At 38.7% G+C, this 72,089-nt stretch overlaps 1 long non-coding RNA gene across 1 annotated transcript; it reads left to right on the top strand.

Moving 5' to 3' along the window:
- Positions 1 to 42,701: 42,701 nt before the first annotated feature.
- Positions 42,702 to 53,741, top strand: LOC106988959 (uncharacterized). Its single transcript, XR_008290108.1, has 3 exons — positions 42,702 to 43,334; positions 47,964 to 48,098; positions 52,987 to 53,741. It is a non-coding gene; the product is annotated as an uncharacterized LOC106988959 (long non-coding RNA).
- Positions 53,742 to 72,089: the final 18,348 nt, after the last annotated feature.

Below are 72,089 nucleotides of genomic sequence, written 5' to 3'. Positions count from 1 at the left end.
TTTATGAAAGAATGATTGAATGTTTATCATTCATTATACTTGAGCATTTCTATGTGCTGGCTCAGTGCTAGGCCTGGCATTCAGCAATGAACAAGATTCGATAAAGCTTTTGCTTTCATTAAGCTTAACATCTAATTGAAAATAAATAATACTAAAGAGGTAAACACATAAAGAAAATTATGTAATTACAAACTTGTGATAAGTGCCATGAAGGAAGAGTCAGGTTTAGTTTAAGAGCATAACAAGAGACATACTTCAGGTAGTTGTCAGGGAAGGTCCTCGACTATTGAGATGATAATTGTATAGTCCAAAAGGAAAAAGGAAGAAACAGTAGATGACCATACAAGAAAAAAACATTTCAGAAGAATAATAGCAACTGCAAAGACCTAGAAGGAGTAAATTATTGGGCATATTTGAAATACAGGCAATCCTGTAGGGATAAGCAAATTGAGGTATTGAGATAAAATTAGAGATACAATCACAAGATAGGTTATATAGACCCATGAAGCACTATGGTAAACTTTATAAACACTAAAATCCTCTACAATTAAAGTGTGATAATATTGGCAGTACTATTTTCTTTTTTGTTTATTTATTTTTGAGAGAGAGAAGCGGAGAGAGTAGAGAGACAGAGACAGACGATGGCAGATGAGGTGGGGGGAGGGCGAGAGAGAGGGAGACACAGAAATCACAAGCAGGTTCCAGGCTCTGAGCTGTTTGTACAGAGCCGAATGCTGCTTGAACTCACAAACCGTGGGATCATGACCTGAGCTTGGCAATAACTATTTTCTATTTTTTAACATTTATTTATTTTTGAGAGACAAGAGAGACACAGCATGAGAGTGGGGAGGGCATAGAGAGAGGGAGACACAGAATCCGAAACAGGCTCCAGGCTCTGAGCTGTCAGCACAGAGCCCATTGTGGGGCTCGAACTCGTAGAAACACAAATATCATGACCGAGCCGAAGTCAAGACACTTAAATGACCTGAGCCATCCAAGCGCCCTTGGCAGTACTATTTCAAACATAAAAATCCCTGAGTACTTTTCGATCTCTGTAAGTGTGGCCCTGACTCTTAGACATGAAAGATATCGAGTGGATTCCTGTATTTCAGCTTGAATCTGAGCCAAATGGATGAAATCTAGTTTCTCTCACTTGCTTAAGTCAAAAATATTCTAGTCATTCTTCTATAGTTACTTCCCCCAAATGAGATATTGATCTCTTGGATTTCCGATTTATGTCACAGTAGTGAATGAGTTTTATGCTGTTTTGTACTTCTAACAGCAATAATTATACCCTGTAAACTAAGTAGAGAACTATTCTGTTGAAAAGAGTGGTCACTAGAAGGTATACTTCTATGTTCACACTCTTCAGGAAAAACTTATTTTTCCAACTTACTTTTCTTGAGAGATAAAGATCGAGGAAGAATTGCACAACACTTATTCTAATCTGGCTTTTCTGTCTTGTATAAAGGGAATGACTTCAAAGTAAATACAACGAGCATTACAGAGTAGAAGCTTCCTTGGTGAAATTAGCTATTTAAATACCTCATTATATATATATATAAAATATATATAAAAATATATATATTATATATATAGTATATATATAAAGAGCTACAGCTCGGTGAGAACTAGATTCCAAGTCAACTTGAACTCCAGGTCAGCTGCTCCTGAGAACAATGTGTTGACATATTGAAGGCTGATACATTCACTAGTTGTAGTCTCTAGGTGGCTCCAGCAAAGTAAAAAAAATAAGCCAGAAAAACATAGTGGGTTGCTCTTGAAACAATTTTTCACATAGAAATAAGTTTAAAATATAATTTTTGTAGAAGCCTGAGTGAATAAAAGTGTTGTCCACAAGATTTGTCTTACTCTTTTAGGAAATAGTATTTTCTGTATATGACAAAATGAACACATTTCACCAGACATATACCTAAAAATTATGGGATTTGCAGATGAAGTTCTATTTGTAAATTTGCAGTCAAGTGAATACTCATCATGCTTAACTCTGTAGAGGGGGGGATGTAGGATTAAATGAAGAATATTGAATTTTCATTTTTGTATAAATTATTAGCTTTTGAGAAGATATCAGGATCCTGTTGTCATTTTTAGAATAGAAAAATTAGGATTATTAGTTTTGGACATTTTCTTTTTTTTTAATCATTTCATTTAAACTAGGGATCAAATAAACTAGAAACTATTTTATGGATTTTTGTCCTCTGCTACAAAACATTTTTGACTTTTGCTATAGCTGATTTAGAAGGAGGATTCCTAACTCCTACCAACTGCTAGCAGTTATTAGTTTAAGTAAACTGCTATTATAAATGGGATTATATCAAACAATTTTGTGATGAGCTTGTCAAATTTTTGGCTGAAAATTAAGTGTAGTTAAGTTCAAACACTAATGATCAAATTTCAATTTGTGCAAAATTAATGTGCTACATTTTCACAATGACTTAGTCATTTAAATTTTAGAATTCCATTGTGGATAACATATATTTGTGTATGTATTGATGATATACTAAAGTATATATGTATAATTATATAAAGTACGTTTGTACGATATAATATATAATATTAATATCGTACACACGTACAATATATATAAACATATATATATTATATCATACATACTCATATATATGTTATACCCACAATGGAATTCTAAAAATTTAAATGACTAAGTCATGTGTGAAAACTGTTGTAGCACATAATTTTGCACAATTAGGAGAAATTGATCATTCTGTTTATTGAACTTAACTACACTTAACTTTTCAGCAAAAATTTGACAAGCCTCATCACAAAATTGAATGATCATAATCCCCATGTAATGCATTTACTTAAACTAATAACTGCTACAATTGGTAAGATTATGGAATCCTCCTTCTAATCAGCTATAGCAAAAATCAACTGTTTTGTTAGCAGAGGACAAAAAACCCATAAAATAGTTTACTACTTTATTATAGATCCCTATTTAAATGGAAATATTAAAAAAAGAAAATGTCCAAAACTATAACCTCATTTTTCTATTCTAAAAAATGACAACAGATACTGATATCTTCAAAAGCTAATAGATTTACACAAAATGAAATTCAATTTCTTCCATTTAAAGCCTAATTTCACAGAGTTAGCATGATGAGTATTCACTTTGACTGAGCAAATTTACAAATAGAACTTCATCGCAAATCCATATTTTTTAGGTATATGTCCTGGTGAAATGTGTCATTCTTGTCAACACGAAAACTATTTTCTAAAGAGTAAGATTGGGGGGTGGACAACACTATATTCACAGGCTTCACTAAAATTATATTAAACTTATTCTATGTGAAAATGTTTCAAGAGCAACCCACTATAGTTTTCTGGCTTTTTTTTTTTTTTTTGCTGTGGAGCCACAGACTACAACTAGTGAATGTATCACCTTCCAATATGTCAACACATTGTTCTCAGAGCACTGACCCGGGAGTCGAGCTGACTTGGAATCTAGTTTTCCTGAGCTGTAGCTCTTTATATATATATAAAATATATATATATATAATATATATATATTTAATATATATTTAATAATATAATGAGGTCTTTTAAATCGCTAATTTCCCAAGTAAGCTCCTACTCTGTCATGCTGTTGTTTAATAGTCTTCCACTTTAACAGACAGAAAAGCCAGATTGAATAAGTGTTGAGTCAAATTCTCCTGAATCTTTATCTCCTCATAGAAAAGTAAGTTGGAAAAATAAGTTTTTCCTGAAGAGTGTACATAAAGACGTAATACCTTCTATATGACCCACTCTTTTCAACAGAATAGTTCTCTACTTAGTTTTACAGGGAGAAATTATTGATGTTAAAGTACAACAGCTAAAACTCTTCAACCTACTGTGACCTAATTCGGAACTCCAAGAGATCATAATCTCATTTGGGAAAGTAACTATAGAAGGCATGACTAGACATATTTTTGATCTTAAGGCAAGTGAGAGAAACCCAGCTTTCAATCCCATTTGGCTCAGATTCAAGCTGAAATACAGGAATCCCACTGCATATCTTCATGTCTAAAGAGTCAGGTGCCACACTTACAGAGATGAACGTACTCCAGGGTTTTTATGTTTGAAAATAGTACTGCCAAGGGCTGCTTGATGGCTCAGTCAGTTAAGCGTCCTGACTTCGCTCAGGTCATGATCTTGTGTTTCATGAGTTCAAGCCCCACATGGGGCTCTGTGCTGACTGCTCAGAGCCTGGAGCCTGCTTCAGGATTCTGTGTCTCCCTCTCTCTCTGCCCCTTCCACCCACTCATGCTGTGTCCTCTCTCTGTCTCTCAAAAAAATAAATGTTTAATAAAAAATTAGATACATAGTAATGCCACTCAGGTCATGATCTCCCGGTTTGTGAGTTCAAGCCCCGCATTGGGCTCTGTACTAACAGCTCAGAGCCTGGAACCAGCGTTGGGATTCTGTGTCTCCCTCTCTCTCTTCCCTCCCCACTCATATTCCATCCTCTGTCCACTGTCCTCTCTCTCGCACTCTCTCTCTCTCTCAAAATAAATAAACAAACAAATAAATATACTGCCAATATTATCACCACTAAAACTTGTAATAGGATTTTAGAGTTTAAAAATTTACCATAGTGCTCTCAGGATCTATTTAACCTAGTCTTGTGACTGTATCCAATTTTATCTCAAATTACTCAATTTTCTCTATCCACACAGGGATTGCCTGTATTTTCAAATTATGCCAAACTAATTTACTCTTCTAGGTCTTTGCAGTTGCTATTTATTCTTCCTGAAATGTTTTTTTCTTGATATGTCCATCTACCTGTTGCTTCCACCTTCTTCCTTTTGGACTATACAATTATCCCCAAAAAAATCTCAATAGTGGGACCTTCCCTGACCACACTACCTGAAGTAAGTCTCTTGTTATGCTCTTAAACTAAACCCGACCTCTTCCTCATGCCACTTATCACAAAGTAGTATTACCATAATTCTTTATTGTTTTACCTCTTTAGTATATTTATTTTCCATTAGATTAAGCTTAATGAAAGCAAAGCTTTATCGATCTTGTTCATTGCTGAATGCCCCAGGCCTAGCACAGAGCCAAGCACATAGAAAAATGCCAAAGTCTAATGAATGAATATACATTCACTCATTCTTATAACAACCTCTGGAAATTGGAAGATCAACTACTGGTATTCACATTTTCTAGTTGAGGTCACTTCAGTTCACAGAAATGAAATGAGCTATAACATAGCTATGAAAGGTGAACTAGAAACTCAACCTCTGAATTTCGCTACTCAAAATCCAATGTACTTTCTACTACACCACATGTCCTAGTAACTCCCTAATTACTATAATCCAGATCATTTAGTCATTGGGCACCTCCTCATAGCTTCTGGAAATGAATTTCTAGCACAAGAGATGAAGATCATTACAGACTTCCGTAAAAAAGAGGTTACTCAATTGTCTCTGTTCTTTTTCAAAAGAGTAACTCCATTTCATCCTTGGGATTTTTTACTCAACCACTCAGGACTCACCAAATTTTAATAATACGTATCTTAAAAATCCTAGTCCAAAATGTATGTATAGCTATAGCTCATGATGTCATACTAATGTCATTTTGTGAAAAAATAGAATTATATATTCTAAATAATGATGAACAAATTTTTAAAAGTTATATGTAAAGTGATGACTATGTACCATAGTTTAAAGATGGACTGTTCTTCTTGTAAACACTTTAATAATAATTACTACTAGGCGAGTCTATACATATTAATGGACAATCCCCTGTAATCATGTTTTCTAGAGCCCTAGTATCTAAAATTGCCTTCTTGTAAAATATACAAAAGTAATGAGCCACCCTCTCACAGTTTATTTTGTAATGAATTTCTGTAAATTAGAGAGTGCTAGAAATCCGAAAAAAATGAGTGAAGTATGTTATCCTGTGAGTTTCCACATTACAGACATTAAGTTCACCATTATGTACTAAGCCCACTCTTGGCTTAGGCTATTTAACAGCAAGTACAGCTTACCAAAACTGAAAAAAAACAATGACAATTTATTTTCAATTACATTATTTAGTAAGAGTATCTTGTTAATTTAAAAGATTATTATTTCTTAAAGCTTAAATAGCAAATGATTTAATTGTGCTTTAAGACTAACCAAAGGACAGCAAGTAAGAAAATAAAGAGTCTATTTGTAAAGCAAAAGTAAAAACTTGATTTTCTCTATGCTAAAAGCTATCAAAGTTCCATTTGATAGTTTTGTATCAAGAATTTTTGTGCATGCTTCACATACTCTACTCGACCCCCAAGGGTTTGCAAGTAAATTAGCAGGTTTCTCTATTCTGAGTAAATCTAGCAGAGTAAGGCATATGGTATGGGAAATTTAAAGAACAAAACATTTTGCTGTTTTTAAGTAGAAAAAATAAAATGGAACTCTTAAATGTTGAGAGGCTGACAGCTCAGAGCCTGGAGCGAGCTTCGGAGTCTGTGTCTTCCTCTCTCTCTCTGCCCCTCCCCTTCTCACTCTCTGTCTCTCCCTATCTCACAGAAATAAATAAACATTAAAATTTTTTTTTTAAAGAAGAGTTAATACTTAGTCTTCTTCAATTGTGCCGAACAATAGAAATGGAAGGAAAACTTCCAAACTCCTTCTGAGGCCAGCATTTGGTTTGATCCCAAAATCAGACTAAGACCCCACTAAAAAAAATAATTACAGGTGAATATCCCTAATAAGCATGGATACACAATTTCTCATTGAGAGGCTAGCACATCGAATCCAACAGTACATTAAAAGAATTATTCACCACAATCAAGTGGGATTAATTCCTGGGCTGTAGGTGTGGTTCAATATTCACAAATCAACCAACGAGATACACCACATTAATAAAAGAAAGGATAAGAATCACATGATCCTCTCAATAGATGCAGAAAAAGCATTTGACAAAATACAGTATCCTTTCTTGATAAAAACCCTTAAGAAAGTAGGGATCGATGGAACATACCTCAACATCATAAAGTCCATATACAGAAGACCCACAGCTAATATCATCCTCAATGAGGCAACCTGAGAGCTTTTCCTCTATGGTCAGGAACAACACAGGGATATCTACTCTCAGCATTATTATTTAATATAGTATAAGAAGACTTAGCTTCAGCAATCAGAGACCAAAAAGAAATAAAAGGCATCCAAATCAGCAAGGAAGAAGTCAAACCTCCACTATTTGCAGACAACATGATACTCTATTAAGAAAACCCAAAATACTCCACCAAGAATTACTAGAACTGATACAGGGATTCAGCAAAGTTGCAGGATATAAAAGCAGCATACAGTAATCTGTTGCATTGCTATATGCCAATAATGAAGCAGCAGAAAAATAAATCAAGGAATTGATCCCATTTACAATTGCGCCAAAACCCATAAGATACCTAGGAATAAACCTAATCAAAGATATAAAATATCTGTACTCTGAAAACTATGGAACACTTATGAAAAAAATAGAATAGGACACAAAGAAATGGAAAGACATTTGATGCTTATGGATTGGAAGAGCAAACATTGTTAAAATATGTATACTACCCAAAGCAATGTACACATTTAATGCAATCTGTATCAAAATACCACCCGCAGTTTCACAGAGTTAGAACAATCCAAAATTTTGTATGGAACCACAAAAGACCCAGAAAAGCCAAAGCAATCCTGAAAAGCAAAACAAAGTTGGAGGCATCATGATTCCAGACTTCAAGCCATATTACAAAGCTGTAGTCATCAAGGCAGTATGGTACTGGCACAAAAACAGACAAATAGATCAACGGAACAGGATAGAAAATTCAGAAATAGACTCACAACTATATGGTTAACTAATCTTTGACAAAGCAGGAAAGAATATCCAATGGAAAAAGGACAGGGTCTTCAACAAATGGTGTTGGGAAAACTGGACAGCAACATGCAGAAGAATGAAACTGGACCACTTATTTTTTTAATGTTTATTTCTGAGAGAGAGACAGAGGGAGAGAGAGAGAGAGAGAGAGAGAGAGAGATAATGAGCGGGGGAGGGGCAGAGAGAGAGGGAGACACAGAATCCCAAGCAGGCTCCAGACTCTGAGCTGTCAGCGCAGAGCCCGACACGGGGCCGGAACTCACGAACTGTGAGATCATGACCTGAACCAAAGTCGGATGCTTAACCGACTGATCCACCCAGGTGCCCCCAAACTGGACCATTTCTTGCACCATACAGGAAAATAAATTCAAAATGGATAAAAGACCTAAATGTTTGACAAGAAGCCATCAAAATCCCAGAGGAGAACACAGGCAGCAACCTCTTTGACCTTGGCTGCAGCAACTTTTTACGTTGCCAGAGGCAAGGGAAATAAAAGCAAAAATGAACTATTGGGACTTCATCAAGATAAAAAACTTCTGAACAGTGAGGGAAATGATCAATGAAACTAAAAGGCAGCCTATGGAATGGGAGAAAATATTTGCAAATGGCACATGTGATTAAGGGTTAATATCTAAAATCTATAAAGAACTTACAAAACTCAATACTCAAAAAACATATAATATAGTTTAAAAATGGGGTGAAGATATGAATAGACACTTTTCCAAAGAAGGCATCCAGATGGCTAACAGACACATGAAACGATGCTCAACATCACTCATCATCAGGGAAATACAAATCAAAAGCACAATGAGATACCACCTTACACCTGTCAGAATGGCTAAAATTAACAACAGAGAAAACGAGGTGTTGGTGAGGATGTGGAGAAAGGGGGACCCTCTTGCACTGTTGGTGGGAATGCAAATTGGTGCAGCCACTCCGGAGAACAGAATGGAGTTTCCTCAAAAGGTTAAAAATAGACCTACCCTACAACCCAGCAATTGAACTACTAGGTATTTACCCAAAGAATACAAAAATACAGATTCAAAGGGGTACATGCACTCCGATGTTTAAAGCAGCATTATCAACAATAGCGAAATTATTGAAAGAGCTCAAATGTCCATCAACTGATGAATGGATAAAGAAGATGTTGTGTATATACAATAGACTATTACTCAGAGTAGCCATCAAAAGAGTGAAATCTTGCCATTTGCAATGATGTGGATGGAGCTAGAGTGTATTATGCTACATGAAGTAAGTCAGTCAGAGAAAGACAAATAACATATGATTTCACTCATATGTGGAATTTAAGAAACAAAACAGATGAACACATGGGAAGGGGGAAAAAAAGAGAGAGGGAAACAAACCATAAAAGACTCTTAATGATAGAGAACAAACTGAGGGTGATGGAGGGAGGTGGGTGGAGGATGGGTTAGATGGGTGATGGGTATTAAGGAGGGCACTTGTTATGAGGAGCACGAGGTACTGTATGTATAGGAAGAATCACTTAAGTCTACTCCTGAAATCAATATTGTATTGTTTGTTACATAAGTAGAATGTAAATAAAAATTAAAAATAATAAACGTGTAACAAAAGTCAAAGAAGGGCACTATATCATAATAAAAAGGACAATCCAACAGGAAGATCTAACAATTATAAATATTTATGCACCCAACATGAAGGCGCCCACATATTTAGTAACAAACATAAAGGAAGTAATCGATAATAATGCAATCATAGTAAAGGACTTTCATATCCTACTTACTTCAATGGACAGATCATCTAAACAGAAATAAGGAAGGAAACAATGGCTTTGATGGACACACTAGAACAGATGGAGTTAACAGACATATTCAGAACATTCCATCCTAAAATAGCAGAAAACACATTCTTTTCAAGCGCACACAGGACATTCTCCAGAATAAATCACATATGAGTTCACAGATCAGGTGTCAACAAATATAAAAACTCTGAAGTCATACCATGCAACTTTTCTGACCACAATGCTATGAAACTAGAAGTGAATCATAAGAAAAAATGTGGAAAGAACACAAATAAATGGAGGTTAAACAACATGGTCCCAAGCAAGTAATGGACCAACCAGGAAATCAAAGAAGAAATAAAAAATACATGGAAACAAATAAAAATGAAAACACAACAGTTCAAAACTGTTAAAGTGAAGCAAAAGTGGTCCAAAGGGGAAGTATATAGCAGTTCTGGCCTACCTGAAAAAGCAAGAAAAATCTCAAATAAACTACCTAATCTTACACCTAAAGGAGCTAGAAAAAGAACAATAGAAAAGCCTAGAACAGCAGAAAGAGGGAAACGATGAAGATTAGAGCAGAAAGAAATGATGTAGAAACTAAAAAACAATAGAACAGATCAATGAAATCAGGAGATGGTTCTTTGAAAAATTAATAAAATTGATAAACCTCTAGCCAGACATATCAAAAAGAAAAGAGAGAGGAACCAAAATAATAAAATCATAAATGAGAGAGGAGAAATAACAACTAAAACCACAGAAATACAAACAATTATAAGAGAATATTATGATAAACAATATACCAGCAAATTGGACAACCTGTAGGAATGAAAAAATTCCTTGAAACATATAAACCACCAAAAGTGGAGCAAGAAGAAATAGAAAAAAATTTAAAAAACTCCCAACAAACTAGATAACTAGAAAAAAATTTAAAAAACTCCCAACAAACAAAAGTCCAGGGACAGATGGCTTCATGGGGGAATTCCGCCAGACATTTAAAGAAGAGTTAATATCTAGTCTTCTCAAACTATTCCAAAAAATTGAAAAGGAAGGGAAACTTCCAAATTCATTTTAGGAGGCCAGCATTAGCCTGATACCAAAGCCAGATAAAGACACCATAAAAAAGGAAACAATAGCTAGAGGGGAGAAGATGGTGGCATAGGAGGACGCTGGGCTCACCACATCCTGCTGACCACTTAGATTCCACCCACATCTGCCTAAATAACCCAGAAAACCGCCAGAAGACTAGCAGAATGGACTCTCCAGAGCCAAGCGTAGACAAGATGTCCATGGAAGAGGGTAGGAAGGGCGGAGAGGTGGTGTGCGCTACACAGGCTGGCTTAAGGGATCCAGGGCAGTGGAGGGGCAGCCCGCCTGACAAGGCAGAGCCCGAGTCTGGCTTGCAAAAGCGGAGGGGCTGGACTGCATGAGTTCTGACAGCCAGCAGGACTTAACATCTGGAATGTTATAAGTCAACAGCTCTGCTCGGAGAGTGGGAGGGAGAGACGACAATGGGAGGGAGAGGTGTTGGGCCCCGGAAGACATAGCTCAGATCGGAGGGGAACAAAGGCGCTGGCAAGCGCCATCTCCCTCACCCATCCCCCAGCTGAAATCCCAAAGGGAACCAGTTCCTGTCACCAAACATGCTTGTACCGCGCAAACACCCAACGTTGTTCTTCTGTGGATCCATCCCTTCCACGGGTCTGCTTCCCTCCTGGTGCTGCAGGGCCCCTCCCACAGGGGACCACTGACAGCAAAGCAAGCTAAGCATGCCCCTCCCACCCCTGTGAACCTTGCGGATCCACCCCAGCTAATACGCCAGATCCCATTGAAGCAGCACCACAAGCCTGGCAGTGTGCAAGTAGCCCAGACAGGGGCCACAACACTCTGCAGTGAGCACTGCCCCTGGGAGAGGGGGAGATAAGGTACACACTAGTCTGACTGTGGCCCCAGTGGTGGGCTGGGGACAGACATCAGGTCTGACTGCAGCGCCACCCACCAACACAAGTTACTCCAGACAGCAAAGGGGAAGTGCCCCGCAGTTCCGTGCTACTCCGGGGACGATCCCAAATGATGAAACGGAAGAATTCTCCTCAAAAGACACTCCAGGAAGTAGCAACAGCTAACGAATTTAAGCAATATAACAGACCATGAATATAGAATAATAGTCATAAAATTAATCGCTGGGCTTGAAAAAAGTATAGAGGACAGCAGAGAATCTATCACTACAGAGATCAAAGGACTAAGAAACAGGAGGAGTTAAAAAAGGCTATAAATGAGGTGCAAAATAAAATGGAGGTGACCACAGCTCAGATTGAAGAGGCAGAGGAGAGAATAGGTGAATTAGAAGATAAAATTATGGAAAAAGAGGAAGCTGAGAAAAACAGAGATAAAAAAATCCAGGAGTATGAGGGGAGAATTAGAGAACTAAGTGATGCAATCAAGCGCAACAATATCCGTATAATAGGGATTCCAGAAGAGGAAGAGAGAGAGAAAGGGGCTGAAGGTGTACTTGAACAAATCATAGCTGAGAACTTCCCTGATCTGGGGAAGGAAACAGGCACTGAAATCCAAGAGGCACAGAGAACTCCCTTCAGACGTCACTTGAATCAATCTTCTGCACAACATATCATAGTGAAACTGGCAAAATACAAGGATAAAGAGAAAATTCCGAAAGCACCTAGGGATAAACACGCTCTAACATATAAAGGGAAACCCATAAGACTAGTGACAGACCTATCAACTGAAACTTGGCAGGCCAGAAAGGAATGGCAGGAAATCTTCAGTGTGATGAACAGAAAAAATATGCAGCCGAGAATCCTTTATCCAGCAAATCTGTCGTTCAGAATAGAAGGAGAGATAAAGGTCTTCCCAAAGAAACAAAAACTGAAGGGATTCATCACCACTAACCCAGCCCTACAAGAGATCCTAAGGGTGATCCTGTGAGTGAAATGTTGCAAGGACCACCAAGTACCAGAGACATCACTACAAGTATGAAAATTACAGACATCACAATGACTCTAAACCCATGTCTTTCTATAACAACACGGATATTAAATGGACAAAATGCTCCAAACAAAAGACATAGGGTATCAGAATGGGTAAAAAACAAGACCCATCTATTTGCTGTCTACAAGAGATTCATTTTAGACCTGAGGACACCTTCAGATTGAAAGTGAGGGGATGGAGAACTATCTATCATGCTACTGGAAGTCAAAAGAAAGCTGGAGTAGCCATACTTATATCAGACAAACTAGACTTTAAATTAAAGGCTGTAATGAGAGATGAAGAAGGGCATTATATAATAATTACAGGGTCTATCCATCAGGAAGAGCTAACAATTATAAATGTCTATGCGCCGAATATGGGAGCCCCCAAATATATAAAACAAGTGATCACAAACATAAGCAACCTTATTGATAAGAATGTGGTAATTGCAGGGGACTTTAATACTCCACTTACAACAATGGATAGATCATCTAGACACAGGATCAATAAAGAAACAAGGGCCCTGATTGATACATTGGATCAGATGGACTTGAAAGATCTATTTAGAACTCTGCATTCCAAAGCAGCATAATATAGTTTCTTCTCGAGTATACATGGAACATTCTCCAAGATAGATCACATACTAGGTCACAAAACAGCCCTTCATAAGTATACAAGAATTGAGATCATACCATGCATACTTTCAGACCACAATGCTATGAAGCTTGAAATCAACCACAGGAAAAAGTCTGGAAAACCTCCAAAAGCATGGAGGTTAAAGAACACCCTACTAAAGAATGAATGGGTCAACCAGGCATTAGAGAAAAAATTAAGAAATATATGGAAACAAGTGAAAATGAAAAGACAACAATCCAAACGCTTTGGGATGCAGCGAAGGCAGTCCTAAAGGAAAATACTTTGCAATTCAGGCCTATCTCAAGAAACAAGAAAAATCCCAAATACAAAATCTAACAGCACACCTAAAGGAAATAAAAGCAGGACAGCAAAGGCACCCCAAACCCAGCAGAAGAAGAGAAATAATAAAATTCAGAGCAGAAATAAACAATAGAGAATCTAAAAAAACTGTAGAGCAGATCAATGAAACCAAGAGTTGGTTTTTTGAAAAAATAAACACAATTGATAAACCTCTAGCCAGGCTTCTCAAAAAGAAAAGGGAGATGACCCAAATAGATAAAATCATGAATGAAAATGGAATTATTACAACCAATCCCTCAGAAATACAAGCAATTTTCAGGGAATACTATGAAAAATTATATGCCAACAAACTGGACAACCTGGAAGAAATGGACAAATTCCTAAGCACCCACGCACTTCCAAAACTCAAACAGGAAGAAATAGAAAACTTGAACAGACCCATAACCAGCGAAGAAATTGAATCAGTTATCAAAAATCTCCCAACAAATAAGAGTCCAGGACCACATGGCTTCCCAGAGGAATTCTACCAGACATCTAAAGCAGAGATAATACCTATCCTTCTCAAGCTATTCCAAGAAATAGAAAGGGAAGGAAAACTTCCAGACTCATTCTATGAAGCCAGTAGTACTTTGATTCCTAAACCAGACAGAGACCCAGCAAAAAAAGAGAACTACAGGCCAATATCCCTGATGAATATGGATGCAAAAATTCTCAATAAGGTACTAGCAAGTCGAATTCAACAACATATAAAAAGAATTATTCACCATGATCAAGTGGGATTCATTCCTGGGCTGCAGGCTGGTTCCACATTCTCAAATCAATCAATGTGATACATCACATTAATAAAAGAAAAGAAAAGAACCATATGATCCCATTGATCGATGCAGAAAAAGCAATTGCAAAATTCAGCATCCTTTCTTCATAAAAACCCTCGAGAAAGTCGGGATAGAAGGAACGTACTTAAACATCATAAAAGCCATTTATGAAAAGCCCACAGCTAATGTCATCTTCAATGGGGAAAAACTGAGAGCTTTCTCCCTGAGATCAGGAACACGACAGGGATGTCCACTCTCACTGTTGTTGTTTCACATAGTGTTGGAAGTTCTAGCATCAGCAATCAGACATCAAAATCAAAAGGCATCAAAATTGGCAAAAATGAAGTCAAGCTTTCACTTTTTGCAGATGACATGATATTTTACATGGAAAATCCGATAGACTCCACCAAAAGTCTGCTAGAACTGATACATGATTTCAGCAAAGTTGTAAGATACAAACCAATGTACAGAAATCAGTTGCATTCTTATACACTAATAATGAAGCAACAGAAAGACAAATAAAGAAATTGATCCCATTCACAATTGCACCAAGGAGCATAAAATATCTAGGAATAAACCTAACCAAGGATGTAAAAGATATGTATGCTGAAAACTATAGAAAGTTTATGAAGGAAATTGAAGAAGATACAAACAAATGGAAAAACATTCTGTGCTCATGGATTGGAAGAATAAATATTGTTAAAATGTCAATACTACCCAAAGGTATCTACACATTCAATGCAATCCCAATCAAAATTGCACCAGCATTCTTCTCGAAACTAGAACAAGCAATCCTAAAATTTGTGTGGAACCACAAAAGGCCCTGAATAGCCAAAGTAATTTTGAAGAAGAAGACCAAAGCAGGCGGCATCACAATCCCAGACTTTAGCCTCTACTACAAAGCTGTCATCATCAAGACAGCATGGTATTGGCACAAAAACAGACACATAGACTAGTGCAATAGAATAGAAACCCCAGAACTAGACCCACAAACGTATGGTCAACTAATCTTTGACAAATCAGGAAAGAATATCCAATGGAAAAAAGACAGTCTCTTTAACAAATGGTGCTGGGAGAACTGGACAGCAACATGCAGAAGATTGAAACTAGACCACTTTCTTACACCATTCACAAAAATAAACTCAAAATGGATAAAGGACCTGAATGTCAGACAGGAAACCATCAAAATCCTAGAGGAGAAAGCAGGAAAAAACCTCTCTGAACTCAGCTGCAGCAATTTCTTACTTGACATATCCCCAAAGGTAAGGGAATTAAAAGCAAAAATGAACTATTGGGACCTCATGAAAATAAAAAGCTTCTGCACTGCCAAAGAAATAATCAACAAAAGTAAAAGGCAACAAATGGATTGGGAAAAGATATTTGCAAATGACATATCGGACAAAGGGCTAGTCTCCAAAATCTATAAAGAGCTCACCAAACTCCACACCCAAAAAACAAATAATCCAGTGAAGAAATGGGTAGAAAACATGAATAGACACTTCTCTAAAGAAGACATCCGGATGGCCAACAGGCACATGAAAAGATGCTCAACGTCGCTCCTCATCAGGGAAATACAAATCAAAACCACACTCAGATACCACCTCACGCCAGTCAGAGTGGCTAAAATGAACGAATCAGGAGACTATACATGCTGGTGAGGATGTGGAGAAATGGAAACCCTCTTGCACTGTTGGTGGGAATGCAAACTGGTGCAGCCTCTCTGGAAAATAGTGTGGAGGTTCCTCAAAAAAGTAAAAATAGATCTACCTTATGACCCAGCAATAGCACTGCTAGGAATTTACCCAAGGGATACAGGAGTGCTGATGCAGAGGGGCACTTGGACCCCCCATGTTTGTAGCAGCACTGTCAACAATAGCCAAATTATGCCAAGAGGTTAAATGTCCAGCAACTGATGAATGGATAAAGAAACTGTGGTTTGTATACACAATGCAATGCTATGTGGCAATTAGAAAGAATGAAATCTGGTCTTTTGTAGCAATGTGGATGGAACTGGAGAGTGTTATGCTAAGTGAATTAAGTCATAGAGAGAAAGATACCATATGTTTTCACTCTTATGTGGATCCTGAGAAACTTAACAGAAGACCCTGGGGGAGGGGAAGGGAAAAAAAAAGTTAGAGAGAGAGAGAGCCAAAGCATAAGAGACTCTTAAAAACTCAGAACAAACTGAGGGTTGATGGGGGGTGGGAGGGAGGAGAGGGTGGGTGATGGGTATTGAGGAGGGCACCTGTTGGAATGAGCACTGGGTGTTGTATGGAAACCAATTTGACAATAAATTTCATATTTAAAGAAAATAAAAAAGGAAACAATAGGCCAGTATTCTTGATGAAAATGGATGCAAAAATTCTCAATAAAATCCTAGCAAATCAAATCCAACAGTATATTACAAGAATCACTTACCACAATCAAGTGGGATTTATTCCTGGGTTGAAAGGGTGGTTCAATATTCAATCAGTCAGTCAAAATGATGCACCATATGGGGGTCCCTCAATCGGTTAAGCACCTGACTTTAGCTCAGGTCGTGATCTCACAGCTTGTGACTTCCAGCCCTCTGTCATGCTCTGTGCTGACAGCTCAGAGCCTGGAGCCTGCTTCAGATTCTGTGTCTCCCCCTCTCTTTGCTCCTCCCCAACTCACACTCTGTCTCTCCTTCAAAAATAAATAAACATTAAAAAAATTAAAAAAATGATCCATCATATTAATAAAGAAAGCATAAGAACCATATGATCTTTTCAATAGGTGCATGGAAAACATTTGACAAAGTACAACATCCATTCATGATAAAAACCCTCAACAAAGTAGGTTTAGAGGGAACATACCTCAACATAATAGAGGCCATTTGTGAAAAACTCAGGACTAATATCATCCTCATTTGGGAAAAAGTGAGAGCATTTTCCTTTATCGTCAAGAACAAGACAGGGATGTCCATTGTTACCAGTGCTATTTAACATATTACAGGAAGCCCTAGCCACAGAAATCAGACAAAAATATAAGTAAAACTTCCAAATCAGCAAGGAAGAAGTCAAGCTTTCAGTATATGCATATAATATGATACTATATGTGGAAACCCTGAAAGAGTCAACCCAAAATCTCCTAGCACTGATAAATGAATTCAGAAATATTGCAGAATACAAAATCAATGCACAAAAATCTGTTGTATTTCTATACACCAATAACGGAGCAACAGAAACAAAAATTAAGGAATCAATTCCATTTAGAATTGCACCAAGAACAATAATATAATTAGGAATAAACCTATCCAAAAAGGTGAAAGACCTGTACTCTGAAAACTATTAAATGCTGATTAAAGAAATCAAAGAGGACATAAAGAAATAGACATTCCATGATCATGGATTGGAAGAACAAATATTGTTAAAATGTCTATATTACCTAAATCAATCTACACATTCAGTGTAATCCCTATCAAAATACAAACAGCATTTTTCAGAGTTAGTACAAACAATCCTAAAATTTGTATGCAACCCCAAAGACCATGAACTGCCAAACCAATCTTGAAAAAGAAACGCAACCTGGAGGCATCACAATTCTGGACTTCAAGTTACATTACAAAGCTGTAATAAGCAAAAGAGTGTTGTTCTGGCACAAAAATATACACATGGGTCAATAGAACAGAAGTCCCAGCAATGAGCCCACAATTATATGGTGAATTAATCTTCGAAAAAGGAGGAAAGAATATCTGATGGGAAAAAGACAGTCTTTTCAACAAATGGCGTTGAGAAAACTAGACAGCTACATACAAAAGAATGAAACTATACCGCTTTCTTACACCATACATAAAAACAAACTCAAAGTGGATTAAAGACTTAAATGTGAGACCCGAAACCATAAAAATCCTAGAAGAGAACACAGGCAGTAACCTCTTTGAAATTGGTCATAGCAATGTATTTCTAGATGTCTCCTTAGGGAAACAAATGGAAAAATAAACTTTTGGGACTAAATCAAAACAAAAAAATTCTGCACAGTCAAGGAAACAATCAATAAAACTCAAGGGAAACCTATGGAATGTGAGAACATATTTGCAAATGACATAACTGATAAAGGTTTAATATCCACAATATGTATATAAATTACTTTTAAAACTCAACACCCAAAAAAGGAATAATCCAATGAAAAATAGGCAGAAGACATGAATAGATATTTTTCTGAAGAAGATCCAGAGAGCCAACAAACACATGAAAAGATGCTCAACATTACTCATTATAAGGGAAATGCAAATCAAAAGCACAATGAGGTATCACCTCACACCTGTCAGAATGGCTAAAAGCAACAACACAAGAAACAGCAGGTGTTGGTGAGGATTTGGGGAAAGGGCAACCCTGTTGGTGGGAAGGCAAACTGGTACAGCCACTCTGGAGAATGGTATGGAGGTTCCTAAAGAAACTAAAAATAGAACTACCCTATGATCCAGCAATCACACTACTAGGTATTTACCCCAAGAATATAAAAATACTAACTGAAATGTGTACATGCACTTTGATGTTTATAGCAGCATTATCTACACTAGCCAAATAATAGAAACAGGTGTAATGTCTATCAACTGATAAGTGCATAAAGAACATGTGGTATATATAGAGAGAATGGAATATTGCACTGCTGTAAAAAGGAATGAAATCTTGCCATTTGCAGTTATGTGGATGGAAGTAGAGAGTATCATGCTAAGTGAAATAAGTCAGAGAAACAAATACCATATGATTTCATTCATATGTGGAATTAAGAAAGAAAGAAATGGGGACAGAGAAGAAAATTGAGAGACAAATCAAGAAACAGACTGTTAATTATACAGGACAATGGGATGGTTTCTAGAGGGGAGAAGGGTGGGGGGGGGATAGGTTAAATAGGTGATGGGGATTAAGGAGTTCACTTGTGATGAACATTGGGTGTTGTATGGAATTGTTGAATGAATATATTGTATACCTGAAAGTAATATTACACTGTATGTTACCTAACTGGAATTCAAATACTTTAAAAAAGAAGTGTTTCTGGACTTTTCATTCTGTTGCACTGTCCTATTTGTTTATTCCTATGTTGATAGACAACTATCTGAATTACTACAGAATTATACTTATGCTTGATAACTGATAGTATAATATAAACAACTTTGTTCTTCAAAATTTGGTTTAATATTCTTTGCATTTACATAAAATTTTAGCAGAAGTAAAGAAGATTGAATTAAATTTAGAAACTAGAGAGGAGACATTATAATGGATGACACAGAAATACAAAGGACCAAAAGAGAAACTATGAACATTTATATTCCAAGAAATTGGATAACCTAGAATGAATAAAAAAATTTCTCAAAACATACTATCTACCAAGAATGAATCATGAAGAATTAGAAATTATGAACACACCAATAAATGAATTAAGAGGTTGAATTAGAAATCAAAAACATTCCCCAAGGAAAGCCCACGACCAGATGCTTCACTGGTGAATTCTACCAAGTATTTATTTATTGATTTTTTAAAATGTTTATTTATTTTTGAGAGAGAGAGAGAGAGAGAGAGAGAGAGAGAGAGAGAGAGAAAGAAATAAAGTGCAAGTACGGTAGAGGCAGAGAAAGAGGGAGACACAGAATCTAAAGCAGGCTCCAGGCTCTGAGCTGTCAGCACAGAGCTCAATGTGGGGCTTGAACTCATGAACTGTGAGATCATGACCTGAGCTGAAGTTGGATGCTTAACCGACCGAGCCACCCAGGTGCCCCTATTTTACCAAATATTTAAAGAAGAATTAATGCTAATTCTTCTCAAATTCTGCCAAATATTTGAAGAAGAGGGTCCACTTCCAAACTCATTTTTCATGGCAGAATTATCCTGTACCAAAGCCAAATAAAGACACTACATGAGAAAAAAACCCCAAACTGTAGACCAATATTTCTGATGAATATAAATGTAAAATTTCTCAACAAAATATTATCCCTCTGAATTGAAGAACACATTAAAAGGATTATATACCATGACCAATGGAATTTATTCCTGGCATCCCAGGATGGTTCAACACACACTAATCAATTTATGTATTATTAACCAATTTATATATATTAACCAATGTAATATTGGCATTAATAGAATGAAAAATAAAAATTATGTTATTATTGTAATAGATGCAGAAAAGATTAGAAAAATTCAACATCTTTTCACAATAAAAAGCCTTTACCACACTGGGAATAGAAGGAATATAACTCAACAATCAATAACATCAATCCAGGCCATCTACAACAGACCCACACAGCTAATATTATCCTCAACAGAGACAAGTTGAAAACTTTTCTACTAAGATCAGCAACAAGTATGCCCACTCCTACCAATGTTATTCAGTGTATTACTGGAAATCCCTGTTAGGGCAATGAAGCAAGACATAGTAATACAAGGTATCAACATCAGAAAGGAAGAAGTAAAACTGTTGCTATTTGGAGATGATATGATTTTATATAGAGAGAACCCCAAAGACTGAAACAAACACTGTTGTAACTAATCAATGATTTCAGTAAAGTTGCGGGATGTAAAAAAACATATAGAAATCAGTTTTATTTCTACACACTAATATGAAACATTTGATAGGGAATAAAAGTATACCATTCAAAGTAGCATCAAAAGAATAAAATACTGTAAAAATAAAATAAAATAAATTTAACCAAGGAGGCAAAATACTATACAGTGAAAATCATAGCACTGGTTAAGGAATTAAAAAGACTAATGTGTTGGTCTTGAATAAGATCCTATCTTCTTTTATCTTCAGTTATATCCTTAATAAAAGAGGACTAACTGAATAGATAGATATATTTTTTAACAAAAATGAGCCATTATGATTACTGCTGACCCTTGACCAACATGGATTTGAACTGTCTGGGTCCATTTATATAGCATTTTTTTTCAATAATACTGTATTTTTAAAAAATACAGTAAATGTATTTTTTCCTCCTTATGATTTCCTTAATAACATTTTTTCTGTAGAATATTTTATTCTAAGAATATTGTATATAGTACATAAGAAAACAAAATATGTATTGACTGTTTATGTTAAAGACTGTTGATAAAGATTCTAGTCAAAAGTAGTCTATTAATAGCCAAATTTTGGTAGAGTCAAAAGTTATATTCAGATTTTTGACTATGCATGGTGTCAGTACCCCTAACCTTTGCATGGTTCAAGGGTCAATTTTATTTTGTTTTTATGCTGAGGTCAATCTGGTTATTTTAGTTTTAAATGTGAAGAACAGATGTCACCCAGCTATAGTTATAGTTATTACTATAGTTATAACCTCATATCAGCAGGATCATGTATGTAAACCCAGAGACAAGTCGATGTGTTTTACCCTGACAATGACTCTCCTTTCCTGGTTTTCCTCTTGCTTCCTGGCCACCCCACTCGATGTTTTTTCTGGGTCCTTTCCCTGTTTCCATTTTGCATTTCAACCACTTTTCTATTTATGTGTCTTTCTGCCTCATTAGTGTGATATCCCCTATAATAAGTACTGCAGGTCATTAGTCCTTTCAGTTCTAGCATCCAAATATTTCCTGAAACATGCTGGGAATCAATGTATATGTATTGAATTAGTTAACCATTTGTAATGATCCTTACGGGAAAAGCATCTCCTCCATTTGGGAGTCAATATGATAGATATTATTTTTTAGGGACCATGCATATGGCCATTTGTCTTGTGCCAGACACTGCAGAGAACCAGCTCTGCCTTGGTGCTCTGGTGACTTTGCATGTCCCCACTTAGGCTGTGTAGGCAAAGCTACAGTGCAGGCTGGTCTGATCTTTGGCAGAGCACCCTGTGATTCCTCTTGGAGGTGTTAATAGGAAGCCTGATGAGGAGCTGCCACCAGGTAGTTTCTCACCTGCCTTCATATTTAGCTGGCAGCTGACAGAAGATCAATACTCATCCATTGCTGGTTTCATTTGAGTAAAGAATGCTCCTCCCAGCTATTGACTACAGAACTGCTCACTGCGTTAGGGTACTGCTCTTGACTTCTCACTGGCAGAGACCCACCACCTGTGGTGTGTGCCCTTCAGCATCTCCAATTCATATCAAACTGTGGATTACATACGCAAGGAACTGTCACCATACTCATCTTGTTTTTGCTGTCTTTAAGTTATAAACTATTTGAAACTATTTGATCTCATTGTCCCCTGACAGGCCAAATCTATGTTAAGTGTAATAAGCAAAAAGAACACCTTCTGTAGTTAATGATATGGTCCTACTATCATTTGCAGTGTTACTTAAGGCCTGCCTGACTGCTTGACAGACAGACTCTGGTGTCGAGTTGTGCGGATTGCATGACCAGGATATTGACTTGTTTTCTTTGACATCACACACAGCAAGAAATATTCAGCACATACCATGACTTAGATCAGCCTAGACAGACCTCAGTTATTAACAAACCCAATTTATAACAGGCACCATGAATGACACCAGCTACAGTGCTATTTCATCAACCTATTTATTTTAATCAGGTAAGTTTCTAAACTCAAATCATTAAAGTTAGCTTTACATTCATACTTGAGATTCAAGATCAGTATCACTTGTTAGAGTTAAAATTGTAATAGTAAATGAAATAAAAATTACTTGAAAGATGAAATTAAAAAAGGAAAAAGTCAAATCCATTTGTAATATAATTCCTACTTTATACTGTTATTCTTCATAGCAATCATTTAGTGTAAATATTATAATTCCTATTTTAGAAATGCAGAGGCAGTCCCAAAGGATGCAAATACCTTTTCCCACCATCAGAGTCAGTGTGGGTCACAGGCAGGATTGAAACCCATGGCTATTTCATGCAATTGTCTATAAGGAGACAAAGTAGGACCCAGCTCATTTTGCTTCAGTCAGCCCCCCTTGTTCCTTTCCTGTTTTTGTTTTTAATTTTTTTTCATGTTTATTTTTGAGAGAGAGAGAGGGAGAGACAGAGAGCAAGCATGAGCGAGGGAGGGACAGAGAGAGAGGGAGACACAGTATTCAAGGCAGGCTCCAGGCTCTGGGCTGTCAGCACAGAGCTGGATGTGGGGGTTGAACCCATGAACTGCAAGATCATGGCCCCAGCTGAAGTCAGACGCTCAACTGATTGAGCCACACAGGCGGCCCTTCTTTCCTGTTTTTTTAAAAAAATGTTTATTTTGAGAGAGAGAGAGAGAGAGAGAGAGCGCGCGCACGTGCACTGGCAACAGAGCAGGGGAGGAGCAAAGAGGTAGAGAGAGAATCCCAAGCAGGCTCCTTGCTCTCAGCAGAGTCTGATGTGGGGCATGATCTTACAGATAGTGAGATCGTGACCTGAGCTGAAATCAAGAATCAGACACTTAACTGACTAAAGCCACCCAAGTGCCTGTTCTGTTTTTTTTTTTTTTAAACCTAGACCCTAATATTTTCATCTGGCTGTACACCTAGGGACTGCTCACATATTTGTGACACCTCCCTTTAGTCTCACTCTTAATTTGAACCTTAGATTTTCAGTCTTTTTGACCAGGAAGTATTTTAAATTTCCTGTAAGGGAGCAAACAGTTGTTGCTTGCAATCCTCTGCCATTCCCTAGGCAGGGTAAATTCTGAGTAGGGCCCTTCATTGCAGAAGTACTTTTTGGGGTGTGAGGATGCAGATGTGATCTTAAGAGATGTAATTCTTGCATAGAGTAATAGGGGTATAAGGTTAGAGCCAGGCCTCTGGAGGCACATCTGAGATGTGGTGATTGTCAGGCTGATGGAAGTGTATGTAGAGGGAAAGAGATTTGTGGTTTTTCCCTCCCTGTTTTTAAGTACATTTTGAAGAAAGGCCAGCAGCTTTGCAGATGGTGTGGCCTTTTGCCATGGGGCGTGTGACATCAGTTTTTCTTTTCCCCTACAAATTATTCCAAATGGCTTCAACTAGTTATACTTATCTGTAGCACAGTAAAATAAATATATTGTTTTAAAAATATAAATGTTTATTTCTGTACCAATTATTTCATCAGGGGCACTATGTGATGTCTGTGTCACAATTTGGGAAACCTCTCCTTAAAAACAAGAACAAAGTGTTTTAGGTCAAACATTGAAAAAAATTAGTTAAGTTTTTGTGAAAACATCAGATTGCCGAAATAGTCATCATGTACACTATGTTTTCCTGGATTCAACATTTTCACAAGTATGTACTTTGAGAAAAAGCAAGGGCTTCTAGCTTAGAACTTGTGTCCCCAAATCTGCTGCTCACTGGAGTTAGATGTAAGTTTTGGGTACACTCTGACCCACCTTTTTTGGTGAGGATTAAATGAGGTCATAAATGTGTAGATCCTAGGACAAAAAAGTAGCTAACAGTTAGTACACACCCTACAAATATGAATTTTTATAATAACTCATTATTATTAAAGAATTCAACAAATGGAACTATTGTCATAACTACACAGCTCTGGAATGGTCAGCCATTGATGACCATACAGTACAGATCAAATTTATCTAGACAAGTTAACAGAACCATAACTTTTAATTTTCCATGTAATGAAGATTAATATCAGCAAAGAAACATGAACTGGTAGCTCTCAGAATGACAGCATCATTAATGGGATCTCACAGGGAAGATTGGTGCCTTACAAAGTTTAAAGTGATGGGAACCTGGATCTGCCCTTCTGTTACTGCCCTTTAGGTACTATCCAAAGGTACTATACCCTTTAGGTAGTCTTTGTAAAAAGAGATACAACCCCCAAACAGCTGAACATGGGAAAGTCTAGCCCTACATTACTCACAGCCTTTCAGGGACTTCAGTTCCAGAGAAAAGAAGTTTTACATAACAACTAATTTTATAAAGCTAGCATAACCTTGATACCCATATTGAATAAAGAGAGTATATGAAATAAAAAGTACAGGCTAATATGGAAAGAGCCTAAATGTCCAGCAACTGATGAATGGATAAAGAAATTGTGGTTTATATACACAATAGAATACTACGTGGCAATGAGAAAGAATGAAATCTGGCCTTTTGTAGCAATGTGGATGGAACTGGAGAGTGTTATGCTAAGTGAAATAAGTCATACAGAGAAAGACAGATACCATATTTTTTCACTGTTATGTGGATCCTGAGAAACAACAGAACACCATGGGGGAGGGGAAGGAAAAAAAATTTAGAGAGGGAGGGAGCCAAAGCATAAGAGACTCTTAAAAACTGAGAACAAACTGAGGGTTGATGGGGGGTGGGAGGGAGGGGAGGGTGGGTGATTGGTATTGAGGAGGGCACCTGCTGGGATGAGCACTGGGTATTGTATGGAAACCAATTTGACAATAAATTTCATATTAAAAATAAAAAAATAAGGACACATAAAAATCCTAAACAAATTATTAAGAGGTAGATTATTCAGAAGGATCATAGATCATGACGATTTTTTGTCTCTAGTAATGCAAGGTTGGTTTAGACATAGGAACTTAACTATGTAATTCACCACATTAACAGATTAACAGAGGAAAAATCCTATAATCATCTCAATAAATGCACTACAGGTATTTAATTAAACTCAATGTATACGGAAGATATAAACACTTAGCAAACTAGAATTAGAATGGAACTACTTTACTTCACATTCAACAATGGGAAATGTGAAATATTTTCCAATTCCTATCAGGAATTTCACAAAGATGTCCATTATTACACATTCTATTCAACATTGTCCTGGGTGGGTCTGTTCAATGATGTAAAATGAGAAAAAAATGTATAATGTTTAAAATAGCAGAAATAAACTATTAGTATTCAATGATAATAAGATTGTGTATGCTGAAATCAAAAAACATGCAGACATAAACTTTTAGAATTAAGTTCCATTTAGCAAGGTTGCTGGAAAGAATGTGAATGCACAACTATATTTGTATATACCAGCTCAATCAGAATATGAAATTTCAGAGGCACCTGAGTGGCTCAGTTGGTTATGCGTCCGACCTCGGCTCAAGTCATAATCTCATGGTTTGTGGGTTTGAGCCCCATGTCAGGCTCTGTGCTGACAGCTCACAGCCTGAAGCCTGCTTTGGATTGTGTCTTCCTCTCTCTCTGCCCCTTCCCTGCTCATGCTCTGTCTTTCTCAAAAATAAATAAACACAATTTTTTTTTAAATAAAAAAAGAATATAAAATTTCAAAAACATAATACAAAAAAGTGATATAATTTTTAATAGCATCAAGTACTTATAATAAGTTTAACAAAAGAATTACAAGATTTTTTGATGATATTTTAAAACTTTATTAAGAGAATCTTAATAGTCAAGTAGCTAACATAAGAACATTTTGCAGAGTTTCAGCTTGTCTTTGTTTAAAACCGGATTGCCCTTCACCTGTAAGATAAAATAATAGTTGGGAACATTATTTAGCAAAATTTTATTTAATGACATTCATGGTATACAAAGGACACCGCAGTTTTTTAGAAGATAGACTTCCAAACATATTTTACCAATGTATTTTAAACACACCACTCTTTCTATTGGTATAAGGAAACAAAAAGTCTGTTCATGTTCAGAACATATTAAATGAAATGAACCTATTAAAAAGGTAGTTTTGGGGCGCCTGGGTGGATCAGCTGGCTAAGCGTCTGACTCTTGATATAGGCTCAGGTCATGATTTCAGGGTCGTGAGATCAAGCTCCATGTTGGGCTTCACATTGGGTATGGAGCCTGCTTAGGATCTTTCCCTCTCCTTCTGCCCCTCCCCGACTCTTGGGCAAGCATGAACATGCTCTCTCTCTCTCTCAGAAAAATAAATAAAAATAAAATTTAGTTTTAAACAAAAGCAAAAATTGTGTGTACTTTTATTAAAAATCCAAACAACATACAAAACAACCTAAGAAACAAAAGCAATTTACACATCAGTATTATTTAAATAAAATAATTTGAAAAAATATTCTGAATATAAGATATTAAAACAATGTCACATTTGTTACTGCTGAAGTAAATAGAAATTCCAGTACTACAATAGTTTTTTCTCTATCATGCAGAGGTGCAAAAATGTTTCTTTGGTTTAGTTTAGTGCTAATGTGATTGCTAAAGTAGGGTAACCATTTGTCCCCATTTCCACCTGTAGTCCTAGTGTGATTATGAATAATGCCTTTTTTCACACTTGACAGGGTTGAGTTTGTATAGTAAATTAGATGGTCACACTAGTTTTGAGTCATTACCTTCCTTTCTGACATCAAAATGTGAAGCTGACATATACCATGTTTTAGAAAATGGTATCAAGAAAAAAAAAAGGAAGAAATGAATGGAGACAGGAAGGGAGAAGAAACAGGGGGTAAGATACCCAGAAAAGTCACACATTTGTTTCTAAAAGTCAGTGCTTTTCTAAAATTTTAGTAAGGAATAACTCACAAATATAACTATATATTTAAAGTGTACAACATGATGTGCTCCATGTATACTGTAATTAACACATGCATCACACACACAGTTAACTCTTTTTGTGGTGAGAACGCTGAAGATGTACTCTCATAACCTTTCAAGTATACGATACCATCTTATTTACTAAAAGTAAATACTTTTGAGGGACAACTCTGACATGTTTCATTAAGTTTTCCTATGGTATCTGCAGATAATTAGTGCTACCGGAATATATTCATTTCTGTTTTCCTAAAAATCAACCATTTAATCTGTATTTTGACAATAGTAGAGTTCAAGATAGTATTCACTTTCAATTACATAAAAATACTCAATGTCCGTCAGTGTCTTGTTCATTTTCAATGTTGTGTATGCTTGGGTGTATGTATTTGGGCTTTTTTCATTTTCCTCAAGATTATGTAAACTAGTGGATACTCTTCATAAGTATTTTTAAAAAGCACAATCTTTCTGATTTATTAGTTGCATTACTTTTTGTTTTACTAATGATTCATACTTTTTATTAAGTACCTCTTTCTTTTTCCCTTAGATTTATTCTGTTGCTCTTTTTTTTCTTATCTTTTATATTGGATGGTCATGCAATGTACTACCTATTTAAAACCATGCATTTAAAGGCTGTGTACGTTCCAGCCATGTAAAATAGGCTCCCGGAAAAAGTCTGAAAACCATCTCCTAATGTAAATAGTCTAAAGGAATGCTTTCAGCAGTGTAGAGCAAAAAAGGTTAGTACACTAATATAAGGTAATTTATACCCTAAGCATCAAGTGCTTCCTTTAAATTCAGAAGCTCTTGTAATTAATGGTCAACAATTTAGAATATGCATGTAGGGGGAAGATGGCGGCTTAGGAGGACGCTGGGCTCACCGCGCACCCTGCTGATCACTTAGATTCCACCTACACCTGCCTAACCCAGAAAACCACCAGAAGACTAGCAGAACAGAGTCTCCGGAGCCAAGCGCAGACGAGAGTCCCACGGAAGAGGGTAGGAAGGGCGGAGAGGCGGTGCGCGCTGCACGGACTGGCGGGAGGGAGCCGGGCGGAGGGGCAGCCTGCCGGCCAAGCAGAGCCCCCGAGTCTGGCTTGCAAAAGCGGAGGGGCCGGACGGAGTGTGTTCCGACAGCAAGCGCGACTTAGCATCTGGGAGGTCATAAGTTAACAGCTCTGCTCGGAAAGCGGGAAGGCTGGAGGACAAAGGGAGGGAGAGTTGCTGAGCCCCGGGACGACAGAGCTCAGTTTGGCGGGGAACAAAGGTGCTCGCCAGCGCCATCTCCCTCACCCATCCCCCAGCCAAAATCCCAAAGGGAACCAGTTCCTGCCAGGGAACTTGCTTGCTCCGCGCACAACGCTGTGCTTCTGCTGAGCCACTCCTCCGGCAGCGGGTCTGACTCCCTCCCGCTGCCACAGGGCCCCTCCTGAAGTGGATCACCTAAGGAGAAGCAAGCTAAGCCTGCCCCTCCTGCCCCTGTGCACCTTGCCTACCCACCCCAGCTAATAGAATATGCATGTAAAACATACTTAAGATGATTAGTCAGGAATTATTAGGGTTCTAGTCTTTGGACTTCAAATCTTGTCCATTTATGTCTCAATGCGAAAATTTGTAATATGCCATGTTTGAGATGGTTAGAGGTGATTATATCATAGCATCCATAGCTCATGAATTCTGAAAGTGGAGACAAGGAGTGTGCTTAGTATAAGTATCTTATAGCTGGCTTGAGCATTAGTGACTACATGAACTCTTTTATTAAAGTTTATTTATTTATTTTTGAGAGAGATATGGGGGAGAGGCAGAGAGAGGGAGAGAGAGAGAATGGTAAGCAGAGTCCACATTGTCAGTGCAGAACCTGGTGTGGGGCTTGAACTCACAAACTGTGAGATCATGACCTGAGCTGAAATCGAGGGTCAGATGCATAACTGAGACAGCCAGGTGCCCCTACATGCACTCTCTATACTTGATCAGCCCCAGAAACTAGAAACTTGACTATCTCTTGCCATTTTATTATTCAGTTATTGAGCCTTCTATGGGGACAGAACTTAAAAATGCAATAGTTTTTTTGAAGAGCCAGAATAATCCAGAATTTGACAGAACCTAAGAACGGGTATCTAGGTCTCCATATAGAAAAACAAACAACAAACATAGCATTTATTCATTATCTTAGTGGCAATGAAATCTCATTCAGATGTTAAAATATGACTCAAGATGTTATTTATAAGAAATTGGTAATATAAAATGGAGTACTTTGTGGAGCACCTGGGTAACTAGGTTAAGCATCTGACTTCAGCTCAGGTCATGATCTCATGGTTCTTGAGTTTGAGAGTCCCATATCTGGCTCTCTGCTGTCAGCGAGGAGCTGGCTTCGGATCCTCTCTCACCCTCTCTTTGCCCCACCTTGCTTGCTCCTTCTCTCTCTCAAAAATAAAAAAAAAATTAAAAAATGGAGTGTTTTGTTATTCTTTGAACAAAACCACAGAATGAAAAAATCAGCATTAAAAGTGGCTGTAATATATCTGATTTGAATTCACTAATTATATAAGATAAAGGATGGGATTAGAATTAAGGGGTTTTCCCAGAATCACACAAATTATGTTAAAGCTAGTACTAGAACTTACTTCAGTGCCTTAGCATATTTCATACAAATTGATATTTATTCCAAATACATTTTGTATTGGTTAAAAGGCAGAAATTATAAAAAAAAACCTCTGAAAATTATTATCTGTTGGTTAAAGTACTGATACTCAAAAATAAGAAAGTGTTTTCATCTTTATAATTCAATATGGCTTTGATGCAATTTGTTTCTGTATCTGACAGTCTATAAGTCAGTCAGTCATGTATATAGGGTCTAAACTATTTGTCAAAATATCTTTGTATGTGAATTCTGTTATTAAAGTAAGTAAAATTAAACCTATATTATCAAAGATATAATATTCAACAAAACAGAAACCATGTAATTTACATTCTTAATGGATAACATATCTGCTTCTGGCATTTTAACGGGCTCTAGATCTGAAAAATTCACCTGCCTCCTAACAGGACCACCTTCCTTTTTACCCGCAGGTTGTGGCTGAGCCAGTTCCTGGATATCAGTTTTAATTTCAGGCTCGTAAAAAAGAGAGGTTATCAATTAAAGAGTGAACATAAAATATAAATAAAGAAGTGATAATATTCATAATTTCAGTTATATGAAATAAAAGCATGTAGGTTCAGGGTTTTTATATAAAAAATAGTGATGGAAAGATGGACTTCACATCTTTTTCTGTATTATGAAACCTTATTTCAAATAATAATCCAAATAATACCACAGTGTACTAAGAGTAGAGATCATCAGCTAAGAAATCCATATACCATGGATAGGATTTTAATTAAAATTAAAATGTAATTTCCTGAAGGATTAGCTGAGTACATTTATGGGCCTATGACAAATTCTATACTAGTGAGATGCATCCCCTACTGGGACAGCCTGAAGGTTATTTTGTCAAAATTAACTAGTTAGATTTAGGTCCGATATCCCTCTATGTCACTTTTGATAAATAAGTCATGTAGAGAACAAAGTAACAAAAATAACAGCAAAACGTTAGTAACTGAAAGTCAAGCTTCTGTCTTACAGTGAGAATAAAGAGAGTAGGGTGGAAAGAAATTAATGGACTTTGTTGTCAGTCATGTTAGAGAAACCTCTTAACAGTGAATTCCTAAAATAATCCATGACCTGAATGATGCCAATAATTCATTACAAGTATTTGATGAAAATACTGTATTTGGAAGCTGTTAATTTCCATTTCATGATCATTTTAAGATACTTTTGATTATCCAAATCATAAAAGCATTTGGGGCACCTGTTTGGCTCAGTTGGTTAAGCGTCTGACTCTTGATTTTGGCTTAGGTCATGATCTCACGGTTGTGGGATTGAGCTCCAAGTCAGGCTCCGTGCTGTCCATGGAACCTGCTTGGGATTCTCTCTCTCTCTGTCCCTCCCCCCATCTCTCTCTCTCTCTCAAAATAAACATTAAAAAAGTATTTAAACACCTATAAAGCCACTTAAAAATCATACTAATATAGTTACCTATATGCCAGTTTCCTGAATTATCCAGCTTTCCCTAAATGTACCATATCAAATGATTAATCAATGGAAACAGTGGCTATCACTCATTGAACCCTTTTCTGGAGTCTCTCTCTTGTTCCATTGAACTTCAATTATTCCTATGCCAGTACTAAGCCTCTTTAAAGTACAAATTTGAGTATTAAGCAGTTTGTACAAGACCATTCACTTTTTTGTACAACACAGATGGTAGGAAGAACAAAACTCCTTTATATGAGAGAGCAAAACTCCTGAAATCTGAGTTATGTCTCCATGTGTCAAGCAGTCTTTGGCAAGCCACAATCCCAGAACCCTAGTTTTCTTATTTATAAAATGAGGCTACCATCCCTATGCAAATTGTCTTTATTCCAGATGTTATATGGTATGTTCACTTGGCACCCTGCATGTGCTGTTAAAAATTGTTTACACTTTGTAGATGAATGAAAAGGCCACACAAGAATATTCTAAGAAAAAATTAAACTAGTAAACAGTGCATACTTTTGTAGTTAACAGTTTCCTCTGATTTAAAAAAGACTGCGTGTTCAAGCACACAGATTAAATCTTGAAGAAAAAGGGGAAATTCATTAGAGTGAAGGAGCATATGAAGCTGCAACCTATGCTGTCTTCATATTTTCAACCAAATTTCAGGAATTGACTGAGATTCTCTTGTAATGTTTTGTTTCATCTTGTTATGGTATGTCAAAATGCACGATGCACACATATACCCTGGACCCCATAGACATTCCTTCCCCCTTTCCCTTCACCTTGATCCACAGGTGCTTCTTTAACTTCTTTCTTTTGATCAGGTATAATATTCTGACTTCCAGTTGGTGTCTGCTTTTGTTGAGGTTGCTTATCACTGGGCTGCTGGCCCTAGGGGCATGTGTGTGCGCGTGTGCAAATAAACAGTTGTATTGTTAATACATGCCAACAATATAAATATTACAGATTTTTATATCATATAATAAATAAGTATAAACACACACATAAAACATGATTCCATATATTTATACTTAAAAGTTACTCTTCTGGGGCGCCTGGATGGCTCAGATGGTTAAACATCTGACACTTGATTTCAGCTCAGGTCATAATCAAGGATTATGAGACTGAATCCTGTTTCAGGGATTCTCTCTCTCTGCCTCTCTCTCTCCTCCTCCCTCTCTCAAAAATAAAATAAAAATATTTTTTTTTAAAAAAGAAAAATGTCTTTAAACTTAAAAAAATTACTTTTCTCATATTGTGGCTACTCTAAGAGGTACCCACAAGCACTTGGGAGGCTATTTTAAACTATGCTGGGATAGATATGTATATCCTGTTGTTAATAAGCATAACAAAGGAGTCATAGGGTATATTTCCACAGGGAACACAAGTATGTAATCCTTCTGGATCAATGTTTCCCACCCCTTATCAACAAAGAAACTTTTATCGCTGTATCTGTATGTTTGTAGTTCAACAACATTTTCAGAGAAATAGACTGATGGTATAGAAAATATCAAATACCAAAGTACTCACAGCCATAGGTGCAGCTGGCTGGTTAGACTCTCGATCACCTTTTCTTTGTTTAGACTTAGATCTTGATCTTACACATCCACTCATACTTCACCCTGAAAGTAGAATATCGGGATTTGGAAAACGTATTCTAATTAATTTTTTAAATGTTTTTATTTATTTTTGAGACAGAGACAGAGCATGAGCAGAGGAGGGGCAGAGAGTGAGGGAGACACAGAATCTGAAGCAGGCTCCAGGCTCCGAGCTGTCAGCACAGAGCCTGATGCGGGCTCGAACTCACGGAGTGTAAGATCCTGACCTGAGCAGAAGTCGGATGCTCAACTGACTGTGCCACCCAGACACCCTGGGAAAATGTATTCTAAAGGCTAGGTACTGTTTCCGATTCTGTGTCTCCCTCTCTCTCTGCCCCTCCCCCGTTCATGCTCTGTCTCTCTCTGTCCCAAAAATAAATTAAAAACGTTGAAAAAAAATAAAAAAATAAAATAAAATAAAGGCTAGGTACACCACCTCCAAGGCATAACATTTTAATTTTTTTTTTACTTTGAAAATACTTTCAAAATCAACCTTGCGTAAGGATAGTGTACATGCTGTGGTCACACCAAATAAACGGGCTGCAAGATCATTCACATCGGCCAAACTGGCAGTCAAATCACCTTAAGGACAGGAGAAAACGCGAGGCTTAGTTTCACAGCTAGATTCCCCATCATAAAGGCATGTGAGAAAACAATGCTGGATATTTAAACCTGAGTCGCCATTGTTTTCACATTCCCAGTTACTGGGCCCATTTTACCCTCTTAAATAAGGTTTCCTTGGAACACAGAGAAGTCTTAATCGTTTGCGTACTGCCCATGGCTGTCTTCCCACTACAAGGGCTCAAGGTGTCTGGTTTCGATATTGACCAGTGAGCCGGCTCCTCCCTTGACACCCTGCACAGTGCGATACAAATCTCCGGGACGCAGCTCCAACCCCACACCGTTCCCCGTTTCCAGCCCCACACACCGTTTTTTGTTTTTTGTTTTAAGTAGACTTCACGGCCATCCTGGAGCCCAGGTGGGGCTCGAACTCACCACCCTGAGATCTAGACCTGACCTGAGATCCAGCGTCAGCCAGCCACTTTGCCTACTGACCGCACCCCCTCCCCACCCCCACCCCCACCCCCACCCACAGGCGCCCCTTCCAGACCTGTTCTGTACCGCCTGGCCCGCCTCCCACCCAGGGTCCCACTGAGGACTCACTCTGGCTTCAGTGCTCCGCCGGCAGTTCCAGGTGCTTGCAGGACTCAGATACCTCAAAGAACGCCCCCAAGACCCACCCTGTCTTCATCTTCCCAGTCCTCGGCCGCCAGCTGTCCTCACTTGTCCCCGTCCCACCACCACGAGGACGAGGGCCATGGCGGCCGCGACGCCTGTGAGGAGAAGAACGCTAACTCCTAGCAACTTCCTGCTCCGAGGCCACAGATCTACCGTCCCGACCCGCCCGAGGCCCACTGGCACTCTCCTCACAGTCACTCACACTTAAAGTCCTGGAAGGACTGATTTGTGGACCTACCGGTTGAGGGCAGGCAGCCAGAAAGATCATGACACCGTCCACACCACCGCTTCTTCCTCGGCTCTGCTCACAGGACGCGTGGGCAGCAGGGCGCATGCTCAGCAACGGTCTTTCTTAACAATGCGCATGCGCAGGAAAGGCCTGGTACAACGTGTGTGCGTACTGACGTGGATATGTGCGTACTGACTGGGTGTATGCAATGTTGGTGGACTTCTTCCCACGCCTGCAGCCAAGGCGTGGGAAGGCAGTGTCCGCAGAGTTCCCGACATGGTGCTTGAAGAGTGGCCTTTTTCCTCCCGCCCGAGCTCTCTTTTGCAACCAGATACTTTGGGGCCAGACAGTTACAAGTCACCGTTAGTGCTGAATGTTTCTCAGAAAGATATCTGTAACAAAAATAGATACTAAGTACTTTAATACTATTTTTATACATGCTTTGATCAATCATTCCCTTCCATGCTTCTGGATTTGCTGTCATACTTGAGTGAATTTGCTCTCCTCTGTATAATAAATACATTAACAACTGTTTTCTTTACCTTTTTTGCTTGTGTTACTGCACATTGAAACCTGTGGTTTGGTACCTGATTTCTCTAAGTACCTGTGGTCCTTCAATCAGTGCACATTTCAGAAGTTTCTATCGATATTGGTCCTGGGGTTTAAGCTCAGTCCACTGGTTCATTACGTTCAGTAATGGTGACTATGCTCGACTTGATAAGTAAAGCTGACTTTACTGGATAACTCTGTCAGGGAAAACACTACCTGGACAGGGTCTTAGCAGAGTCTTCGAGGTGGCCGGACAGGAGAGATACGTACTCAAATTGTGAAGTCGGAGTGGAACAATTCTTTCAGCGTTGGGGGAGGTTGTGATGAAGACTGAGTAAAAATAGGGCTAAAATGGTGTAGGTTTAGGTGGACACAGCAAGGCAAGAATATTAAGTCGAAAGTTTCAAATTCCTTATGGTTGAAAAATGTCATTTGGCACTTTTTACTGAAGAGTTGATGGATCTTTCAGTTAGTTCCTGGAATGGACAATAGAGTTGTTTTCAACTTTTATTTTCCTAGGCAAGAGATTTTTGTGACAGCAACGTTATGTTGATGTAGCTCATGGTGAGAAGGAAATCTGGGAAGGGCAGATAAAAAAAGGGGGCCAGCTAGATGTCCGAGACCAGATTTTCCCTTGCATGCTTTTGTCTTCTGTCATCTTGCTTACCTCCTGCATCTGTCAAGTTCCTGTGTAGCACAATCAATAAGTGCACCCCCCTTTTTTCCCCTTAAACCCCTACAATCCCACACATAAAAGAAGGCCAGACCTAGGGTTCAGGGCTAAGCCTTCTGACCTGATTCCACTGGGCCAGCACTGGTGCAGAATAAATAGTCTTTTCCAATCCCCCGAGTGCGTGTCGCTTGTCTCTTCCTGGCCACCAAGTATCTGCTGTAACATTTTTGGTGCATTGGTCAGGAAGCCCACAGCCGCGCTTGCCCCTTGAGTCACCATTGTCAGAGGTCAGCAAAAAGGCCACTCTTCTTGGGCCCCTGTGACAGAAAGGAAGGCATGCCACCGGTGATTTCACTGGATCCCCCCACCCCCACCCTTCGCAGGGCCCGACAATATTTGGCCACCACTTCCCTAAACGGACTCCAGGGGGAATAGGAAAATTCTGCCAGGATGGGACATCAGATTGGGTAAATGTCCCTGGGGACCTAGGACGGAATTCAGGCCTGCCCTAGAGGCGGAAGGGGAGCTTGATCACCTCCCTGGTGATGTAGTCTCCACATAGGACAGGGAAATCCTGGGTGGAAATCTGTAATCTGTCTAAATATGTGTGTGAGTGCCTGTTCTCCACGTTTTCGGCTATGGAGCCTGAGTGGGTCCTACCCTGAGATTCCGTGAAGACCTCATATGGCTCAAGGCAGAATCAGGTCTGCAGAGGCCTGATACAAGTCTGGGGTTTATACTGACCTGCCAATGCTAAGAGGTGTCTAAATCCCCATGAAAGGAGAGGCCAGGTGGACAAAATGACCTCTTCCCTCATGCTTGTCCTGCGACAGTGTTCATTGGGTGGGACCCATGTAGGATACCAGGATGGGGAGAATTCCTCAAAACCAACTGTTAGAGCCAACGGTCTCTGGTCAGTCTACCTCAGAACGGGGACCTTAAGAAATATTCCCCAGCAGCTGCCCAAACTCACTTTGTTTCAGGGAAATTCCCTGTCTGCTCCAGACTGACATGGACTGCCTAATTCCACTAGTGGAAAACAAAACAAAACTTTTATTCTATCTAGATTTGCTGAAGGTCAGATAAGCTCATGTTTTCTCTGTTCCAGTTTGTTAGCAAAAGAATAACTTAAATAATGTTTAATGTTGTCTGTCTCATAGTTTTCATGGGTAATTGTTAAAATAGCTTTCAAAGTCTTTGGTGACCTAAAACGTTAAAGTTTTACTTGCATGATTAATTAAGATTAAATTCATTGTATGTCTAATGAGATAAAAGGCAAAAGCACTAATTACTAGATGTGGGTTTGTGCTTTTGACTTGTTGCAGAAAAACTAAGGATATTTGGGTCTGTTAAAAAAAACATGTTTTGTGCTTAATTGATTCATAAGTTTGACATCTAAGGAATCCTGATGTAACAGACAGTTCACAATTGATTACTACTGAGTTTTCCCTGGAGACTAAGGTTTCTAAGAGTTAAAATTCTGCTAAATGTAATTAAGACTGATGGAAATAAAAAAACAACTCCATATGTAAAAAAAGATGGGTATGTAAGAAAAATATAAGGAATGGAAATACATTTTTGTGAAAGGTAAAAGAAAGTAATTTTGTCCTCAATGAGACTGGCTATTTGGAGACAAATGGCTTGGGACAAAATCTGAATACAAAGGAAAGTTTAGAAGGTTCATGAGGGAAATCTTTAAAAGGAAATTTTATATTAAATGGATTTTAAATATACACTGGTTTAAGATTTTTAAAAAATCGAGATACATGTAAGTACTGTAAGGTGGATCCTGATTTAATGGCAACCCTTTCTGGAGGGGAAACAATTAAGGGCCCCTTACCTGTATCCAAAGCAGACCTAGAGAAGGAGGAAAGGAAGTCTTCCACCTCCACCTCCTTGGGTCCTCAATCTATATAAAAAGTGCAGTTCTGCTCCCTACTGCCCACCTCATCTGGGCCCGCCCTGTAATATAACAGACATGTTTCCCTTATGAGAAGCTAGAATGCCAGAAGGAGAAACCTTTTACATTACAAAGTTTAAGACAGATAAAAGGAGAAATAGATAAATTTTCTCATCGGATAAGTATATAGAGGTTTTTCAGAATATTACGTATGTTTTTGAGTTGACCTGGAAAGATATAATGCATTTGTTAAATCAGACTCTTAATGAGACAGAAAATTGTGGGGTTCAGGCAGCAGCTAAGAGATATGGGGATGGGCAACTCATTAATTACCATGGGACTGGAGGTCCTATAGGGAACTTGCAACTCCCTAACTAGAACTCAGGCAGTTCCACTTCAAAATCCTAATTGGGAATATGACCATCTGATTGGGGAATGGTACTGCTGCCACTTCCAAGCTTGTATTTAAAAAAAAACATTAAAATATCTAAGACTCAGCCCCTAAATTATACAAAATTAGCCACTATTTTACAAACACAGAATGAGAGCCCAATAGCCTTCCTACAGAGGTTGAAGGAGACCCTCATTAAATATATGGCTATCTCCCTTGACACCCCTGAGGCTGAGATTATTTTATTATGTTTTATTTATTTTATTTCTTTAAATATGAAATTTACTGTCCAATTGGTTTCCATACAACACCAGTGTTCATCCCAACAGGTGCCCTCCTCAATGCCCATCACCCACTTTCCCCTCCCTCCCACCCCCCATCAACCCTCAGTTTGTTCTCAGTTTTTAAGAGTCTCTTATGGTTTGCCTCCCTCCCTCTCTACATTTTTTTTACCCTTCCCCTCCCCCATGGTCTTCTGTTAAGTTTCTCGGGATCCACATAAGAATGAAAACATATGGTATCTGTCTTTCTCTGTATGACTTATTTCACTTAGCATAACACTCTCCAGTTCCATCCACGTTGCTACAAACGGCCATATTTCATTCTTTCTCATTGCCAAGTAGTATTCCATTGTGTATATAAACCACAACTTCTTTATCCATTCATCAATCGATGGACATTTAGGCTCTTTCCATAATTTGGCTATTGTTGAAAGTGCTACTATAAACACTGGGGTACAAGAGCCACTATGCGTCAGCACTCCTGTATCCCATGGATAAATTCCTATCAGTGTTATTACTGGGCCATAGGGTAGATCTATTTTAATTTTTTGAGGAACCTCCACACTATTTTCCAGAGTGGCTGCACCAGTTTGCATTCCCACCAAAAGTGTAAGAGGGTTCCCATTTCTCCAAATCGTCTCCAGCATCTATAGTCTTCTGATTTGTTCATTTTAGCTACTCTGACTGGCAAGCGGTGATATCTCAGTGTATTTTAAAAAATATGTATCAAAACCAGATAAACCAAGTTTTGATTTGTATTTCCCTGATGAGGAGTGACATTGAGCATCTCTTCATGTGCCTGTTGGCCATCTGGATGTCTTCTTTAGAGAAGTGTCTATTCATGTCTTCTGCCCATTTCTTCACTGGATTATTTGTTTTTCAGGTGTGGAGTTTGGTGAGTACTTTATAGATTTTGGATACTAGCCCTTTGTCCGATATTTGCAAATATCTTTTTCCCATTCCGTTGGTTGTCTTTTCGTTTTGTTGATTGTTTCCTTTGCAGTGCAGAAGCTTTTTATCTTCATGAGGTCCCAATAGTTCATTTTTGCTTTTAATTAATTCCCTTGCCTTTGGAGATGTGTCAAGTAAGAAATTGCTGTGGCTGAGGTCAGAGAGGTTTTGTCCTGCTTTCTCCTCTAGGGTTTTGATGGCTTCCTGTCTCACATTCAGGTCCTTCATCCATTTTGAGTTTATTTGTGTGAATGGTGTAAGAAAGTGGTCTAGTTTCATTCTTCTGCATGTTGCTGTCCAGTTCTCCCAACACCATTTGTTAAAGAGACTGTCTTTTTTCCATTGGATATTCATTCCTGCTTCGTCAAAGATTACTTGGCCATACTTTTGTGGGTCTAATTCTGGGGTTTCTATTCTATTCCATTTGGTCTGTGTGTCTGCTTTTGTGCCATTACCATGCTGTCTTGATGATTACAGCTTTGTAGTAGAGGCTAAAGTCTGGGATTGTGATGCCTCCCGCTTTGGTCTTCTTCAAAATTACTTTGGCTATTTGGGGCCTTTTGTGGTTCCATATGAATTTTAGGATTGCTTGTTCTAGCTTCGAGAAGAATGCTGGTGTAATTTTGATTGGGATTGCATTGAATGTGTAGATAGCTTTGGGTAGTATTGACATTTTAACAATATTTATTCTTCCAATCCATGAGCACAGAATATTTTTCCATTTGTTTGTATCTTCCTCAATTTCCTTCATAAGCTTTCTATAGTTTTCAGGATACAGATCTTGTACATCTTTGGTTAGATTTATTCCTAGGTATTTATGCTTCATGGTGCATTTGTGAATGGGATCAGTTTCTTTATTTGTCTTTCTGTTCCTTCATTGTTAGTGTATAAGAATGCAAGTGATTCTCGGCTGCATATTTTTTCTGTTCATCACATTGAAGATTTCCTGCCATTCCTTTCTGTCCTGCCAAGTTTCAGTAGATAGATCTGCTACTACCTTTATGTGTCTACCTTTGTATGTTAGGGCCCATTTATCCCTAGCTGCTTTCAGAATTCTCTCTTTATCCTTGTAATTTGCCAGTTTCACTATGATATGTCGTGCAGAAGATAGATTCAGGTGACGTCTGAAGGGAGTTTTCTGTGCCTCTTGGATTTCAATGTCTGTTTCCTTCCCCAGATCAGGGAAGTTCTCAGCTATGATTTGTTCATGTACTCCTTCAGCCCCTTTCTCTCTCTCTTCCTTTTCTGGAATTCCTATGATACAGATATTGTTCCATTTGACTGCATCACTTAGTTCTCTAATTCTCTCCTCATACTCCTGGATTTTTTATCTCTCTTTTTCTCAGCTTCCTCTTTTTCCATAATTTTATCTTCTAATTCACCTATTCTCTCCTCTGCCTTTTCAATCCATGCTATGGCCACCTCCATTTTATTTTGCACCTCATTTATAGCATTTTTCAGCTCCTCATGACTATTTCTTAGCCCCTTGATCTCTGTAGCAATAGATTCTCTGCTGTCCTCTATGCTTTTTTCAAGCTCAGAGATTAATTTTATGATGATTATTCTAAATTCTTGTTCCGTTATATTGCTTAAATCGGATTTGATTACTTCGTTAGCTGTTGCTACTTCCTGGAGTTTCTTTTGAGGAGAATTCTTCCATTTCATCATTTTGCGTAGTCCCTGTGGTAGCTCCAAACTGCAGGGCACTTCCCCTGTGCTGTCTGGAGTAACTTGTGTTGGTGAGCGGGGCTGCCGTCAGACCCGATGTCTGCCCCCAGCCCACCGCTGGGGCCACAGTCAAACTGGTATGTACCTTCTGTTCCCCTCTCCCAGGGGCAGGACTCACTGTGGAGTGATGTGGCCCCTGTCTGGGCTGCTTGCACACTGCCAAGCCTGTGGTGCTGATTCAATGGGACCTGGTGTATTAGCCAGGGTGGATCCAAGGTTCACAGGGGCGGGAGGTATAGGCTTAGCTCACTTTGCCATCGGTGGTCCCCTGCAGGAAGGGCCCTGCAGTACCAGGAGGGAGGCAGGCCCAGTGGAGGGATGGATCCACGGAAGCACAACGTTGGGCATTTGCATGGTGATAGCAAGTTCTGTGACGGGAACTGGTTCCCTGTGGAATATTGCCTGGGGGATGGGAGACGGAGATGGTGCTTCCCAGGGGGCTTTTTTCCCCTGCCAAGCTGAGCTCTGTCTCCCGGGGCTCAACGACTCTGCCTCCCGGTGTCCTCTTGGCCTACCTGCTCTCTGAGAGCAGAGCTGTTGACTTTTAACCTTCCAGATGTTAAGTCCCATTGGCTGTCAGAACTCACTCCATCTGGCCCCTCTGCTTTTGTGAGCCACACTTCAGGGGCTCTGCTTTGCAGGGCGGGCTGCCCCTCCACCGCCTCAGCTCCCTCCCGCCAGTCCGCATAGCACCTACCGTCTCTCTGCCCTTCCTACCCTCTTCCATGGGCCTTTTGTCTACACTTGGCTCCAGAGAGTCCATTCTGCTAGTCTTCTGGCAGTTTTCTGGGTTATTTAGGCAGATGTGGGTGGAATCTAAGCGGGTCAGCAGGATGAGGTGAGCCCTGTGTCCACCTATGCCGCCATCTTCTCCAGACTTCTTCCCAAATCTCTTCTTAAATCATTCCTGCCACAAGCTTCTGTCATCTGGTCCCTCAACTTCTAGGGGAAGTTTAGGTACATTCATATTGTCACCCACTCAATCTTCAGAGCCCTTTTCATGTTGCAAAACTGAAACTCTTTATCAATTAACTCCTTGTTCATCTTTCTCCCAGCCCCTGAAACAACCACTCTACTCTGTCTCTATGAAATTTAGGGAATTATAGCATTTTTACTACCCAATCTGAACCTTATTTGTAAAAATTTTATAGTTTTATTTTCTTTTTCCTATATTTAATTAGTTGCGTACTTGTTTTTTTTTTTTAACTAAATGGTGCTTTTTATTTAAAGAAAATTATTAAGTCACAGTTCAGGTGCACTACAGAGAAAATAATAACTCTAAAGTAAAAATTCAAACACTTGTTGACTGTGTTTGGGAATTTATTTGCTTGATTGAGTCAATATTCAGTGATACCTAGCAGAAGTTTAGCAGTGTCCTGGAGAATTGGTTTCCAAAGATCAGGGTCCTTGCCCTGGAGGTCCTTATAGTTTCATGGGGGAGCCAGACCAATCTGTTCAATCTAGGAAGATTTATGAAGTGCCTACAATGTGCCAAAAAAAGTTCTAGATGTTTGGGTTACAGCAGTACACAAAATAGACAAATATCCCCGTGTCCCCAAAATCTTATTCCCTCAGAAGCACTAAAGTGTGAACATATTAATAATTTATGGGTCATCTGATCCAGACACATGTCCAGTCTCTGTCAATAGTATTTGGGGTTGGAATATACCATAACTCCTTGTTATGTACTATGATATTTTTATTCCACCCTCCCCCAAAAGTAAAGTAAAGTAAAGTAAAGTAAAGTAAAGTAAAGTAAAGAAGTAAACTAAAGTAAAAGTAGAGGCATTAGGATTGAAGAGAGGTAATAGGATGTGGTCCCAAAAATGGCACCCCTAGTGTGCCATAGCAACACAGCCTTGTAATTGTGAGGTAGATCCATGATGTCACTGTGTCCTAGAGGATTCATAAGGGTGGATGACCAGGGTGACTATCACCCTTCATCCCCAGCTCAGCTAACTACCATCCTCACCACCAAGCTATTTTGAAGTTCTCTTCGTTCATTTAAATTCTATTTTGAGTGGTAAGTAAAGTTTTATTATTTCCTTCTATGACACACTACGAATTTCATTTTGGATTTTCTCAGTATTTCATTTTAAGATATTTCCCAAGTGATTCTCTTGCTTTTGTGGGCATATAATATTGATACACAAAAATCATGTCTTTTCAATCAACCAGTGACTCTGTTTATTTCACATCGATTTTAATATGAGATTTGTACTATCTCAGATTTTCCTCATATTGTTCTCCTTTTCTACATGTCCACTGTTCAATATTTGCTTTTTTTAATTTTTTTTAACGTTTATTTATTTTTGAGACAGGGAGAGACAGAGCATGAACAGGGGAGGGTCAGAGAGAGAGGGAGACACAGAATCCGAAACAGGCTCCAGGCTCTGAGCTGTCAGCACAGAGCCTGACGCGGGGCTCAAACTCACGGACTATGAGATCATGACCTGAGCCGAAGTCGGACGCTTAACCGACTGAGCCACCCAGGTGCCCCAATATTTGCTTTTAACGTTATTGAATTTTAAAAGAAAATAAATCAATTTAACAATAAAACAATTTAGGGGCGCCTGGGTGGCTCAGTTGGTTAGGCATCTGACTATGGCTCAGGTCATGATCTCGCAGTTTGTGAGTTCAAGCCTCACTTCAGGCTCAGTGCTGACAGCTCGGAGCCTGGAGTCTGACTAAGATTCTGTCTCCCTCTCTCTCTGCCCCTCCCCCACTCGCACACTGTGTCTCTCTTTCTCTCTTGATAATAAATAAACATTTAAAACTTAAAAAAAAATAAAACAATTTAACAAAACATGCTGGGCCAAAAAATGTATATAAAGTACATTTTAATGTTGTAAAGTATATATACATATATCCATACCTACACATAGAAACAAAATGGTTGGATAGAGATATGTAAAAATGTTAGTGTTTGCCTGTGATCTATTTTCTTTTCTGTGTGTTTGGAGTTATATGACTCTCTGAATATTGTACCTTTATTATTTTATAGGATACAATGTATACTATTTGGTAGAAAATTAAAGATTCATGTACTGTGTCTTAGGTGTGTATATCAATTATGTGAAAATTCTATCTAATTACCTTCATATGAGCCAAAATTAGACTATTTTTTATTCAGTGTTTTTGAGCTTCCATCATATTCTATCCAGTGAAGCTCTGTGAATTCTCAAGCAGCTTTAACCTCTTTTTGTTGAATAAAAAACTAGCTAAGTATTCATATCTGCCTGTGAACCCAACCCCATCCTTTGAAGTTTATCTATAATACAGTTTTCCTAAAAACGTGAATATTGGAAATGTGTGAGAGAAAGCTCACAGGTTGATCTGGTAAATCAGTGCATTGCCTCTTATTGACTCTATTAACCTTAGTCTAGTTATGTTCCTTTGCTAAGTCTGTTCCTCCTCAGTTAAATAAGCCTAATAAATCTTATTATAGTTTTATGTGTTCGACACTTGGTGATTGTCAATAATAATCATTCTTAGTACTCCTAATTGTTCTTTAACAGAACGAACACATCAGGTTGCAGTGAAAACATTTCTCTTTCTCATGGCAACATATCCGTTGTTGATATTTACTGTTGAACATGGTATGACTAGGAATTTTAAGCACTTCAAATGTAAATGTGAGGTTTGACGTGATGTCATAGAGGAAACTACCAAACAATCCAGCTCCTGCTTTCTGCCTCAGCGTCCCTCTCCATGCTGGGTGTGGGTGGCTGACTAATAAGGACAGCCTGTACTCTGGGGGAGTGAGAGGCACCCACTTAGTCCAAAACACCTGTCAGGACTGTGCTCTGGGTAGAACTAGGTGGATGGTGGTGACCACATCCAAGCAATTTCCTCCCTCTGTGTTTAGCAATTTGCACTGTTCTCTGACTACCTCCTGTCCAGTATCACTCAACCAGGAAAGCAGCGTTAATAAAGCCTACCATTTGCTGAACACCTACTTAGCATTGGGCACTTAATTCATTTCAGCCACAAATATTGATTAAGAATAATCTATGTGCCAGGCAGTGTTGTTGGAGCAGGGGATGCACCAGTGAACTAAGCAATCTAAAATGCCTGCCCTTGTTGAGTTTATATTCTAGTGGGAGAGACAATGATAAACAATATAAATAAATCAACAAACGATGAAATGCAGTCAAAGGTAATGTGCTGTTAGAAAAGTAGTGAAAGAAAGGAGGAGTGGGAGTGCTGATTGGTGGGTATGCAGTTTTAAATGGTGTGTTCATGGCCAGTCTTGTTGAGAAGGTGACATTAAGCAGATACTTGAAGACGGTGAGGGATCAGAGAACAAGGGTATGTAGAGGAACAATGCTGCAGGCATTGAGAAGAACCCTACACACTCCTGAAGAGGGAGTTTGTATTCTATGAATCCCTAGAACACTGAGCTGGGCACTGCTGTTACAACTCTGAAATCACACTCTAGTGGGCTTGGGAGAGATACATAATTGTATGAGCAGTTACAACAAATTTGTAAGTACTTACCTAAGTTAGAGAGAATAAAGGGGACTTTGTCAGCATTTGCCTTTTAGAGAAGTCAGATGTGCTTGCCTGAAGAAGTGCCCTGAACCTCAGAACTGAAGGGATAGAAGTTAATCAGGATGAGGGAAAGAGTTATCCAGACAGAGGCATTAGCGTGACTGCCATTAGGAAGTACATCTCATAACTCTGCCTGTAGGGAAAGTAATTGTCTTAGGCCACCAGCTGTTGCATTCTGAAATCCATCTCCACATTTTTATTAGACCACATTTCCCACAGGCTGCTCTCAGTCCATGACTGAGTGTGGCAGTGATAATAAGATAAGACTATTCCTGGGAGGCTGATTTTGTTTCTGTTCCATATGCACTTTATTCCTTTTCTGCCTTTTTCTGCCTTTTTGGTAATATTTTCTGGTTCCATTTTATCTTTTGTTGGCTTATTAGCAATAAATTTGATTGCTATTTGAGGGTTTGATCTTGAGCTTAAAAGGTACTTTTATTTTGTCACAGTATACTTTTAAATAAAGCTATTTTTATTTAACTTAATGAGAACATTACATTAATATTTCATTTCCCTCCTCCCAACCTTTGTGGGTTTTTCTCCATACATTTTACTTTTACATATGTTTAAAACAATTTTAATGTTTATTTATTTTTGAGAGAGATAGAGACAGAACACGAGCAGGGGAGGGGCAGAGAGAGAGAGGGAGACACAGAATCCGAAGCAGGCTCCAGGCTCTGAGCTGTCAGCACAGAATCCGACACGGGTCTCAAACCCATGAACCATGAGATCATGACCTGAGCCAAAGTCAGATGCTTAACCGACTCAGCCACCCAGGTGCCCCTACTTTTACATATGTTTAAATCCCTACATTACATTGTTATTTTTTTCATGAAGAGTCAAATATCTTTCAAAGAGTTTAAATAGTAAGAAAAAAATCTTATACCTCTACCCATGCAGTTACTATTTCAGGTACTTTCCATTGCTTTGCAGAAATCTATGTTCCCATTTGGTGTTGTTTTCCTTCTGCCTGAATGACTTGCTTGAACATTTCTTATAAGGGGAGGTCTGCTGTTGATTAATCCTCTTAGATTCTGTGTATGTGAAAAAGATGTTATTTAAGACATTATTTTGTCATTATTTTTGAAAAATATTTTCACTGCTTATAGAATTCTAGGCTCAGAGGTTTTCTTTTTGCTTTAGCAAATGTTGCTTACGTTGTCATTACTTGGGTTGTTTCTCAGGAAAAATCCCTCTGGGTAATTAACATTTCTTACCTTTCTGGTTGCTTTAAGATTTTCTCTTTATCACTGGTTTTGAGCAATTTGATTGTCATGTGCCTTAGTATAGTTTCCTTCATGTTACTTGTGCTTGTGCTTTATTGAGTTTCTTCCATTTCTGGGATTATAGTTTTCATCAATATGGAAAAACTGGGGGCATTATTTCTTCAAATTTTTATCTGTCCCCACCTCTTGATCCACTCCTCCAGGGACTCCAATTACACAAATATGAGAGCTGCTGGAAGTTCTCCCACAGCTCACTGATGCTCTGTGAATTTATAAAAACATTTATTTTTCCTCTTCATTTAATTTTGGATAACTTATATTGCTATCTTTAAAGTTCAGTACTTTTTCTGCAATATCTAATGTGCCTTTAATCACACCCAGTGTATTTTTTATCTTTCACATTGTACTTTTCATCTGTAGTTCATTTGTGGGGTTTTTTTTTTTGTATTTTACATATCTTGACTTTTTCCAATTTAATTTTTAAAATTTTCATTCCAGTATAGTGAGGATACTGTATTATATTAGTTTCAGGTGTACAATATAGTGATTCAGGTATTCTATATATTACTCAGTGCTCTTAACTTTTTAAACATATGGAATATAGTTATAATAACTGTTTTACTGTCCTTATCTGCTATTTTTAACTTCTGTGTCAGTCTGGGCTATTCTCAATTGATTCATTTATCATCCCATTATGAGTTGAATTTTCCCGCTTATTTGCATGCCTGCTAAGTTTTGATTGAATGTATGATAATGGATGCTACCTTATCGAATGATGGATATTACTGTGATGCTAAAATTATTCTTGTGCTTTTTCTACTATGCAATTAAATTACTTGGAAACACTTTGATTCTTTGGGTCTTCCATTTAGGATTTAGTATAACTGGAGCTGTAGATGGAGCAGTAGATGGCTAATTATTCTCCATGACCAAGAAATGATCCTTCTGAGTACTCTACCTAACATCCCATAAATCCTGAGGTTTTCCAGCCTGGCTGTTGGCAACAGGTACTTTTCTAATTTCTGTGCAAGTACTAAATATTGTCTTCTCTAATCCTAGCACATGATTCTTTCTCTGTCCTCAGAAATTACCTCACACCCAAGTGTTGACGGGAACCCTCTTATGATCCTATAGATTTTACATTTAAATCTTGACATATATTCCTAACCTACCCTCCAGTCACACCAGCAGTGTATGAAAATAATGTTTATCCCTCAACTTCTCCAATATTTTTTGTGTATTCACTTATGTATTTGTTCATTCATTCATCTATTTACTTATGTTTTAATACTATTTGGTGGGACTAGAGCAGCACCAGGTCTGGGGATACTTACTCCCCACTACTGACAAAAGACTCTTCTGAGTACTAATCCAGTTACCCATGTATCCCTAGGTTTTCCAGTCTTACTGATTTAACAGGCACAATTACCGCCTACTCCAAGCACTAGGCACTGTTCCTTCTAATCCTTTCAGATGGTACTTTCCCTGGCATCACATACATGTGCTTAATACATGAGGGAGGGGCGCCTGGGTGGCTCAGTCGGTTGGGCGTCCGACTTCAGCTCAGGTCATGATCTCGCGGTCCATGAGTTCGAGCCCCGTGTTGGGCTCTGTGCTGACAGCTCGGAGCCTGGAGCCTGTTTCGGATTCTGTGTCTCCCTCTCTCTGACCCTGCCCCGTTCATGCTCTGTCTCTTCCTGTCTCAAAAATAAATAAAATGTTTAAAAAATTTTTTTAAAATAAAAAAGAGCATTCTGAATCTGCTACCCACTAGGTAGTACACATGTAGATTGCTAGCCTTTAAAAAAAAATACATGAGGTAGACCCTTTGACCCCTACGGTTTTCTCTCATTGCAGCTTTCTCCTCTCTGGTATCTTTTGAACACTAGTTGCCTTGATTTCTCAGAAACTCAGGTCTCTCGTCTCAACTCAGAAAGTCCACTGGCTCCATCTGGGTCCCCCACCCACCCATGTGCTGTAGCCTGAAAACCTTCTCTAAGCAGTCATTGTTCACATCTCTTTTGTTTCTTCTCTCTCAAGGATCACTGTCCTTCACATTACCTGATATACAAGGATTTGCCAGCAAATGTTTTATATATTTGGTCTGTTTTTTCATTGTTACAAGTGGGAGTTCAAAGTTAAATATACCATTTTGGCTAGCAATACAAGTAGATAGCCAATTGTGACACAAGGACTCCCCCGCCCCGCCCCAGTGACTTTGCAAACTCTACTTAGAACTGATGTGTCGGGACACCTGGGTTGGTTAAGCGTCTGACTTTGGCTCCAGTCATGATCTTACAGTTTGTGAGTTCAAGCCCCCTGTTGGGCTCTGTGCTGACAGCTCAGAGCCTGGAGCCTGCTTCAGATTCTCTCTCTGCCACTCCCCCACTTGTGAGCTCTCTCTCGCGCTCTCTCTCCCTTTTTCTCTCTTTCTCTCAAAAATAAATAAATAAACACTTAAAAAAAGAACTGCTATGTAGTCAAAGATGCTTTTACCCAACCTTTACTCCTTCTCTGTTCTTCACTAGAGTTCAGACCAGAATAAGGTTGGTTCTAAAGGCTCTCCTAGCTTCCCCTGAATTCATGCTTTCTCTCACAGATGTTTCCCCTAATAAATTTTTTGCACATTGAATTCTGTTTTAACATCAGCTCCTCCCAAGTTCTGAACTAATGCAAAAGTAAGATACTCTGATTCAGAAGAGGGATATGTTCTTTGCGATGATAATATTTTCTCTACAGAGGCTATGTCTTATTTACTGAGTGTGGCCTGAAACCTTAAGTTTTAAATGCATATTACCCTGTCCATGGAACTAGTCTATTTTATTCAATCAAACCTTTATGGATGTATATTTAAGTTCTTTCCAGTTCTACACCTTTTCAAATATAGCTAGGGTAAATATCTTTGTTCAGAAAGCTTTGTACATCAATCTGATCATTTGATTAGAAGACATTTTTAAAAAGAAAATGTATGGACCCTATGGAGTTTACATTTAAATCTTGATGCATATCCCTAGCCTGCCTCTCAGTCTCACTAAGAGTGTATGAAGGTAAGTGTTATGTCTCATTCTTTCCAACGTTATATATTTACTTACTTACTTACTTCTGCTTAGTAGTATTTTTCAAGGGAAGAGATTAAAAAGGAAGTAAAGCAGGTCTCAGAGTTTATACAATAATCTTGTTCTATGGATAATTATGTCTCCCTTGTAACTGAAGCTTTCCTGCACTTCAGACTTCAGGGAGTATGTCTTGAATCAAACGTGACTTTGTCGTGGTTTCCACAACCACTCAGTAAAACATTTGGATTTATTGTGCCTGTCCCCCTAGGAAACACCTCACAGCACAGATGTGTCTCCACTGACTCTGGCTTTGAGGAAAAGCATATCTGAAGCAGAATTCCAGCCCCATCACTTACTAACTGTGTCTGTGACCTTAAGCAAGCTGCTGTATCTCTGGGTGCCTCAGTTTCTGGTACATAATTGAGGGTCAGGAGGTGTGACAGGCATAGGCAAGTTTTGAGTCCTGGTCAAAGACTTAAACATAGCACCTGAGGTTCCATTCACCTGTGAGGATGAGGCTCTGAGACCCACTCCTTCTCCTCCTGCTCTCCCCAGAAGGAAACATATGAGGTTGCAAACAGCCTAGTTATGGTCTAAAAGATGCCATTAATGCCAGGCTTGGGAAAGTCACACATGAGTGAGGAGGAGAAAAATGCCAGGACTCCTGACAATCTCCTTTAGTTTCACAGCACTCAGTGATTGCAGGAGTAAGATCATTCCAATTCATAAGGGCCGGTACAAAAACATCTAGGGATTTTACAAACCAGTTGTTAGATTGTCAGCAGCTTGAAATCAGTAAAGGCAGGAGTGTTTACATGACAGAAATTAGCCAACATATGTTACAGTCTGGTGCATTCTCCCCTCCCCCTACCAGGACCAGTTTACCAGTGCACTACCAATGTGCAGAAGTCGATGGGGTTGGTGCCACTTGTATGCTTTTCTCTTAGTTTACCTATCTAAAACACTCACTTTATTTCATCCTTGGGTGAGTTGTTTAAGTAGAGGTAAAATAATATATTGTAAAAGTATGGATCTAACACCCATAGTTTATTCTGTGGCCTATTGTACCATCATTCAGGTCCCCACCTTTAAATGAACATTGTAGAAACTGGCACACCTTGGGTGGGTTTAAGGAACCTGTTGGGGAATCCAAAGGTCATGGATGAAGTTTGTCAAAGTCACTGGGAGGGTTGCCAGCAGTCAACAGAGGACTTAACTTTGTCTCCCTGGTGACAAACAGCCACCAGAAATGAACCACTAGAGAGAACTAGAATAACTTAGTTAAGATTCACTCTTGACATAGCAGAAAACATAATTAAATTAGTTTAACTTGTGATAAGAAATTATGTCAGAGAAACAAAAGTCCACTGCAGAGTAGTTATATACATGATTAACTTCATAAGTCAATGATGCCATAAAGTAACAAACTCCATATTTCTGAGCTTCTATTCTCACTGGATAGGCTTCTCCTAAGTCCAGATCCCCTTGTGGTACAGAAATTGTTGTCACAGGTCCAGGCACCATATCCAGACACATCAGCATTCGATGGAAAACAAAGGTCTGACCCTTACCATGTGTGTGGTATTCTGAGTAAGGAAGCCTTTCCCCCCAAAGCAGAGCTCTCAGACTGCATTTCCAATCATCTCATTTTGAACTTGAATAAAATGTTGATATATTTGTAGTTTTACAAGGAATGTCTATCATATTTCATCTATTAAAAATTAAATTTATTAGCTACACTCTTCTATTTAACATTTAATCTTTGTTGGATGAACAGGATTTGATGTATGGTTTTACATTTGATTATTTCTCCCTCCTAACATCTGATATTTAACTATGACACTAGATATATAAAACATCATCCCAGATTATGTTAGGATCTAGGATTGAAGAGAGGGAAAGACAGCATGATCTCTGACCTCAAGAAGCCAACTAGTCTGTTGGGAGATATTCAATAAAACAAGCACTGACAAGAAACTGTGATAAGTGTTTTCTATTAGAGAGAAGATAATTGTATGGACTTGTCTGCACTTAGCAGGAAATGACCTAATTCCAGAGGGTCAGAGAAAGCCTCCTGAGAGTGAAGGTAACTAGCAATTGGCCAGATTAAGATGGAGGAAATCATTCCTGGCAAAGGATGTATGAGGTTGTGCACAAGAGCAAGTATGAGGTTGTGGAAATTAGAGCACAGGCCATGTGATGAATAGAAAGAGGATCAAATTTGGCTGAAACATAGCATGTGGGATGCTGACTCAAGATACTGCATGAAACATAGTGAGCTTTACTGAATATTTACTGAGTTAATTACTTTTTTTATAATATCACTGATTGGAAGAACATTCTCTAAATTCTTAGGTCAGTACTGATGGATTATTTGTATAGGCATCTGTCTTTAACAGTTCCTCAGACTTTTAAGGATGCCATATTATATTTGACATTTGTTTCCTTAGTCTTCTAGAACCAACAGTTTCTCTTAGGAGCCCTGGTTCCATTTATTAGAAAATGGTATAAAGTAAAAAGACTAAGACCTGGATGCTGGGTTTGCTCATTATGACTAATAATACAAAACTCTCCAAAACAGGATAATAGTTGCCATACTAGTGGATTTTTGTCTCCCATGTTTACAGGAGAAAAGTAGAGTCTGGATAAAGAATGTCACTGTAATATGTCTTTCACTCTATGTTTAATCATTAATATGCTTCATTATTATTGGTTTCATTCCCATTAGAAAATAAGGATATTTCTCTACATTAAAAAATAAAAACTAATTTTTTATGACCCTCCCTGTTCTTTCTTCTCCTCCCACCACTTTTTTCAGCTTGACAACTTTTGGCTGCAGTCTTTTTTCTTATTAATTTCAAGCAAACTGAGAACCTTGAGCTTCAATTTCCTATCCAGCCCTGAGATTCAAAGGTAGCTTTGAGCTGAGACTATTCGTCCATGGATCCTCCACGTAAAGTTACCCCACCTTTTAATTCTGATTCATTGCTGATTCCACCAAAAGAAATGTCCCAGAAACTTACATCAACTTCCCAATCATCTTTCTCCAAAGTGCAAAACCTGGATCATATTAACGTTAGCCCCAGTTTTAATAGCAACTACCTCACCCCTCTACCAGAGGAAACGATCCAACAGCAGCAATACAGAGATGAGATGAGCCAACATGAGAGGCAGTGGGAGAAGTCAGCGTTCCCTCAGAGGAAAAAGACATTCATGGAGAACATGAGACAGAAAAGTTACTATCACATGGCACCTTATCGGGTTGAAAGGGAAGGAAAGATCTATTTCTCACATGACAGAGATCAGAATAAGTGTAAATGCCATTATTGCCTCATTCAAAGGGAAGCTATTTCCGGGAACTGTAAAGGGCAAAATGCATCCTCTTGGAAAATGCTAGTAGAAGGCTTTAGCCACTTGAACATCAACTCTGATACCACAGAGTCCCGCTGTCCATCAGAAAAGCTTCCACAGGAGTAGAAAAGAAAGAAGAGCCATCAAGAGAGGGAGAAGAAAATCAAACAGTTCTTCAGAGGCCCTGAAAACAATAATTGAAATAAACCGAAACTCATCCTCATGTGATGAGATCAGAATTAATTCAGATGTGTGAATATTGATTTTTATCCAAGTCCTTGGGTGGAACTTTTTGGGAAGCAAACAATTAGGGATGGTCACTAGGAGAAGCAAGATCCAATGTCTGGCAAAAAATCATATTAGAAAGAAACAATGTTTCAGTGATTTTAGGGTGATTCCAGGGCATGCTGGGAGCAAACTACTCTGAGGCTGGGAAGATGGTTAAACAATGGCTTTTAATTTGCCATTATTTCGTTTTCATGATGCAACTTGCTTTTTCCCTCCTGGGATCTTTTTTTCTCTTATATATTGTCATTAAGGTATAAAGGACCCATGTAGTGTGAATGTCTGGCTGGTTGCAAAGTGCTTTTGTTCTGTTTTATGGGTTGGCCACAAGAAAAAGCACTGTGTCTGATGAAATGCATGTGTGTTTTGGAATTCTGAAGTTAATGATAAGATGAGATCCACATCTAAAGTTTTGAATTAAAAGAATGTGTTGTAAAGGGATGTGTGAATAGAGCTTGTGGGCTTCACACTGAATTGTTTTGGTAGAACATACTTACCAAGAAGCAAGTATAGGTAAATATTTTATGCTTCTTTAAAATTGAGTATTAATCCTCCCTATGAAAAGAATTTCTAATGTGTTGCCTCAATTGTCAGCACCAAATACCTGTGTATATAAATAAGCCTATCATTCAAAGTCAGATATTTTATTCAGTATTGCCTGGCTCATATTTTGTCAAGGGACACTACATATGTAGATTTAGAGTAGAGGTGTAGGAAAGAGGTTTTGAAACATTTGCATTACTCTTTGGGATACCATAGTCAGGATGGCGTGAGGAGCAACCATGCCATTGGATGGACCAACTTCTCCATCTGGGTAGCAATGGGAAGCAGAATATCCTGCCTGGAGCGTAAGCATCTGCATGTTGTTCAGTTACCACTGGCTTAGGCACTCCATGATACGTTCTTCACTCCCAGGTGCTCCTTCTATGTTTAATATGAACAATACTCCCATGCCTGCTGTAGGGAATTAAAAGCAGAATCATGTTGTTTGTACTTCTCCCAAAATTATGACAGAGATTAGAGATGTGGTTTGGGTTTTCATGATATGAAATTAGCTACATTTCTCAACTTCGTTCCTGTAGAAATTTCTGACAGTACCCCACCACAGAACATAACATTCTGTTAATGGGAAAACTACCTTAGCTCTGGAGCTATCTCCTTTCCTATGCAGTCTTCAGCAATGTGACTCAGTAAAATCCATGATATTTTCACACATGGAAATTACTTCAAGACTTACCAATTAACAGGGACTGGATTCCAGTTTTGTGATTGCACCAGAGAGTACGGGAGTTAAACAAATCCTATATGGTTTATACCACAATTCAAGGGGACAATGTAAAAAAACAAAAACAAAAGTTTATACATTTAGAATTTCATATCCTACTTTCCTTATGTAATTCAGATGAATATTTGAGAGAAATAAAATAGTTTGCTTCATTTGAACATGGCAATACTCTAAGTGTTTATAGGTACATGTACATTTAGATATAGAACTAATCTGCAACTGACCCAAAACAAAGTAGGGTTTTGGGTATAGATATTGACATACTTCTGCTAAAATTGATATGTGAATGCAATGAATAGCAAACACAAGCTTGAAGAACAAAGTTATTTATATTACATATGTATCAGTTATCAAGCCTTACTAGATAGAAGTCTGTACTAATTCAGATGATTCCGTATCAGCATAAGAACAGACAAAGAGAGTAGTGGAAGAGAATAGAAAGTCCAGAAACACTTCCAGATTAAACACTATAGATATATATTCCCCTGTAATTCAGTGGGGCAACATTATTTCAATGTGGAAAAAATGAACTTTGATCACTACCTTACAGCATACAAAACATTAATTTAAAATTGTTTGGGGCAGGGCACCTGGGTGGCTCAGTCAGTTAAGCATCCAACTTCAGCTGGGGGTCACGATCTCGCGGTTCATGGGTTCAAGCCCCATATCAGGCTCTGTGCTGACAGTGCAGAGCCTGGAGCCTGCTTTGGATTCTGTATCTTCCTCTGTCTCTCTGCCCCTCCCCCGCTCACACTCTGTCTCTCTCTCTCTCTTAAAATAAATAAATAAATAAATAAACATTTAAAAAATTAAAAATAAATAAATTAAAACAAAATGGTTTGGGGCACCTGGCTGGCTTAGTCAGTATAGCATGTGACTATTAATCTCTGAGTCTTGACTTCAAGCCCCACATTGGATGTAGAGTTTACTTAAAAAAAAAATAAAATGATAAAATGGTTTATCAAACTAAACTTGAAAGCCAAATCAGTAACATTTTTAGAAGAAAACAATATATCTTCGTGACTTTAAGCATACAAAGACTTTTAAAGAAGATATAAAAAGCACTACCTATAAAATCAAAATTTGATTAATTGTCCTTAACAAAATTAAGAATTTTAAGAGGTTAGGAAGATGGCTTGTAGGAGGACCCTAAGCTCACCTTGCCCCATGGATATAACTAGATAATACATCAGTGTATACAACTAGATAATACATCTGTGTAAACGGCCCAGGTAATGACCCAAAGATTCGCAGAACAAACCCTACAAATAAAGATGAGGTCACATAAAAGAGGGTATAAAGGGCAGCGATATGGGGGAGAGCTAAACACTATGGGTCTGGCCACTGAAGGGAGGAAGTCTTGGGTGCAGAGAAGGGTAAGAGATAGACTTTCACATTGGGGAGCCCACAAAGGGAAGATGAATCCCCATAACATTTGGCTTTGAAAGTGAGAGGGGCCAAATGTCATGAGTTCTTACAACCAGTGGGACTTAAGCCTGTAATTTTAAAAATCAGCAGGCTAGGCTCTGGGAGGGCCCAGAGGGTGTTAGGAAGCTGAGTCCTTGCCCTTAAAGAGACAGCATGACAAAGAGCATGTGGAGAGCCACTGTAGAAGCAGCAGTTCAAAAAATGGGACATACAAGAGGGAGAGTTATTTGTTTATCTCAGTGTTGGCCCTGGAGAGGCAGGACTCACAGGGAGACCCCTCCAGTAACAAAGTTGGCAGGCAGCATTTCCCTCCCCCTGCCTCAGCATAAACACATGGCCACCTGCAGAAACCATTGCAGAGCTGACACTAGCTACCTAGCTTGGTTACATCAAGGCCCTCCTCCCAACCTTTCAGCAGACCCACCATTTCCAGTCATGCTTGCCTCAGTCCCAGCATTGCCGGTCCCCTCCCCCAGAAAAATGACATAAACCTCAACAATACCATGTCTCCTGACCTGTACCTTTTGTGGGGCCTCAGTCCTGGCTGTAGTAGCTGGTCACTTCCTGGGGAAGACATGAACACCTTGTTAAAGCTTCATCTGCTGCCCACACGCACTTTCAAAGTGTCCCTGGCTAGCCCCTGTCTCCACAGCAGCTGCTGCATGTCCCCTGTGGAAAAGACCAGCACACAGCCTGTGGGCACCGTGTCCCCACCTGCATGCACTTTACTAAGTGACCATGGCTACTCTCTGAAGTGACTGCAAGTTCTCTGTGGAAGAGGACCAGTACCACCTTGTAAACAGTGCCTGCCCCACCCATTACTTTCAAGAGCAGGGGGCCTTCCTGACTTTCCTAATGCACAGAAACAGACACAGATAATTATTCAAAATGAGGAGACAGAGGAATATGTCCCAAATGAAAGAACAGGACAAAAATACATCAAAAGACCTAAGTGAAACAGATATAAGTACTATACCTGATAGAGAATTTAAAGTTATGATTATAACCATACTCGTTGAACTTGAGAGAAGAGTGGAGGACCTCAGTGAGACTCTTAACAAATAGATAAAAAAGAACCAAGCACAGATGAAGAACAAAATAAATGAAATTAAAAATACAATTGAAAGAATAAATAGCATCCTAGAGGAAGCAGAGGAGCAAATTACCAACCTGAAAGACAGAATAATGGAAAGTAATCAAGCTGAGGAGGTAGAACAAAAATTTATGCAAAGTGAGCATAGATTTAGGAAACTCGGTGACTCCATGAAGCATAATAATATTTTCATTATAGAAATCTCAGAAAAATAAGAGAGAAAAGAGGGCAGAAAATTTATTTGAAGAAATAATAGCTGAAAACTTCCCTAATCTGGGGAAGGAAACAGATATCCAAATCCAGGAGACACAGAGATCCTCCAACAAAATCAGCCCAAGGAAGTCCACACCAAGACACATTAGTAATAAAAATGGCAAAAAGTAGTGATGAAAAAAATTTAAATCGCCAAGAGAAAAGAAGACAACTGTACACGAGGGAAACCTCATAAGGCTCTCAGTGGATTTTTCAGCAGAAATTTTGCAGGCCAGAAGACAGTGGCATGATATATTCAAAACGCTGAAAGGGAAAAACCTGCAGCCAAGAATACTCTATCCAGCAAGGCTATCATTCAGAAGAGAATGAGAGAGAAAGAGTCTCTCAGGCAAACAAAAAATAAAGAAAGGAGTTTATGATCACTAAGAAAGTACTACAACAAAAATTAAAGGGGACTCTGACTGGAAAGGAAAGACCATAAGTAAGAGTATGGGAAGCAGGAAGCACAAAAGCAGCAAAAATATATACATCTGTAAAAATCAGTCAAAAGATTCACAAAATAAAAGGATGTAACATATGACACCATATACCTAAAACATGAGGCGGAGAGGAGTAAACAACGGATTCAAGCATAAGTGACCATAAACTTAATATAGACTGCTATATACAGAAGATGTCATATATAAACCAAATGCTAACAACAAGTCAAAAACTAGTAATAGATATACAAAGAATAAAGAGAAAGAAATCCAAGTATATCACTGGGGAAAGCCAGCAAACCATGAAAGAGAGCAAGAGAATAAAGCATCAGAGAAAAACTACAAAAACAACCACAAACCAAGTAGCAAAATGGCAATAAACACATAACTATTAATGATTATTTTGTTTTTAAAATAAGCTTATTTATTTTTAGAGAGAGAGAGAGAGCAGGGGAGGGGCAAAGAGAGAGGGAGAGAGACAGAATTCCAAGCAGGTTCCACACTGTCAGCGTGGAGGCTGATGCAGGGCTCAAACTCATGAACCACGAGATCATGACCTGAGCCTAAATCAAGAGTCAGATGCTTAACTGACTCAGCCTCTATTAATAATTACTTTGAATGTAAATGGAATAAATGCTCCAATCAAAAGACATAGGGTGACAGAGTAAATTTAAAAACTTAAGACCCATCTATATGTTGCCTACAAGAGACTCATTTCAGACTGAAAGCCATGTGCAGATGGAAAGTGAGGGGATGGAGAAACATTTGTCATGCAAATGGATGTGAAAAGAAAGCCGGGGTGGCAATACTTATATCAGAAAAAAGACTTTTTTTAACATAACGTTTATTTTTGAGAGACAGAGAGAGACAGAGCATGAGTGGGGGAGGGGCAGAGAGAGAGGGTGACACAGAATCTGAAGCAGGCTCTAGGCTCTGAGTTGTCAACACAGAGCCTGACACAGGGCCCGAACTCACAGACCAGGAGATCATGACCTGAGCTGAAGTTGGACATTTAACCAACTAAGCCACCCAGGTGCCCCCAGAAAAAAAAGACTTTAAAGAAAACACTGAAACAAGAGACAAAAAAGGACACGTATAATCATAAGGGGGGACAATCGAACACAAAGATGTAACAATCGTAAATATTTATGAACCGTATGGGAGCATCCATATGTAAAACAGGTAATAACAAATATAAAGGAACAAATCAATAGTAATACAATAATAGTAGAAGACTTTAACACCCCACTTGCATCAATGGACAGATTATCCAAACAGAAACTCAACAAGGAAACAGTGGCTTTGAATGAAACATTGGACCAGATGGATTTAACAGATATATTTTAAACAGTACATCCTAAAACAGCAGAATATACATTCTTTTCAAGTGCACTAGGAACATCTCCAGAATAGATCACATAATTAGGCCACGAAACAAGTCTCAACAAATACAAGAAGATTAAGGCATATCATCCATATTTTCTGACCACAGTGCTATGAAACTAGAAATCAACCACAAGAAAAAAATCTGGAAAAACCACAAATACATAGAGGTTAAATAACATGCTACTAAGCAATGAATGGGTCAATCAAGAAATCAAAAGTTACATGGAGACAAATGAAAATGAAAACATAATGGTCCAAAATAATTGGGATGCAGCGAAAGCAATTCTAGGAGTAAAGTTTATAGCTAAACAGACCTCAAGAATAAAAAAAAAAACAAAAACTTCAAACAATCTAACTTTACAGCTAAAGGAGCTAGAAAAAGGAGAACAAAAAAAATAGTAAAATAATAAAGATTAGACTAGAAGGAATAAAATAAAATAGCTGATGGGGATAAAGGAATACACTTGTGATGAACACTGGGCATTATTGAAGTGTTGAGTCACTAAACTGTACACCTGAAGCTAATATTACACTATATGTTAACTAGCTGGAATTTAAATCAAAACTTTAAAAAAATTAAATTTAAAACCTCTTTAAAAAATATGTAAGAATGGAAACCTGTGCACAATTTACTATCTACACTAACAAGAGTTTATATTTCACTGGCTTCATCAACATAACTACACTAATCCAGGAAACTTTTGCCTAAAAAGATAAAGATTGAAAGTAATTTACTTGTTTATCATAGGAATTACCTTAAAGACCCATCAACTCTTCAATAAAAATTCCCAAATGACGTTTTTCAAACCCATGAGTTTTTTAACTGTTTATCTTAAAATTCTTGACTTAATATGTCCAGCAAACCCAAACCATTCTATCACAATTCTTACTCGATGCTAATTACACCCTCCTCCTATATTGCAAGATCTGCTTTACACCACGCTTCAAGACCTGTGTGAGTATCTCTCCTGCCTGCCACCTCTGAGACTCCACTAAGGCTCTGCCCAGGAAATGATCTCCCTGATAGTGTCATGCAACAAAGTCAGCTTTCCTTACAAGTAGTTTGACTGATATTTGGGGATTACAGTATATGAAGAACATAGTCACCACTGCTGTACACCATGGGACAGTGGACTAGGCCTAAATCTTAAGATCACTATATATGGATATTTCTGAACCATTCACTGACTGAATGATCACAGGTAGACACAGAGAAGTCAGTTACCAATCTAGAGGTTTAAATGTACAGAAACGCAAGCAAAAAAGTAAACAGGTGTGAATATATTTATTGTAAGGAAGCAAATTCATTGCAAGCATAACAGAAAACCCAGAAGCAGAGAAGAAAATGGTTAATCAAAGCATGTATGAAATAGGTATTAAGTTCCTTAATATCTATTTCTGTCACAGCCATCTTTCTTTTTTTTTAAGGAAATTAATGATATTTCTTTTAATTTTTATTTTTGAGAGCTAGAGCATGAGCAGGGGAGGGGCAGAGAGATGGGGACAGAGGATCCAGAGCACTGACAGCAGCGAGCCCCATGTGGGGCTTAAACTCAGGAACTATGAGATCATGACCTGAGCCAAAGTCCCACACTCAATCAGCTGAGCCACCCAAGCACCCCTGTCAGAGCCATCTTTCTGAGACACATTCTCCCCTAAGCATAACATGGGGCTGTCTGTCCCCAAAGTTTCTGGATGCATAAGAAATATTGGCCGGGAGGAAAAAGCACTCTTTAAGCCCCTTTTCTCACCCTCAGGAGACCGTGTGTTTCCTGGTCTGGACAGTACCAGAGGAAAAACCTCAAATACATTGCACATGCCTAAGTCATTGTGCATGCCTATTGGAGCCATGACCACTGCTGCTGATACCCATTGCTGTGCATGTCCCTTTGCAGTATATGCATCTTGCTGCTCTAGTTTACCGAGCAGAGCTGAGGCAGAGGCGATCGTGTTCCTTCCATCTTGATTCTAACCAAAGACTCAACTGGTAGGTCCACAGTTCAGTACTTTTAGGAGATTAAGTGTGAGTGAGTACGAGGAGGGAGCCTGCAGGCCTCAGGCTGGTCAGAGTAGCATGGTCTGTGCTCTTCCTCCAAGGAAGAGGATCCTCAAGATCTTTGTCCTTCTCCTCACAGGCATCACAGCCACCAAGGCCCTTATCGTTGTGGTGGGGCAGGGACAGGGGAGGATGGTGGGCTGCAGAGAAGGGGTCAGATGAATACATGGCGAGTTTTGATGTTATTTGAGGTATCTGAGTCCTGGAAACACCTGGAACTGTCAGCAGAGAGAGCGCAGAGGCCAGAGTCCTCAGTGGGACCCTGGGTGGGAAGCGGGCCAGGCGGTGTAGAAAAGGTCTGGAAATGGGGAACGCTGCGGGGTTATAACTGTGTCATCAAGGTTTGTAGTGCACTGTGCAGGGTGTCAAGGGAAGAGCGGGCTCACTAGTCCGTATCGCAACTAGACACCTGAGCCCTTGTAGTGCGAAGACGGCCATAGGCAATACACAAAAGACTGTGCTTTCTATGTTCCAACAAAACATTTAAGGAAGAAAAATGGGCCTAGTACAATAAAAAAGAATGAAATATTGCCATTCGCAACTACGTGGATGTAACTAGAGGGTATTATGCTAAGCGAAATTAGTCAGAGAAAGACAAATATCATATGACTTCATTCATATGAGGACTTTAAGAAACAAAACAGATGAACATAAGGGAAGGGAAACAAAAATAATATAAAACAGGGAGGGGGACAAAAACATAAGAGACTCTTAAATATGGAGAACAGAGGGTTGCTGGAGGGGTTGTGGGAGGGTGGATGGGCTAAATGGGTAAGGGGCATTAAGAAATCCTGAAATCATGTTTGCACTGTATGCTAACTAATTTGGATGTAAATTAAAAAAAATAAAATTTAATTTAAAAAAAGAAAGAAAAATGGGCCTAGTAAATGTGAGTGTGACAAAAGTAATAGTGACTCAAGTTTGAACTTTCAGTGGTATTTTCCCAAATGTCTTCATCATGAGGAATCCAAATGTGAAACCAATCCTCACCTTTTACCTATGCTTAAGGCTATCTTACTGTCAGCTTGGCTAATGTAAATGGTCTTTCAAATCCCTATGTTTGGTGTTACTACAAACCATATACACATATTCTTACCCTGGGTTGATTTTGGAAGTATTTGCTAAATAAATAAATAAATAAATAAATAAATAAATAAAACATTTAGCCATGGTACTGGTATAGCTATGCTCTTAAATACAGTTTCCAAATACCAATATTCTACTTTCTTTTTAAAATTTTATTTATTTATTTTGATGGGGGGGAGGGGCCAAGAAAGAGGGAGAGAGAAAATTCCAAGCAGGCTCCATCCACACTGTCAGCACAGTGCAGGGCTTGATCTCATTAATGGTGAGATCATGACCTGAGCTGAAATCAAGAGTCAGATGCTTAACCAACTGAGCCACCCAGGTGCACCATCAATATTGTTCTTTCAGTGTGAAATATGAGTGGGTGTGTAAGATCAGGATCCAAATCTAAACAAATAGGAGATAATCAAGAGTCGTTCCAGCCTATTGAAACTGTGGCTATGAGTACTTTAATATTTGGTGTTTTCTATTGCCAGAAATTTATTTTTCTGAAAATTTTGTTGAATTACTATGGATACAGTGATAAATTTCCCCATACTGATGAAGGGAAGGCAACACTGATTAAGAAAAATTCCATTCTGGCTTCGCCTGTGGAAATACACCATATGGCTTTTTTTCATGCTTATCAACAACAGAATACACACATCCATCTCAGCATAGTTTAAAATAACCAAAGTCCTTATGAGTACATCCTCTTGGAGTAGCCACTCTGTGGGAAGAGTAACTTCCTTTAAAAAAAGTATATAGTATCATGTTTGATAAATGGCTTTAGCTTATTTATAATTTCATATATAAATGTAGAATGTAGAGGCACCTGAGTGGCTCAGTCGGTTAAGCATCCAACTTTGGCTCAGGTCATGATTTCACGGTTTGTGGGTTCAAACCCCGTGTCAGGCTCTGTGCTGACAGCTCGGAGCCTGGAGCCTGCTTTGTATTCTGTGTCTCCCTCTCTCTCTGCTCTGCACCCTTCTCTCTCTCTGTCTCTGTCTCTGTCTCTGTATCTCTCTCTCAAATAAATAAACATTTAAAAGTTTAAATGTAGAATGTGTATTTCTATTATCAGCATGTAGTAACAACAAAACTTTTTATCTACACACACACACACACACACACACACACACACCTAGGCCCAGCAGACTATTGATGAGCGACCTCAAATAAGAGGAGCCATGAACTGAGAATCAGGATATTATACCTGATCAAGAGAAAGAAGTTAAAGAAGCATGTGTGGTTCGAGGTGAAGGGAAAGGGAAGAAGAAAGCAGGAGCCGTATGTGTGCATTATGCATTATGACATATGCAGGAGGAAAGAAAACATAAGAAAAGAATCTCACAGCTTTCTGAAAATTGCCCGAAAATGTGAAGAGATTACAGTGTGCAGCTTCATGCAGTAATGCACTTTAGGATTTAATTGGTGCTCTTGAAAAATGCAGTCCTTACTAAATCAGAGGAAAATATGTTTACTTTTAACTACAAAAATGTACATTGTTTCACTATTTTAATTTGTTCTTCTTAAAACACTGTTGTGTGGCCTTCTCAGCCATTGCATCAGTAGTGAACTCAACTTTTTACAGCACGTGCAGAGTGCCAAGTCAACATACTCTGGCTGTAAGTAATGCAGGGCTAGACTTTCCCATATTCAGCTGTTTCTGGATTGCATCTCTTTTCTATGTCTAGACCCTACCTGAAGGGCAGTGACCAAAGGGACAGCTCCAGGTTCTTATCCCTTCTAACTTTGTGAGGCAAACATCATCCCCGCAAAATACCTCTAATGATATTGTCACTCTGAAAGCCATCCACTCCAGTTTCTACACTGTGATTAATCTATACACAAAAAGTTAAAAGTCATGGTTTATTAACTTGCCTAGATAATTTCCATCTGTGCTTAATGATAGTGAATGGCCGACCAACCCAGAGCTGTGTAGCGTTATGACAATAGCTCCATTTATTGACTTCTTCAATAATAACAGACGTTATTGGGGCACCTGGGTGGCTCAGTAGGTTAAGCATCCAACTTTGGCTGAGGTCACGATCTCATGGTTCGTGAGTTCAAGCCCCACGTTAGGCTCTGTGCTGACAGCTCAGACCCTGGGACCTGCTTCAGATTCTGTGTCTCCCTCTCTCTCTGCCCCTCCCTGGCTTGCACTCTGTCTCTCTCTCAAAAATAAATAAACATTAAAAATTGAAATAATAGCAGAAGCTATTACAAAAACTCCTATTTATATGGTGTGTACTATTAGCCACTTCTTTCTCCTAGGTTCTATACATTTATAACCTTATTTAATCCTCCCCAAAAAAGGTGGGTCAGAGTATACCCAAAACATATCTGACTCCAGTAAGTAGCAGATGGGGATTCAAGTTCTAAGTTAGAAGCCCTTGCTCTTTCTCAAAGTAAATACTTCTGAAAACGTTGGCCAGGAAAACTGATGATGTATATGATGACTACCATGGTAATCTCATGTTTTCATAAAAATTTATAGTAATATATTTTTTTTCATTGTTTGACATAAAAGACTTTGTTCTTCTCTTAAAGGGAAGGTTTCTCAAAATGTGGCACACAGACATCACATGGTGCCCAGATGAAATCATTTATACAAAAACATATGAAAAATTTTAATAATAATATACTTATTTCATTGTGATATAAAAAATATAACTGGAAGGGCGCCTGGGCGGCTCAGTCAGTTGAGCGTCCGACTTTGGCTCGGGTCATGATCTCACAGTTCATGGGTTCGAGCCCCTCATTGGGCTCTGTGCTGACAGTGCAGAGCCTGGAGCCTGCTTTGGATTCTGGGTCTCCCTCTCTCTCTGCCCCTCTCCCGCTCATGCTCTCTCTCTCTCTCTCTCTCTCTCTCTGTCAAAAACAAACGTTAAAAAAATTTTTTTTAAAAATATAACTGGGATATTAAAGTCATTTACAACAGTTTGTAAGGAGAAAGAAAGAATAACTGATATCACAATCCTCATGGAAAATGTCACAACGTCTCTTGCAAAACTTTTGAAATTTCATTAAAAGTTATTTAAAGGCAGGGAGGGAAAAGCACAAATCTCCTTTTCCCTCCATCAGCCTAACAATCACCACATCTCAAAAGCACCTTCAGAGGCCTGGCTCTAGCTTTATACCCCTATCACTTTACATAATACAAGAATTACATCTCTGAGCCCCCATTTGCATTCTCACACCCCCAGAAATACTTCTGAGGACTTCTGGGCAACTAAGAGTCCTAATCAGAATTCACCCTGCCTAGAGAATGGCAGGGGAGTACAAGCAACAGTTTTTCCCCCTCTTACAGAAGGTTAAAATATTTCCTGGTCAAAAAGGTCTAAAAATCTAGGGTTCAAATTGAACATGAGACTAAAGGTAGGTGTCCCGATTTGCCACAAAATATGTGAGAGGTGCATAAGTTCTGGAACTGGATAAATGAGGGCCTTGATTAAAAAAAAAAAAAACACCAAAAGAAACCAGGGGAACTGACTGAGGCAAATAGACTTGTTGATTTGGGTCCTACCTACTCTGTCCCCTTATAGGATGTGGCATGAAGTAGCCATGGGTTTTAATCCTGCCTCTGACACACACTGAGTGTGTGATGATACAAAAGATATTTGCATCCTTTGGGACTGTTTCCTCAGTTCTAAAATAGAAATTATAATATTTACACTAGATGATTGTTATGACGATTCAAGGAGTTGATGTATATGAAGTGGGCATTACATTGCAAATGGATATGGCCCATTATATTCTTTTTTTCATTTACATTTAAATAGTTTTTATTTCATTTACCATACATTTACATCTCTAGAAAGTGATGTTGATTATGAATTTCAAGTAGGGATGTAAGACTAACTTTTTAAATGGTTTGAGTTTAGAAACTTAATAGAAGTAGGTTTGTAAATAACTGAGGACTGACAGCGTTGCTCTAAGTCGTGGTATAGGCTTAAAACTGTATCCCTTGCTGTGTGTGATGCCAAAAAAGTCAAAATTCTCATCATGCAGCCCGCACAACTCAACACCAGAGTCTGTCAAATGGTCAGGCAGTCTTCAAGTTACAATGCAGAGGCAAACAGGACCACATAGTTAACTCCCCAGCTATTATTTTGGCTTGTTGCATTTCTATAGATTCAGCCAATCAGATGACAATGAGCTCAAATGGTTTCACACATTTTATCACTTAAAAGACACAGCAAAAGCAAGATCAGCTTGGTGTCAGCTTCCTGCAACCCTAGTCCTGCAGGGACTGAGACTGAATAGAAGGTGTTCAGCGACAGACACTGCAGGTGGTGGGGTCTCTCTGCCAGTGGGGACTCCACATCTGCACCCTAAGGCAGTGAGCATTTTTTGTCCAGAGCTGTACTCTCAGGTGGAGCAAGGAGCACATCCTGTACTCAACTGAAAAGAGATGGATGAGGAACGACCTTGTGTCAGCCTCCAGCTAGAGAGGGAGGCAGGTGAGAAACTATCTGGTGGAAGTACCTCATCAGGCTGCTTACCTTCCCCTGCTCCAAGAGGAATCACAAAGTGTTCTTCCAAGAGTCAGGTGTTTACAATCTAGCTTTACCTACACAGCCTACATGGGGACACACAAAATCATAAGGGCACCAAGGCAGACATGGTCCCCTACACTGTCTGTAACTAAAAAGGTCATATGCATGGTGCCTGCAAATGTAATATCTCTAATACTGACTCATAAATGCTAGAGATGCTTCTATTGTCAGGATCATTACAAAAGATTAATTCAATACACATGCACAGATTCTCACCATGTTTCAGGAACTATGCGGGATGCTGGAAATGAAAAGACCAATGTACTTGCTATGGGGGATACCAAACTGGTGGGGCAGATACACACATAAACAGAAAATCAGTTGAAATGCAAAGGAGAAATACAGGGAAGGGACCCAGCAGAAAAAAATAAAAACATTGAGAAAAGTGGCCAGGAAGTAGGAGGAAAACTAGGAGAGGAGATTCATTGCCAGAGTGAAGGAGCTCACCTGAATTCCCACATTCACTGGTCACTGGGTTTATATACTTGATTCTGGTGATATGAGACTGGGCGACATCTATGCCTTACACTTAAAACTAAAATTGGCTTCTCACTTAAAAACTAAATATAATTGACCCTTGAACAATGCAGGGGTTAAGGGCACCAACCCCTTTGCACAATTGGAAATCCATGCATAACTTTTGACTCCCCAAAAGCTCAACTACTAATAGACTACTTTTGACCAGAATTCTTATTGATAACATAAACAGTTGATTAACACTTATTTTGTATGAAACCATAAAACAGACTCTAAGTATAGATAACAAACAGGGTTGCTGGAGGGGAGGTTGGGGGGCAATGAGTTACATAGGTGATGGCTATTAAGGAAGGCACTTGTTATGATGAGCACTAGGTGTTATATGTAAGGGATGAATCACTAAAGTCTACTCCTGAAACTAATATGACACTATATGTTAACAACTGGAATTTAAATAGAAACTTGAAACTAAAAAAAAAAAAACTTACCTCATATGTATTATGTATTGTATTCTGAGAATAAAGTAATCTAGAGAAAAGAAAATGTTATATAAAGAATCACGAGGGGCGCCTAAGTGGCCCAGTCTGTTAAGCATCCGACTCTTGGTTTCAGTTCAGGTCATGATCTCACGGTTTGTGGGTTTGAGACCCAGGTCAGACTCTGTGCTGACATCTCAGAGCCTGGAGCCTGCTTCAGATTCTGTGTCTCCCTCTCTCTCTGTCCCTTCCCCTCTGGCACGTGCTGTCATGCTCGCTCTCTCTCTCTGTCTCAATAAATAAGTAAACATTTTTAAAAAAAGAATCATGAGAAAGAGAAAATACATTTACAGTACTGTACTATTTCACCAAAATCTGCATATAAGTGGACATGCATAGTTCAAACCCGTGTTGTTCAAGGGTCAACTGCAATCAGAATGGCCCCTTTTTATTAAAAAACGTATCTATCTGCTCAGTTATTCCCATTTGATTGAGGAGATAACTAAGGATGAAAGAAGATCAATATCTTACTCAAGGTCAACACATTGGTCCCTTGAATTTCTTTGGTCAGTATTGTACAGTTTTCACCATACAGTCTTTCACCTCCTTGGTTCAATTTACTCCTAAGTATTTTATTTTTTTTGAGGCTAGTGTGAATGGGATAAATATAGTTTTAGATAATAAAGTTTTCTTTATTTCCTTATCAAATGTTTCTATTAGTGTATACAAATGAAACTGATTTCTGCATGTTTATTTTATATCCTTCTACTTTACTGAAATCATTGAGGAGTTCCAATGAAATATCATATCATACCTGTTTGGATAGCTATTTCCAAAAAAAATAGTAAAAACTTAACAGGTGTTGCAGAGGATGTGGTGAAACTGGAACTCTTATACACTTTGGTCAGAATATAGCATGGCACAGCCATATGGAAAACAGTGTGGATTTTTCATAAAAATTAGAAACAGAACTACTGTATGATCTACCAATCTTCTAGTATATTTCCAAAAGAATAAAATCAAAATTCCAAAGATATACCAGAAACCCCATGTTCATTGCATCATTATTCACAAGAGCCAAGATAGGAAACAACCAGGGGTGCCTGAGTGGCTCAGTCAGTTAAGCATCCAGCTCTTGGTTTCAGCTCAGGTCACCATCTCATGGTTCCTGAGTTCAAGCCCCGCATCGTGCCCTGTGCTGACAGCACGGATTCTGCTTGGGATTCTCTCTCTCCCTCTCTCTCTCTCTGCCCCTCCCCTGGTTGCTCTCTCTCTCTCTCTGTCTCTCTCTCTCTGTCTCTCAAAATGAATAAACTTAAAAACATTTTTTAAAAGATAAGAAACAACCCAAATGTCCATTGACAGATAAATGGATAAAGAAAATGTGACGTACTGGCGTGCCTGGGTGGCTCAGTTGGTTGAGTTTCCGACTTTGGCTCAGGTCATGATCTCACGGCTTGAAGGCTCGTGAGTTTGAGCCCCATGTCGGGCTCTGTGCTGACAGTTCAGAGCCTAGAGCCTGCTTCAGATTCTGTGTCTCCCTCTCTCTCTGCCCCTCCCCCCACTTGCACTCTGTCTCTCTCTCAAAAATAAATAAACATTAAAAAAATTTTTAATATGATGTGTACATACAATGAGATATTATCCAGCCTTTGAAAAAGAAGGAAACCTTGACATTTGTGACAACATGAATGAACCTAAGACATAATGCTAAGTGAAATAAGCCAATCACAGAAGGACAAATACCACATGATTCCACTTATATAAACTATTGAAAATAGCCAAATTCATAGAGGCAGAAAATAGAATGATGGTTACCAGAAGCTAAGGAAGGTGGAAATGGGGAATTGTTTTTTAATATGTATAAGCTTTCTGTTATGCAAGATGAGTAAGCTCTAGAGATCTTCTGTGCAACAAAGCATGTATAGTTAACAATGCAGTATTGTGTACTTTAAAATATGTTCAGGGTCTCCTGGATTGCTCAGTCGATTAAGCTTTCCAACTCTTGATTTCATATCAGGTCATGCGATCAAGCCCCATGTCAGGCTCCATGCTGGGTGTGGAGCCTGCTTAAGATTCTCTGTCTTTCTTTCTGTTTGTCTGTCTGTCTCTCCTTCTGCCCCACTCCCCCATTTGCACGCACATGCTCTCTCTCTCAAATAGAATAATAATAATAAAATTTATTAAAAATTAAATAAAATAAATTATGTTCACAGAATAGATCTCAAAGGTTTTTATCCAAAATACACACACACACACACACACACACACACACACACACACATAAGAGAACACAATACAACTTTTGGATGTGATGGATATGTTTACTATCTTTGTTGTGGTGATGGTATCATGTGTGTATGCACATGCACAAACTCTTCTTAATGTATACACTAAATAGATGCAATTTTTAAATATCTTTTATAACTCAATAAATCTTTTTGTAAATTCCAGTATAGTTAACATATGGTGTTCTATTAGTTTCAATATAGTGATTCATCAATTCTATACATGACTCAGTGCTCATCATAAGTGTACTCTTTAATCCGTATCACCTATTTCACCCATCTCCCCATCTTTGGTTACCATCAGTGTGTTCTCTATAGTTAAGAGCCTGTTTATTGAGGGGTACCTGGGTGGCTCAGTCAGTTGGGCGTCCGACTTTAGCTCAGATCATTATCTCAAGGTCCATGAGTTCGAGCCCCACATCAGGCTCTGTACTGACAGCTCAGAGCCTAAAGCCTGCTTCAGATTCTATGTCTCCCTCTCTCTCTGAACCTCCCCCGTTCATGCTCTCTCTCTCTCTCAAAAATAAATAAGCATTTAAAAAAAAAGAGAACTTCTCAAAGATGCTTCCATCCAGCCTTTATTCCTTCTCTCTCCTTCACTGGAATTCAAACCAGAATCCTATTCCGAAGGCTCTCCCAGCTTCTTCCGAGTGCCCACTTTCTCTCACAGTTGTTTTCCCTAATAAATTTCTTGCACGGTGAATTCTGTTTTAACATCTGCTCCTTGAAGGCTCTGGACTAACACAAGTGGCATGTGTAAGATACCTTGACCCAAAAACAACACAGGGGCTTTGTGTTCTTTCTGATGTTAACACTTTTCTCTACAGGGGCCAAACTTTATTTACTGAGTGTTGCCTAAAGCTTTCTAGGCCTGCATAGAGTTTTAAAAGTATACTAACCCATGAATGGAATTAGTCTATTTCATTCAATCAAACCTTATGGATGTATATTTCATTTATTTTCAATTTTGCACCATTTCAAATATAACTAGGGTAAATTCCTATGTTCAGAAACCTTTGTACATCTGTTGACTCATTTGATTAGAAAATATTTTAAAACAGGGGCACCTGGGTGGCTTAGTCAGTTGAGCATTCGACTCTTGATTTTGACCCAGGTCATGATCTCACAGTCATGAGATCGAGCCTCACATTGGGCTCAATGCAGAGGGGAGCATGGAGCCTGCTTGGGATTCTCTCTCTCTCCCTCTGCTTCTGCCCCACCCCCACTTGTGTGTTTTCTCTCTCTCTCAAAATAGATAAATAAACCTAAAAAATGCATTTAAAAAAGAAAATGTATGGATCATGCAGAGTTTACACTGACGTCTTGATGTATATCCCTAACTGGCCTCCCAATTTCCAGAAATGTAGCACAGTAACTGTTATCTCTCATCTTCTCCAGTGTTATTTATTTACTTTTTACTTACTTAGTTCTGCTTTATAGTCTTTTCCAAGGGATAGAATTAAAAGGGAAGTAAAGCAGGGCTCAGCCTTTATACAAA

The sequence above is a fragment of the Acinonyx jubatus genome, chromosome X, assembly GCF_027475565.1.
Source record: "Acinonyx jubatus isolate Ajub_Pintada_27869175 chromosome X, VMU_Ajub_asm_v1.0, whole genome shotgun sequence".
NCBI lineage: Eukaryota > Metazoa > Chordata > Mammalia > Carnivora > Felidae > Acinonyx > Acinonyx jubatus.
The sequence above is the reverse complement of the archived record's forward strand: the minus strand, read 5'-3'. Positions and strand labels throughout refer to the sequence as shown.